The sequence below is a fragment of the Argiope bruennichi genome, chromosome 10 (assembly GCF_947563725.1).
Source record: "Argiope bruennichi chromosome 10, qqArgBrue1.1, whole genome shotgun sequence".
In the NCBI taxonomy this organism is placed as follows: domain Eukaryota; kingdom Metazoa; phylum Arthropoda; class Arachnida; order Araneae; family Araneidae; genus Argiope; species Argiope bruennichi.
The window spans coordinates 75820535-75885029 of NC_079160.1; the positions used below are offsets into that span (position 1 = coordinate 75820535).

Sequence of the window (64495 nt, forward strand, 5' to 3'; positions counted from 1 at the left end):
CAAATACGGCGAGGATTGTGATTCTAAACTTTTTTTGATCTGGAAAGAGAAAGAAACAAGAAATTCGCCTGTCCTTATTCATGAAAGATCTGACTTTCGCGGAAATTGTTTCACATTTTGGGGAGGAATAATCAAAAAATTGTCGCAAATATCGCAAAACTTTGATTGAGGTTTTGCAACTGGTCACTGACATGTGAACTATTTCTTGGAACACTATGTAAAACCATTTTGGTGTTTTGTTGGCCCAGTTTCTTTGTTTAAGAATGAGCGCCAATCTACAACTAATAATAATAAAGCTCCAGAGTCAGCGCATTCACCACAGAGACTTGGAGAGCGGAATGGAAATATAATATTAAAATTACAGATGGCAAAGAATGCTGTTGATGGGCAAAGTTAAAAATTGATAAAACTCTAAACGATTACTGGAAAATAAATGAATTATGATAGTTATGGTAAAATGTTTTGCAAATATTTGTACTCTAATTCTTGTTTATTAAAAATATTTGGAAGTTAAATGAAATGCCTTATCGATATTGTAAAGCAAAATTATCTTTTCAAGTAAAAACTATTTGGATTAACGAGCTAAAGGTTCTTTATGGAATCTATAATAAAGAAATCCTCAGATAATTTCAAGAGAAAAATTTAGTAAATAGAAAACAATTCATATTCTCATAAAGCTTTACTTGTACCAGAATATTTGAAAATAGAAAAAAAAAATTAATTCAAATGGATTGCCTTGCTCATAAATCGATTCATACTCGATTGAAATGTATGGGATATCATGGGACACTGAACTGCAGAGCACGAAATCTCTCATCAAAATGCTCCACTAAAGAATGTTTTAAGAAAAGTGATACTCAATTTCTTGGTATTAGATTTTTTTAAAAATTTAGTAAATTACATGGTATAAATACGTCAAATTTGTAAAGCTATCAAAGATTTTTTTTTCTTGTCGTGTGACTATTTAAAGCCAAATTTTTGCGCAGTAACTTCTGAGGGTAAAGACACCTGAGCACCCGAGGGCAGAAGTCTGACTTCTAGCTCAAATGAAGATAGCACACACACGCACTCGCTTGCACAACCCCTTTTTATAGGGGGGCGCATTCACGTACCTCAAAGAGAGAACACAAGGAAGAAAAGAACCCTGTGCGAACCAGGACACGAACGCGGAACGCCTAGATCAGGGGGAAGATGCGCTACCCCTAGACCAGGACCTCGGCATCAGAGACAATCGTACATCATATTAAATAAAGATATGATCCGAAACAAAAGATTAATTTCATTCACTAGTGAGTCCATTTTTAAATTTCCGGAAGTTTGACTTAAAAACTTTTCAATTTAGTGAATTTGAAAACACAGTATTGTATACCGAATAATATTTTTGAACAAATAATTTATTTTATCATTTCTCAATGGGTAAACTTTCAATTTTGTTTTCTAATTTTGACGAGCAGTATAAATATAAAATATTCATTCAAATCCAGCTCCAAAATTTTAATTTCTAAATCGTTAGAAATTGGCTTTATTTTCCAATGGGAAAAATGCTTTCAATTATGTACATAATTGTATGTCTTTAAGGCTTAAGTCTATATTGCTGAAAAAGTTGATTGTATTGCAGTTGAGTTGTATTTCTGAAAAAATAACAAAGTCAGTTTCATTAAATATGACTAATAATCCCGGTTCTATTAAATTATCTCTGTTAAAAATAAAAAACGAATGTGTGTATATCTTTATATGTATGTTAGAGTTCTACAGGTCAGACCTATTGTTTGGCCTTTACAATTAAAATAATAGGATTTCAATCTTTGAAAAATTGATGGAATCATGAATATGCAGTTATATATTATATTATTAATTAATAATAAAAGAGATTTGCGTATATGTTGAAGCTCTACAAGCCAAATAGTTTGATCTAGAACTACCAAATTTTGCACATATATATTTTAGAGGGTGGGAATGTGCACTTTGCAGAGAGTGTTTTTTAATATTTTAATTAATTTGAAATTTTATTGGAATTTTAATTTATTTTTAAATTTATTGAAATTTTAATTTATTTTTAAATTTATTGGAATTTTAATTCATTTGAAATTTTAATTGGAAATTTCACTAAGCAAAATTTTGTCTTTTCCCCTCTATAACATTGAAAATTTTACAATACAAAAATAATTTTTGCATAATCTTAAAATTTAAAATATTTTTTTTCAACTATATCATTTTTTTCCATATTATTTTTGCCCTATTTTTAATAAATTAAAAAAAATGTTTTAAGCGTATTTCTTTGATAAAGAGAAACTCGCACATTGTAGATACTAAACATTGTTTGTTTCTTTTTTGATGATGAAAGTAGGAAGTTATGGCTTATTTATTCCATAATGAGTAGGTTTCTATTTAAAGCTTATTTTAAATGCACTTTTTGAAATTTGTTGCATCTATAATAAATGTTTAATTTCAAGCAAATAAGAAGTGATGGAATATTTTTTAAAGTGCATTCATTTTTAAACATTGCTGCTATTTAATGTTATGTAATTAGACGTATAAAATTATATTATTTTTTCCTATCACTTAATTGGAGCTTAAACCTTATCCTTTTCTCCAATTCAGTAATACATTGAGATACATTGTTTAAGAAGCGAAATGGTGCAAGAATTTTTAAATAATAGTTGTTAGATGTTTATTCACTTTTAAATTTAAAAATACTTCGTTCAGGAAACATCAAGAACAAGCTAGATAAAATATTTAATTGAAAATTTTAGCAATATTAATCCAGGGAAACCAGCTGGTCGTCATTGGTGACTAGTATTTAATAAAATAATTATTGGTGACTAGTATTATTAAAATAATTTATACATTAATTTTTTGGATAAACAAGAGTTTTATGACTAAAACTAACTGATTTATAAAGCTTTAAATATCACTTTTTCAGATCATTCCAATTACTTTCTTCAGGGTCTGCCAATAAAGGCAATGCGCTTCCCCAAATTGGTAGATGGTATTCTGAAATTTTGAAATTCAATGTTTTGCAACGCTGAAGTAAAGAACTTTTAAATTAAAATGCTTCAGAATATTTTATTAAATATAATTAGTAGAACCAGGAGACTGAATTAAAATTTAGATTCTGTGATTTTTTCAGCAACACATATGTTGACTGAAATAACTTATAAAATATAATTTTTTATACCACTTAAAGCATTTTTCCAATTGAAAGACATACATGTCTTTAAAGATTTGGAAATCAGTGATTGAGCCATGATTAGAGTAGATAATTCTTTCCTAAAACGTTTCCTAAAATATAAAAAAATACTTAAAAAAATAGAGCATACATATCAAAATAGAATGCAGCTACATATAATCACATTTACAATATGATTAAGTACTTTAAAATGATTAAAGGGGCGTCAATATAAGAAATAGCTTATTTCTATAAGTAAATAAATAGCCCATATGAAGAAAGACTAAGATTTAAATTTAAGATTTTAAATTTTCAAAATTGTTAATTATGATACTTACTATTTTTGTAAATTAAAAACAAAATGATAATGAAATCTAACATTTTTAAAGGTAATGACTCTTAAAAGATATTTCAGTGATATCAGGAAATAGCAGTAAATAACATCATTTAAAGCTAAAGCATTTGCAACACATTAGTATGGAACAAATATATATGCACATAAGAAACAATGTGTTACATGGAGATAAAATAGAAATTGTGAATATTTTTTTCAAATGAAATATGATCATATATTTAAAGACTAATCTCCAATCGTTTCTATTATCAAATAAATTATTAGTATAATTTTCATTTTAGAATACTGCATTGAGCACCATTTTAACAAAAACGTATATAATAAATACATTCAAACGGCACATTTTTTGCTGAAATGTTATGAAAAAAGCTGCTCATAAAAGAAAACTTTCTATAACGTTCTGTTACAGAATGTTCAAACTTCTAGAGGAAGTATAATGCTCAAAAATAAATCGGAACCACATCGATTTTCAATTCAAAAACGTTATCTTAATGGTGATTTGTTACATGCCCACCTATAAGGCCAATCTTCAGAATTCCGATTTTTTTTTTTTTTTCAAATTTTTATTTTGATGGAAGTAAAGGAAAAAAACGGATTTCCATCAAATAGGAATTACATGCCTCAAATATTATTTATAATAAAAAACACTCATACTTTTAAAGACTGAATTATTACTCATCCAAGAGATTAAAATTCGACGAATTATGAAAGATACCACTCGAGTGGATTTTCTAGTTATCTCGATTGATTGAACATGTGTGGGATACGTCAAAGCAAATTTCAAGTTCTCCTATTTTTCGCTGAATTAAAAATTTTAAATGCCCGTATTTTCTCTTCGCATAAGAAATATTTAGAGATTTAGCAAGCTTTATAAATCATATTTAAAGAGATCAAGTTTTTAAAAATACAAAAATGGAATATCATTATTCATCATTCCAATTGATATATTTTTAAAACTCAGAACTGATTCCCATTTGTTTTCCTTTTCAACATTATGTCTCTTGATTTCAGCACTTTTTCTTCAAAATACAATGAATGAAACAAATATGATTCTTTGAGTAGAAATGCTGAAAAAAGAAATGTAACATTGTTTGACAATCAATCAAGAATCAATAAAAAAAAATCAAACATGGTATTCTTTATTTTTTTCTCGCCCTTTTAGGAGGCAGCATACCTGAAAAACAATTAAGAAATATCTGTTAATAATTATTAATCTGTTAACAATTAAGAAATATCTGTTAATAATTATTAATCTGTTAACAATTCAGAAATATCTGTTAATAATTATTAATCTGTTAGCAATTAAGAAATATCTGTTAATAATTATTAATCTGTTAGCAAATAATAAATATATGTTAATAATTATTACTCTGTTAACAATTCAGAAATATCTGTTAATAATTATTAATCTGTTAGCAATTAAGAAATATCTGTTAATAATTATTAATCTGTTAGCAAATAAGAAATATCTGTTAATAATTATTAATCTGTTAACAATTAAGAAATATCTGTTAATAATTATTAATCTGTTAACAATTAAGAAATATCTGTTAATAATTATTAATCTGTTAACAATTAAGAAATATCTGTTAATAATTATTAATCTGTTAACAATTAAGAAATATCTGTTAATAATTATTACTCTGTTAACAATTCAGAAATATCTGTTAATAATTATTAATCTGTTAGCAATTAAGAAATATCTGTTAATAATTATTAATCTGTTAACAATTAAGAAATATCTGTTAATAATTATTAATCTGTTAACAATTAAGAAATATCTGTTAATAATTATTAATCTGTTAACAATTAAGAAATATCTGTTAATAATTATTACTCTGTTAACAATTAAGAAATATCTGTTAATAATTATTAATCTGTTAACAATTAAGAAATATCTGTTAATAATTATTAATCTGTTAGCAATTAAGAAATATCTATTAATAATTATTAATCTGTTAACAATTAAGAAATATCTTTTAATAATTATTAATCTGTTAACAATTAAGAAATATCTGTTAATAATTATTAATCTGTTAGCAATTAAGAAATATCTGTTAGAAATAGCTTATTTGAGTTAAATCGCTAGATTCAGAGATTAGGAAATAATCTTCATAAAATTTAAATATGTAAATCCATGCACAAGAATTAATGTTTTTTATATATTTTTGTACAATTCGAAAATTTTTGGCAGATCTTGTTGAAATTCGGTATACGCTTTCGGTATATGCTTCTCATCACAAAACGAAGGTCATAATTAAAAATATAAATTTGAAAGTTTTTGGTGTTTTTACTGATAAATATTCTGAAAATATTACTTTATAAAAAAAGGTGTTTAAAACATCTTAAAATATGAAAAATTATTTTTTTAGTGATACCATTTTTGTTTCCGCACAACTTTTTTTCGCTAATTTTAATAAATTTTTAAATTTATTTCGACGCACATTCAGTAACGATGATTATATTGATATGATGAAAATCAAACTAATTCATTGTTTCAAAATACCATTCAATCAAGTGCTTTTGTAAATATTAAAATCAAAATATAATAATTTCTTCCTTTGGATACTAACATAGAAATAAGATTTTTATTGCCGTTTCTGATTCGCAATGGATGCATTTTTTTTTTTTTTTAAATCATAATAATTTGTATTAGACTTGTTCTATTAAATCCATATTTTTCAATCTTATCAATAAGGAAATGATTTTTTTTTTTTTTACAAAAAATGCGATACATTTTAAAAATAACAATAAAGTAATAAGAATAAGGGAAGTTTTTCGGGTGAACCGGTTGGTTGCCAAAGACGGCTCAGTGAATAAATAAAAAGAAAATTAGCGATAGAATAAAGTAAGAATATAAATATAAAATTGAATTAAAAAATTTTAAAACATCAAAATCAAGGTTTTTCATCCTATAAAAAATTATTTTCTATATTTTAATGCATTTTAATTAATGCACCATGAAGTAGAAAATAACTTTTATTTTATCAAAGATACGGGGATCAAATCAAAAATCGTGAAAGCATGAAACACTGATATAAATACGCTTAATAAAATGAAAGTTACATATATTCATATACATTTTATTTTTAAAAAATATTTAAGGATTTTTTTTCCTTCTAATTTTCGAAGAGGTAGAGTTTCCTTACTTTATTTTTCGGCAACTTGATAATTTTTTGTTTTCATTTTTGTTTTTGTTCATAATTTCTTATATCAAAAATATTTTTTATTACATTATAAAAGTATGTTCGGCAGGCACTTTTTTATTTTGTTATTTTCTATCTTTTGACACTTCTTAGTTTCCAAATTAATTAATAGGATCTAAAATTTCTAAAAATCGATAAATATAGTTACGTTACTAAAAACACAATAAGTTCAGTAATAACAATTAGAAACGTATGAACCAAAAATCATTCAGTTTGCATTTGGCTGGTCAGTATTAGGTGAAAGAAGGAACTGCCCTTATTACCATTTTCAACTATAAAAGAAAGAATTCTTTTCTATTCCAGGAAGAGGAATGACCTTCTTTTGAAGAAAGAGGAATCTTTTGTAGAAAAAGGAGATCCCCTAATTTTGAGGAAACAAAATTTCATTTTTATATGCATAATATGTGGCGTTCGATTGTCACATTTTCTGTTAAGACATTTTGAACTTTCTTTAGTCCTTGAAACAAGTTAACATGCAGGGAACCGCTTAGACGTTTTGCGATCTCAGACAGCAGTCTTTTCTTTCTTTATTTATTTTTTAATAATTGATTAATTTCATAGTTCGAAACATTTTTAATTTCATCAACATGCTAATAATGTATTTTAGTTTAATTTTTATCTTTGTATCTTTGTGAAAATGTTTTAATTTATTTTTTTAATGCCTATAATGAAAAAAATTATTGAAGCAATAAAATTCTTGAAAAATTAATCCTGAAGATTAATTACTGATTTCAAAAATTATGATAGATTATAAGAGGAAAATAAGCCTCAAATAAATACAGTATTTAAAAAATTTTTTTAATGATCTATCAAATGGGTACAATATAACTATATATACCATCACTTTAGATGAGTTATTAATTTTTTAACATATTATAAATACGTAATTATTACTTTAATAATAATAACCTTCTCAATAATTACACCTTTAATTAATAAGTTCAAATTAATGAAGTTGATTTTCAATTAATACATTTAATTTTTAATACATAAATACTTTAAAGGTAATATCAAATTTTCAGTAAAATTATTTTAAATAATTTCTTCTTAGTTTTTCAGGTCGAGTTAGAAACATTTAACTATGCTGTGGATGGGGTCATGGAAAATAATTCTAAAATTGATATTCTTATCGATAGTCAGTCGTCTATTGAAGGTTCTAAAGTTCTACTAAGGTCCAATTTTTATATATGAAACATTTGTTTCACTGAGTGACTGATGGTCATTGCCTAGATGATGAACTCAAGAACCATTGCACTAAAATAGTGATTATTACAGAAGAAGAAATAGACATATCGGCTCCCTATTCTTATTCAAAATTAAAAGAAAAATTGTGAAGAATGTTGGATAAATGATGGCTCAGAATCGGGAAGGCGGAATAAATGATTCATTGAGTATGCGGATGTAACATTTTTTATATACAGCCTGGCAGGGCATGGTACATTCATATTTTTATTATCTGAAATTCTCTGAAATTCTCGATTCACCATATAGGAGATATGGAGTTCTCGATTCACCATACATGGAGAAATAGAAAACATAGATCACATTGTCTAGTGGAAACATTTCATCTAAATGAACCTTGAAATATTTTTTAAACAAATAGTTCGAAAATAACTCTTTGATAAAAATGATATTTTTAAAGTTGGGGAGATGTTCAGAATCATTCATTATATATGCAATAGATTATCTTAATAATCCAAGCACTTACCCTTTATTTACTGACTGTACTTTAAAGGACCATTTAAATCCAGCTGGTATCTTCACACTATGACTATTTTTCCAAACAGTATTTGAAAGAACACGAAGGATGTATTTTAAAACAGAAAGGAGTAGATATCAACTAAAAATGACATTAAAAAATCTTTAATTATGAATTACATTTTTTTTAAATAAGTAAAAAAGTTTTTCCTCCTTCTTGGGTTTATTCTGTACGAAAACTTAACTATGGTTCAAAAATAAATTTGAAAAATTGGCGATAAAATAATTCGGCAAATAAAGTGTTAATATCCATAATCTTTATTTTTATATTTTTTGTTACTTTTCCAGAATTTTATTTTACGCGAAACTTTTTTTTTTTTTACTTTGGATAACATGTATCAATTTTTTTTGTTCCTCTTTTCTCTAAATTATTTAACAGAATTCTTTTTTTTAATATTATCATTATACGTTCTTAATTTTTTCTTGTTTCTATTTCATGTGAATTACTTACTACATTTTGCTTCTTCGTTGTATATAACAAGTTTCTATGTTATGTTATATAAGTAGCATATCTTGTTTTGTTTTATGTTGTGTTAATTTGTTATTTTTTATTATTTATATATTTGTTTTATATTATACTTTATCTATTCGTTTTTTTTACATCATGCAAAAACGTTTTACATTCTTTTAATATTTTTCTTATATTCCTTATTATTATTCTTTTTTATTTATCGTTTATTCTTTAACATATATTATGCTCACTACTTTTGTTCTTTTTATGCTTATATTCCTTCTTCATTATATTATATATATATATATATATATATATATATATATATATATATATATATATATATATATATATATATATATATATATATATATATATATATATATATATATATATATATATATATATATATAAGTATTATTTTATGTGAAGCAGAAGGCAGTTTAAAGACAATGAAGATACTTTTAATTTCGTGACGTCGTTTTATTTCATTTTGAAGAAGCAGGCATATGTACAAGCGATGAGCACACAGAAAAGGAATGAGGAAAAAGCTCTTGGACATTTTATCCCTGGTCTTATATAACCTATGATTTAGATAGGGAAAACATTTCTTCATAGTACTAATATATTACGAGATTTCGATAGGGATTTTCGTTACAAGCGTGGACAAGGCAGGGGAAACACAGGGAGATTTAAAAAAGAATTTGCCTGATCAGCGATATTTTGTCTCTTCACGCGAAGTGTGGGAAAGTGAGGCTTTTAGCTGATTCAGCAATTTAACAAAGCTTCTCTTGAATTAATTAAGTAGAAACAGTGGAATTGGATCACGAAATAAGAGAATATTTTAGAATAAAGTAACTATGGGCTAAATTAAGATATAATCCTGAAAATTAATTAAATTGAAATTAGAGCTAAAATATCCTTACATATATATATATATATATATATATATATATATATATATATATATATATATATATATATATATATATATATATATATATATATATATATATATATATATATATATATATATATATATGTTTTTGCTCAGTAACTCGAACCAGTTTTACGCCTTTGGATAAACTAAGTAGGCGTGAAAAATAAAGGAAAATAAGTAATTAAGTATACACTAATTTATTTAATGAGGATTTTAATAATTCATTGTAAATACTTTGTGGATCTACTATTTTATAAATTACAGATTATTTTTATTTTTAAAAAATTTCCTTATTTTGCAACTAAGTTAATAGCATTTTTTTAATCGACTCAACTGGGCCTTATCGAACCAGAGGTATAATCTGCTTAGTTGGAATTCCGCCACGGATAATTTTAAAACCCCAAATATAACTGTTGAGTATCTGAGGAATTCCTACCTATCAGGTATTCATGATGAGGAATACCTAATAGGTAGATAAATTGCGGAATTCGAACCCAAATCGAGTCGTGAATCCCCAGGAGTGCTCAGATTTTTATTTGTAGTCCTACTCATAAAGGTTTTGTTTAAGGGTAATATATAACCCATAAGGGCTTTCTCAAAGTTTAAAACACAACTACAATTTTAGCAGCAAGAAAATGTAACAAATATCATTTACCTCAGTTGGTGCATTTTCGAGAAATCAAGCTTACTTAAATGAAAATATATAGATCGAGAGATAGCCAGCCTTTTGACGAATTTCATTCAAAATTCAATAAGCACTTATACTTTCAATGCTGAAACAGTGTACCAGATTTCATTTATCCATGGAGCATGCTTGAATTTTTGGGTTTATATGCATAGGAATATACAGATCAATTGAAGGTCAATCCCTTTTTAGATTTGATTCAAAATTTGTTGCGAATCTACACTATAGATGCTAAATCTGTAACCAGCTAGTTCCTTATGTTTTGTCGTCATCGTGTCCATCGGTACGATAGACAGACTTCTTGTGGATGAATTTCATTCAAAATTTGATAGCAAAAATATAACTTTGATGCAAAAGCAACATACAAAATTTCATCCGTCAGGCAAAAAGCGTTGTTGTTGTATCTAAAGGCACTTGTCATAGACAAGCCCACAGTCTTTAGAAGTCAATGATTTTAAGCCAAGGATGCGTCTCTTGTTTTTTCAGTTGCGCCATCTAGGCCAAAAGTATGACTTAGCTACACACACGTCACATCCCTTTTTACGGGCGAACTTCATTCATGCATTTCATTCACTCATCCACAGATCGTAATTTAGACCTGAATCAGAGAAACCCTGATCCAGTACCTCCAGTGGTATTACTCTCGACATGGAGGACTTTGTGATCACGACAGATTTATATGTGCGCCAGCCACCACCACACACGGTGAGTCTTAGGCCAGCTGGGTTCGAACTCGCAACCCAAGGGACGCAAATCCAACGCCTTATCCCGGCCATAAGCGTTTTTGAGTTATGTTCATAAAGCAACAGACATTAAGTCTTTTGTTTTAAATGTAGGGAAGTCATAAGCGCAGAAATTCGTTAAAATCTCTTGTTCAAATTTTTCGATGATTACAATATTTTCTCTTGTATTTTTCGTGAACGAAAAAATATAGAGACAGGAAGAACTTTGAACTAACTACGAAATAAAAGGCACAAGCTCTTTTTACGAACTGGAATAAGAAAATATAAGGCTGCATCAGGATCAAAAGTTAACCATTGGAAATCGGTACAGAAAAGTGATGGTCAATACCTTAAATCTGTAAATCAAGGTAGAAATGGCTGTAGCGGAAACGGTATTTTGCCGCTCTAAGCAGTGCATATTATGAGGAACCTCTAACACATTGACTGCAGTGTGACTCACCAGTGGGTCACACCTACTATCTAATTTTACCGAACCCTCTTCTTAATTAGTTTATTACTTTTCTACTATAATTAAGAGATAGCAAAGAAGGGGATCAACTAATTAGATTAATTATCTGTGTATAAAGTGCGAATAAAGGCAGTATAGTAATCGTAAATGATTCGAACTTGATATTTTAACAAATCTAAACGTTTCATATCTCCCTGAATTCAGAAAACGCATTTTTGGCATTATGTCTGTCCGTCTGTAAATACGATAACTTAAAAATACTTTGAATTAGACGAATTTTTCTGATTTTTATCAAATTTTAAACGTAATTTATTCACAATAATATTGGTCTAGGTTCGATTACAAATGTAGCCAATAACTCCAAAACGCAAAGAGCTAGTTAGATAAAATTTGGTACGGCACGTTTGGCATCTAAAATATAGGTTCTTATCAAATTTCGAACCACATCTGTCCAAGTATTGCCCTTCAGTCGGTCCGTACTTTCGCATGTATTTAACCGCAATGACTTATGAAAGGAATGACTTAAATTAATATCTAGATAAGATAGACACTATGTTATCTTGTGACTATAACTGTAACTCTGTGTTAAAATTTGATTTCCCTCGCTCGGCGTAAAGGTGTCCAACATATCCGTACAATGGATTTAATAAAAATGGTAGATCCACGTCAAATATTTTTATTTCTTAATTGTTATTCGCTAATGCCATCTCAGTCTTAAGCAAGGTCCATAATTTTATGCATTTAGATAATTGGAGAGTATACGAGAAACTTTCGCGGAGACCATTTCCGCTGTTTAAGTTATATTAATGTGCATAATAAATTATCTTTGGTTCAAAATTTTGATATGAATCTACACTATAGATGCTAAATCTGTATTCATTTAGTTTTTCTATTTTTGTAACTTTGTGAAAATACATATGTTTTTATCTATTATGATTTATCTTTTCAAGTGATCCACATATTTACAAATTATACTTGACAAAGTTTTAATATATCCTGATATCTCAGAGTTCATAGAAGCTGCTTTCTTAGATATCTACCACTGCATATGAACAATCTAGAATAAATGCAAAAACGATTATATTTGAAATACTTTCAGAAATAATATAAAATACAATAAGAAAATTTCACACTGATTGTACGTGTGCGTTTTATGAGTAAGTAAAAATATTTTTTTTATCCGTTTGCATTCGTTACTTTTTAATTCTAAAATAAATTTTTTCATTACTTTACTTATTATTCAGTGTATTCCATGCTTTTGTGGGGCCGCGGTGGTCTGGTGGTAAGGTATAGGCTTCGGTACCGGAGGGTTTCAGGTTCTTGTCCCGATTATACCGAAGAACCGTCGTGTAAGGGGGTCTGTTGCACGTTAAATTCGTCCTGCTCAAACGTCCTCCCGCTGGTGTGGTCTGGAGAGGAGGGGGTGACAGCTCAGGTGTCGTCCTCGTCATCTGACCAAGGTTCAAAATTACGTGGTCCGTCCGAAAATAGCCGTAGTGTTGCTTCAAACGGGACGTTAATATAACTGATCTGAACTGAACTCCATGCTTCCGTGTATTGTAATGAAGTCAATCGGAAGTGGTCAATTTTTCCTGAATTCTGAGCATTATAAAATTCAAGAATACTGTTCGTTTAAGTATCCTCAAGCTATCACTTTTCGTCGATTCTACCTCATTAAGGAGAGAGACGCGGAAAGATGAGCTCGTTTTTATCTCACGTTTATGAGAGTATTGTGTCTTTTCTGATCGTATTATATTATTTTAATTTAGTCGCGAGTAATTCGAGTTTACTTATTAAATGTAAACATCTCCTCCTTTCATCTTTCCTTTCAACCCTATTTTGACGAATGAAACCTATCCTAACGTATATGCAAAAGAGTGGAGGGTTTTAGAATCGGTTGGTAAGCAATAGAAATTTTTTCCCTTCATTTCTTACAGATCATATTTTCAAACTAAAATATTAGGGGATAAAAAAGGTAAGCCTAGATCTATATTCTACCGATAAAATGTGAATAAGAAGCGGTTATCTTCAGAGACCTATTAGTTCGTGCATCGTATTATTAATATTAATTGATTGACATCAATCACTTAAATATTTTTAGTTTATTTAATTTTTGGTAAGCTGAAAGCATTGATTGTTAGGAATAGAGCAATAAATGAATTTGGAAATACAAAAATAAAGAGGAAATGTATTAACATTTGAACTAAATAAATAATGTTTACTTTTAATATGTAGTAATTTCCATTCAGCTGTTTAAAAATATATTACGTTTGATGTTTCCAAGAAGATTGTACAATCTTATGCTTATCGTTTGTTTTTATTTTGTAATAACTATTATAAAAATTATACTTTTTTTAGCTAATTACGAAACATATATATAAACTAATTATAGCATGTCAATGAATAACATAATTGTTAGAGAAGATATTGTTGAAGCGGGAAAAAAAACGTGGGAATAACAGCGTAGTTAAAAAGTTAATATATTAAAAGTAATAAGAAAAGAACTTGACGAAAATGCTTTTCATTCAATTCAAAAATAAGTATACAAAAATATATTAACATAAGATTCAAGTTTTAAAATCTTTAAACGGATGAAAAAATTTATGATACAGAGAAAATAAATTATATTTTTATTACAACAAAAAATAAAAATATCACAAATTATATAAATTTTTTTTGTCGAAATTAAAGAATTAACTAATTAATTTGGTAAAATATCGTTATTTTTTATTATTTTTATCATTATCATTGTCGTTATTTTTTAATAAAATTAACAAAGTTAAAAAAAATCGTGTTTAAATCAGTGTATAAAAACTGAGAATAATTTTTTACACGTTAATCTTTTTCTTTAGCAAACTGATGATCCAAAGAAAATAAATTGCATTTTATTGCAACAAAAAGAGATTTGTTAAAATCATAGAATTAACTAATTAATTTATAAAAATAATCTCTTTTTTTTGTAATAATAATAAACTTCACCAAGTTAAAAAAAATCGCATACACAGGTTTTACACAGGTGTTATATTTTACTAGCAGATAAAAGGGATTAATGGAACAATGAAATAATAGATTAAATTATATTGTTCATTGTTTTCGACGGTGAAAAAATAGGCTGCAAATCATACGTAAAAATATTTTTAAAAATTTGTCAAAATTCGAAAAAGAATCATACGATTTAATATGTACCATTAAAACGATAGCGTTTTGAATGTTGAGATTATGCAAAAATCATTTTTGTAGAATAAAATTTTCGAAAACTGTCTTCAAAAACGATATCAAAATTTCGCTTAATTTTTAAATAATGTTATTTAAAACTTCTAATTAAGTTTCTATTTAAAATTACAAATATTTCACAGTATTCTAATTAAAATTTCGAAAAAAAATCGCCCTCAGGAGGGGGTGGGGAGCATATATAAAAAATAAACATTATAAAAACATATATAACTTGTGATTGGAGCTTTATTAACAACGTTTGGAATTAATAGAACGAATAATATAGAATATGCTATATTTAAATAAAGTTCAATGTTTAAAAACTGTAAAATGTCAACATTTCAAACTTGTCTTAATAAATTCAATTATACAGTCAGAAAGAAATCAAGTAGATATTTCATACAAGGCTATGAACAACCGCATCACCTTTAAATGACGTCATACATGTTTTTATATGTCTTCGAACCATAAGAAGATGTCCATGAAATTATATAAATTGCTTTTTATATACGCATGTTTAATGCACTCAATACCTACTTTTGATGAGAATTACTATATTCTATTTGTATTCTAGCCACTCTTGCCGACCAGCTAATTCGCCAGGAATATCGATTTTATTTACTTTAATTTAAATCACTTATGTATAATTTCATGTTCATGTTTCCTCCCCCCCCCCCTCCTAAAAAAACTAGCATCATATTTTTAAGCATCCAATTGTGACAGATGTTAAAATTATATTATTTTATTAACCTTACACCTGTTCTGCCCATAATGTGTATGAACTATCCAAAAGGAATCAAGTTCCATGATGTAATGATGCTATTAAAATGCATATAATCTTTTGAGTTTTGCAGTATACTGTAACTTCATATTCGTATTTTCCTTTTACAAACAGCATAAATATTAAACAAAATAGTTTTCCTTTATGTTTAAAAGGGGGGAAAGCTCAAGCGGTCAAATATTTGATGAAACAATGAAGGCAACTTGAATTTCAACTCAATAATGAAATCCACTGAAAAAAATTATGCAGAAATTTTTTTAAAAAATGCAAGAATGCATGGAAAAATTTGCGCGGCAGTTAAAATGATATTAAAAAGACATTTTTTAAAATTTTAAATAGGATTTAAAAGTCAGTTTTGTGCAATAATATTTTCTGGAATTACAGCGGGCAAAGCGCTGAATCTTAATTTTTAATTAATTGAAATTCTAGTTAAAATTTTAAAAAATCGCTTTAGGACATTTCTACCTTTTTAACCCTTAACTGGGGACGTGCGGTCTGTGAGACCACTTGCGATCCCCCTTATTCTATTTTTTATCTCAATAGAATGGATTGACCCCGTAGCTTCCTGTTTTGTGACCTTCAATACACGTGCACTTTTTCAACCGATTTCATTGAATGCTTTTTAAAATAATTCAGTTAATTCTTTGAGCGCGGTCTCTAAGATCGCATCTCCCTGTTAGTGTCCCAGTGATAAACAAGGCTTAGCAGATGGCGCTAAAACTTGGGCCCCGAAATATCATCCATTTTACTGATCCTATTATGAAGCAGTGCTCCAGACACTTTTAAATGAAGCAGAAAGTGATTTTAGTGATAAGGATAATTGTACAGAAGAGATTTCGATGAAACTGATTTTGATATGTATGTTCAAACATAATTAATTTTTCTAGTGATAATGTATTCTGAAAAATTTATAAAATATATTAATATACCAAGAGATATATATACAGAATTTATAGGTTGATTTTTATACTAGTTCTTAACCTGTATGTTTAAAATGCCCTAGAAAACCGTGCTATGAAAGTCACACAAACCGATAAAAAAAAAGGGCCAATTTTATCCATAGTCTTTTTTTTTTTTTTCATATAATTGTTGAATTTTACATTATATTGTCTTTTAAATATCTTCATATACTGTAAAAATAAATATGATATAAAAAATAAAAAGTAATATGTTTTTTCAAGAATATTATTTATTGTAACCTGTAATTTGAGAAGAAAATGTATGTTCCAACACATTTACTTTTAATGATAATATATTTTGAAAAATTTCTAAAACATATCTATATATCAAGAAAAATATCTGCAAAATATATTGGCAGTTTTTCATACTAATATATTCATTAGAAAATATAATTTGAGTGTAAATGAAATGCGGTCTCGTAGACCGCACCTCCCAAGTTAAGTCCTAAAATTTTCACTTCGTCAGTTAAGGGTTAATACATTCGTACTAAATTTTTTATCTATAAACCAAATGCTGTGCCCTATAGAGTACTAAGATCTGTATACATGCACTTTTATGAGTAGTAGATTTGTAAGTTATTTTTCAATGCAGTAAATTACCATTTATAAGTCTGTCAAAAGAATAATTAAAAATCATTTATAAATGGAAATATGCATTACTCAAATTTTAATAAGCATGTTTGATTATTACAAACTTAATGTTGTTAATGCAAAATTCATTTGGAAATAACCGTTTTGAAGTTTTTGCTTTTTCTTATTCAAAGAAAAAAGTAAAAACTTCTTTGCCAAAATCTTTATCGTCAAAATATTTGAACTCCAAATTTTGACAGATCTTTACATTTTAGAGCTCCCTGTATATCTTCCTCTTTGTGAGCACAGCAACTTAAAATCACTTTGTTTAGATGGATGAAATTTGGTATACGGTCATTACACCAAATTTGTATTTCTGACCGAAAGACTTCCTCTAAACGAAATTCATTCAGGGAAAGTGTGGATATCCAGCTGTCCAAGTATAAGCGAATATGTTAACTACAAAATTTAAAGTGCTAGACAGATGAAATTTGGTACACTGGTTTAACTTCTAAAACATATATTCGCACCAGATTTGGAGCAAATCCACAAAAGAGTTTATCTCCTGTGGATCTATATATCTCACATACAAGTAAACGTGATAGCCCAAAAATGCAATGGTTTATATAAATAAAATTTGGTATATGATTTAGTAACTACAATTGTATTATACCAAATTTTTGGTTCCGGTCGGTTAGAAAGAAAATTTCCAAAATGCATATTTGATCTGTTAGTACTTGTATTTACCACATTCCGACGTTAATAACCAATGATTACACGCTAATAAGCTGTTTCGTAGCAGTTGTTTGCCAATGGCATTTATTTACCAATACACCAGTTCCGGTTTTCTTTACTGTCTATAAAGCATATAAATATAATATGCGGATATCTGAAAGCAAATAAAAAAAAACACGCATGAGTACTTGTGTTCACGGTGGTACCGAAGATCCAAAATTTTCATGCGAGGGTGGAAAAGAAAATAATACTTTTATTCCACAGTATGCAAAAGGGTTTAGATGAGTTTAGTTTAGTTATATTAACGTCTTGTTTTAAAGCAAAACTAGGGTTATTTTGGGACTGACCTCGTAATTTTTGTGGTCAGATGATGAGGACGACACCTGAACTGACACTCCCTTTTCCGAACTTCCACAGCACATCAGCGGGAGGACGTGTGGCCTCGACTTATTTAGCGTACACCAGACCCTCTTATACGACAGTTCTTCGGTAGAATCGGGTCTCGAACTTGAAACCTTCCGGTTTCGAAGCCAAGACCTTACCATCAGGCCACTACGGCCCCAGGGTTTCGAAGAGGCCATTACCACTGGTTTTGAAAAAAAGAACATTAACTTATTTCCGCATTATACTAAGATCATTAATTAAATTTTAAAATTAAATAATTATCATAAAAAGGAAAATTTTATTCCTTTATGGCGCATCTTGAGTATTGATTACACATTTTCTATTTCACAAGATTTATATACATGCAAGTAGGTGTTTAATTTTTAAAAAAATCTTTAATTCATTGTCTGGTATGCTGATTATCTATATTTTCAGCCTTATCAATTGAATTTTGTTCAATGCATGTTTTTTCGATTGCATTTCGGAGAATAAAAAAAGTTCGAAGTCCATTGGAAAAAGATGAAATAGGTTCTGATCATTGTTTTTTTTTCAACAATTAAATTAATTAAATAAATAATTAGGAAGGAAGAATGTTATCTTTACACCCTAGAAAAATACTCCCCTCCCCAAAATGTTAATGATTTAAAAGAGGTAAAATTTTTATTTTAATAACTTTATGAAAATGTGTATAGATTTTTTTTCTTTTTTACCAACCGTCTTTGGCGACCATTTGGTTTGTGGGAATCATTCGTTGCCGATATTTTCAAATTAAACATTTTATTTAATTTGCTTTTAATGGCTTCCTAAACAAAATATTTTGAACTTCAAATTTTAATAAATATTTGATTCGATTATTATTTCATCATATTATTTTAGAAGCCTTAAGCTATTCTTTTTATTGTGCTATGTATTTTATTTTGTGCTGTGTATTTATCGACTTTTTCTATTTATGCTTTTATACAACCAATTATCTCACAGGAAAAAGCAGTAGCGTGTATAAATTAACGCATATTAAAATCTTTCCACCCTTGCTGAATCCTGATGTGAGCACCATTTCATTGTAAAAACAACAAAATCTAAAAAATATATCTTTAAAAAAATCATGCCTACTAATATAATTGTAATAATAATACTAATACATTGTAATAAATGGTGTACTATTATATAGTTGTAAATCATACGAGTATGAAATGGAATACTTCTTTAAATTTCAATAATGGAAAAAGCATGCTATTAAATAAATGGTGCAACAATGAAAATAGTTTGGATTTCATTCACAGCAATGAAAATATTGTAATAAATGGTGTACTATTATATAGTTGTAAATCATACGAGTATGAAATGGAATACTTCTTTAAATTTCAATAATGGAAAAAAGCATGCTTTTAAATAAATGGTGCAACAATGAAAATAGTTTGGATTTCATTCACAGCAATGAAAATATTGTAATAAATGGTGTACTATTATATAGTTGTAAATCATACGAGTATGAAATGGAATACTTCTTTAAATTTCAATAATGGAAAAAAGCATGCTTTTAAATAAATGGTGAAACAATGAAAATAGTTTGGATTTCATTCACAGCAATGAAAATATTGTAATAAATGGTGTACTATTATATAGTTGTAAATCATACGAGTATGAAATGGAATACTTCTTTAAATTTCAATAATGGAAAAAAGCATGCTTTTAAATAAATGGTGAAACAATGAAAATAGTTTGGATTTCATTCACAGCAATGAAAATATTGTAATAAATGGTGTACTATTATATAGTTGTAAATCATACGAGTATGAAATGGAATACTTCTTTAAATTTCAATAATGGAAAAAAGCATGCTTTTAAATAAATGGTGAAACAATGAAAATAGTTTGGATTTCATTCACAGCAATGAAAATATTGTAATAAATGGTGTACTATTATATAGTTGTAAATCATACGAGTATGAAATGGAATACTTCTTTAAATTTCAATAATGGAAAAAAGCATGCTTTTAAATAAATGGTGAAACAATGAAAATAGTTTGGATTTCATTCACAGCAATGAAAATATTGTAATAAATGGTGTACTATTATATAGTTGTAAATCATACGAGTATGAAATGGAATACTTCTTTAAATTTCAATAATGGAAAAAAGCATGCTTTTAAATAAATGGTGAAACAATGAAAATAGTTTGGATTTCATTCACAGCAATGAAAATATTGTAATAAATGGTGTACTATTATATAGTTGTAAATCATACGAGTATGAAATGGAATACTTCTTTAAATTTCAATAATGGAAAAAAGCATGCTTTTAAATAAATGGTGAAACAATGAAAATAGTTTGGATTTCATTCACAGCAATGAAAATATTGTAATAAATGGTGTACTATTATATAGTTGTAAATCATACGAGTATGAAATGGAATACTTCTTTAAATTTCAATAATGGAAAAAAGCATGCTTTTAAATAAATGGTGCAACAATGAAAATAGTTTGGATTTCATTCACAGCAATGAAAATATTGTAATAAATGGTGTACTATTATATAGTTGTAAATCATACGAGTATGAAATGGAATACTTCTTTAAATTTCAATAATGGAAAAAAGCATGCTTTTAAATAAATGGTGAAACAATGAAAATAGTTTGGATTTCATTCACAGCAATGAAAATATTGTAATAAATGGTGTACTATTATATAGTTGTAAATCATACGAGTATGAAATGGAATACTTCTTTAAATTTCAATAATGGAAAAAAGCATGCTTTTAAATAAATGGTGAAACAATGAAAATAGTTTGGATTTCATTCACAGCAATGAAAATATTGTAATAAATGGTGTACTATTATATAGTTGTAAATCATACGAGTATGAAATGGAATACTTCTTTAAATTTCAATAATGGAAAAAAGCATGCTTTTAAATAAATGGTGAAACAATGAAAATAGTTTGGATTTCATTCACAGCAATGAAAATATTGTAATAAATGGTGTACTATTATATAGTTGTAAATCATACGAGTATGAAATGGAATACTTCTTTAAATTTCAATAATGGAAAAAAGCATGCTTTTAAATAAATGGTGAAACAATGAAAATAGTTTGGATTTCATTCACAGCAATGAAAATATTGTAATAAATGGTGTACTATTATATAGTTGTAAATCATACGAGTATGAAATGGAATACTTCTTTAAATTTCAATAATGGAAAAAAGCATGCTTTTAAATAAATGGTGAAACAATGAAAATAGTTTGGATTTCATTCATGGCAATGAAAATATTGTTATAAATAAATTAATTAATAATTAATTAAATTAATAACTACTAGAAAATATTTTTAAGGATAATTAAATAAGATAATTAAATTTAGATAAAAAAAATTTACAGCAACTAAATTTATAGCATTAAAAAGCTAATTTTTTTTTAAATTTTAAGATGTAAAAATTAGTTTCTACCATAATATTTTCGGAAGTTAAACCGCGAAACCCTAAAAACTTCGCTTAATTTTTTAATTAATAAAATTTTCTAATTAAAAATTAAAGATCAACATTCTCATCTTTCAAAATATATGTGTGATAAGTTTGATAGTTCAAAGTCAAATGGTTTAGATTATAAAGAGCCAACACACATACATATATACATTCATATAATAAATACAGATGACAAATGATTGCAAGGTATTTTTTTCTTATATTCAAAAATATTTAAGCGGAAATTTGTTCATTACAAATACTATAATAACTGAGCATACGTAATGAAAATAAATATCATGGAATCTTTAAAATCTATTTTGTTCTTCAAATTTACAACCTGATAGCAGCAGTAGTATAGAAGTAGTGTACTAGAATCAAAAGTCAATTATATAAATCAACAACTGATAATTAAATAATTAAATATGATGAGTTGATAGTAACTGGCCTATTAACTTTTTTTAATTATCCATAAAATTTGAATTTTTTACAAATTTATTTTTTAAGAAAATAAATTAATACCATTTTTTTTTATCAGCCTATATTAGGTTTCTCTCAGTCAAAATGAAAATTTCTCCTCATTCAAATGAAAGATGAAAAACATTTTTTTTTATTTCGGGAAACCTAAAATTTCATTTTGATAAATTTACATTGAAATATAATAAAATTCTTGTTTTCAAGAATATATGAAATATATACATTTCATATATTTTCATACATTCATATATGTATAAACTCAAATACATAAATTCATATATAAAATGTATACATTTCATATATTCTCGAGACTCATATATAAATTACTTACTTTATTTCTGTTCTTGTCTGTATGTTCAGTTTCATCTGATAAATGTCTCGCATGGTCTCATATGCGAGGGTAGGATTAGCACTCTCGAATTTTTTCCATTCATCTGACCCAATAACTAGATAATCGTGCATCAAAATGAACTCTAACGCACATGATTTCAGATCATCATCCTGATGCATATCTGCTAGATACAAGATCTCAAGAATATTGCCCGGACAAAAACTGCCTTTCAGAAACTCAGCACATTTTTGCTTCAGAGACAAAACTTCGTACTTGTCTGCAGCGAAATATAACAAATAGACAGCATACCAGTCGAGATTTACTTCAGTGATGTCTGTGTACATGTACCACAGGAATCGATGCATTGTTTCAGAATCTAAATCTGATACTTCAGCATATTCTCCGGTATGTTCCCGCATGTCGCTGGTAAACATGGCCCTGAAAACCGGAGATCTGGCACTCAGAAGTGCTTTGTGGACCGGAAAACTCTTGCCACCAGCTCGTAAGGTGAAATCCGGGAGGATCTGGTCTTCATACAGACTCTGAAGATCTGATCTGAAGGACTGTGATATTTCGGGGAAATCGGAAGGATTAGGAAAGGCCATTCGAGCATTCTGATGACGATGTCGGCGGTTCGTCTTGAAGATATGTCGTTCAGTGTTAAGAATCGAGGTATCATTGGGTAGCCTTCCAGTTGAGACACGATCAGATATAAAGCTGAGTGGTGAGCTTGCGTCAGGTAGACTCTCAATCGAGGTGCGATCCGATATAATTACAGGGTCGTCATATTTTATTTCTTCTGACTTAACTCCTACAGACAACACACAGTTGCACTTTAAGGTCAATACATCTCCAGGCAGGTAGATGCTCTGCTTTGCAATCAGTTTTTCCTTTGTAATAAATGGCGGAAACGTCCATACTTGTAAGCCGTCTTTCTTTTCGAAGAAATGTTCAGCCTCAGCAATTTCTAATGCTTTGCCATAAACACTCAACACCTGCACATTCAGCACTACATAGCTAGGTCTTTTGGAATCTGTTTGACAGATCTCGATTTTTACACGTCGGTCACACAGATATCCTCCTGTCAAAGACATTTTTAAAAGCATCAACGGATAATCCTTTGAAGATGATTCTAGTGAAAGTGTCTGCTCTTCACCGACTTTAAGAGTACTAAATCCTCTTATGGGCCAATTGAAAATCCCTTTGTCGATTCCTATACAAGTACTGAGTGTGCATCCCTTGGGAGATGGGTCAATGCCACAATACCACATTCGGCAACGAAGAGTTAACGTATCTTCGGGTAGGAGAATATCCTTGTTTTTCTCGACAATATCTTTTCGTGGAATGATTGCAGACTGACCGAAACCGTGATTGACCGTGAAAGAATGATTTTTGATTTCAACATTCTTAAAGGGGGTGCCATTTGCATCGATAATGGACAGCTCATAATCAATCGATATTGTATCCAGCCCTCCATTTTTTCGATGGAGATAGAAACTGACTTCTTTGTCATCCTCAACCCCTCTTGGATACACTAAGAGAATCCACTGTGTTCCACCAAAACTGTTCACAACGAAAAGCGGACTGGTGAGCGGTTCGAGTTTCTTTTGCAAACAATACGCGAAATTTTTTATTTTCCAAGTGACTGTAAATCCTTCATTCACATCTGCCATGATTTTTCATTCGATAAAATAAATTTTAAATAAACAAGCAAAACTGAAACTCTAAAATAAAATAAGAAGGAGAATAAAGTAAATAATTTTGATTTAATTATTCTTTTCGAAAATAAATGTATTTCAATAATTCTACACATGCAATAGACTACCGCTTCTTTCTCAAAAAATACGAATTAGGGTATTCAATTCATATGCAATAAAAAAAAAAAGTACCGATTCTTTTTCCGAACAAATCAATTCCTTCGAGCATTCAGTTCTTCCGTCAAAAAATTTCTAATTCTTTTTCAAACAAATAAATTCATCCAATTCCATACAGTTCGACATGTCGTCTGTAAAATCTCGATGCTTATTTAGAACAGCAAGAGTTCCATTCGCAAATGCACACGATGTTTCTTTTTTCCAAATGTTATTTCGAAGACCAGGGGGGGAAAAACGATCCGAAAACGGTGTGCATTAGAAAAACAGATCGGACGCCTTACACACTAGACATGCAAATTCACGCTCCAAAATGTAACAAATGCGAGAGCTGTTCCCCCATAAGCAGCTTTGCATCTAAACGATACATTAAAAAAAGAAGAAAAAAGGTATTTTCAATCAATTCACTCTTGATAAGAGCCGAGGTTTGATTAGAGTATCGGGCGTTGCGTTGCTAAAGGAAGTGAGTGAACCGAAAGACGAAACTGATACTGCTATCTTTTTGTTTCCTCTGACATGTGGTTTACAAGTAGGCCGTCTCGTCTGTTATCGGGGAAAAACCGTTTTCTGGCCGGATGTGTAAATGCATGCAAATAATTACTGAAAGAAATGGTGTCCACTTTTAACTATAAATGAATGGTGGTTAAGTAACCAAATGACCGGATTAAAAAGTCCAGATTATTTAAGCAGTTAACTGTTTCGACCTATTCGGAAAATACTTATTTAAATTGTCACAAACATATTATATAAATATAATAATTATAAATATAATTGAACAATTATTATATAATTAGAAATATAATTATATAAATATAATTATTAAAAAATTATATATTTATAATAAATAATCATAATATAAATATAATAATTATCATAAATATAATTAAAATTTATATAAATATAATAATTGTCATTGAATAAACTCTTTATAACGCAAAATGTACTTTTTCCATGACGATTGGTTTGGTTTGGTTATATTAACGTCCCGTTTGAAGCAACACTAGGACTATATTGGGACGGACCTCGTCATTTTGAACCGCGGTCAGATGACGAGGACGACACCCGAGCTGGCACCCCCCTCTCCACACCACACCAGTGGGGGGACGTTTGGTCATGACAGATTTAACGTGCAACAGACCCCCTTACATGACGGTTCTTCCGTGGAATCGGGTCACGAACCTGAAACCCTCCGGTTCCGAAGCCGAGACCTTACCACCAGGCCACCGCGGACTCTTTCTATGACGAATTTACTCGTTAAAAACAGTTAATTGGTTAAATAGGCAATTGCCTAAAATTCCACAACTTTGGGGGGGGTCTTCCCCTCTTGAGATTATTACAGTACATTATTGCTTTTCCCCCTCCAGGGAAATCTTTTTTTTATATATAAAATTTAAAAAAAAGTCATGCAATCGAATTTATTTAAATTAAAAAAAATATTGTTTGCATTTTGTACATTCTTCCAGCAACATTAAAATTAATTTCCATTTGCAAATTTTATTTTCTGAACATTTTTGTTCAGTTAAAACTTGCTTAATTGCGAATTTTCTTTTAAATAAGAAAATATTTTTATAACTTAACCCTTCTTTGCATGATTTTTTTTTTTTTGTGAAATAAATCAGGGTGATATAATTCATGTTCTAGATTAAAAGAAAAATGTTTAAAAAATCCTATAAATATATATTATAAAATAATTTTTAAAAAAGTATGATGGAAATATCCATCATGAAATTTACATGTTAAGCTCAGTACAAAATCTTCAATGTCCCTCCCTTCGAAAATTATCCACTCATCATCGCTTTTATTAGCAAAATTAGATTTATTAATAAATCTCAGATTAGTTATAAAAGAATATTCAAGAAATCCCACGTTTCCTCCTACCACAAACAGCGGAATGGCAAGTTCAAACCCGCTTTAATGATTGCAACATTTGATTTTTTTTATAGCTACGTACCTTATTACGCAATAGTCGTGAAAGAAGTTGCCAGCAATAATCAATTTACATTGCACCTGTTTTGAGTACAATTTTTTTTTCACTAAATGTTACGATGGAAATTTCCATCAGCACGCAAAAAAGGGGTTTAATTGCTTTCAATCCAATAACTGAATATTACTTTCGTTGTATTAAAAATAATTTTTTTCTTCATTATATGGATAACATTTTAAAAATTTAACTCCATTTTCTTATATACAATATACAGAAACTGAATTTCTTGGAAGTGATTTGCAATTAAATGCTTTGCTATTTTAATTTATAAAAATTTGCTGCATTAAGCACCATTTGAAAAACTAATTTACTTTAAAAGTTTGCAAACTATAGCTTAAAATAAAAAATATAACCAACTATTCAGAAATAAAATGGAATAATTTTATTTACATATTTTTTATACAAAGACAATACAGATAACAATACCATTAGAGAATTAAAAATACATATATGAAAGATATTACGTACATTTAAAATGGAAAAATTATACCACTTAAACAGAAGTTTATTTACTACAGAATAAAACTTTTAAATAAGTTCAGATGAAATGGTTACACAATCATTTTTACATTGTTTAAAATCAAAAACGTTTTTTTTTTTTTTTGCCGATTATTTTGAACACCAGGCGTTAAAATATTTCAATAATTTTTTTTTTCCTTTCGTCTGTTAAAATATCTTAATAAAAATTAAAACTTGATTTTTTAAAAAATTTTACAAATAAATTAATATTTTAGTATTATCATTTGCATTGCCGAATGAAAATCTTATTTATCACATCTATTTTCTCAAAAACAACACTGCAATTTATTCGAATTTCATGCTCTCTAAAATAAATTTTGTATTTTTGCATTTCTTAAATGAAACACATTGATCCCCATGTTGATCAGGCATGGCGATCAAACTGTTTTCAAAAATTTTAGAGAATTCCTGATTGGTTGACCGGCCGAACCAATCAGGCATTCTTTGATGGAAAATTTAAAAAGAGAGCGGCTTAGTTTTAATAACCAAATACATTTAATATCACAAAAAATCTCAATTCTCTTAAAATATAGATAACTAAAATATTTCAGATTTAATAATTTAAAAATTGAGAAATTTAATTTTTTAAACTAATCAAAACTAAATTTCCAGTTTTTATTAAATGGATGTGATAAACCAGTAATATTGATAGACTTAGATTATTGTATGAAAGGCATGTAATTTGACTTCGTAACTACATACATTTACACGGATAATTGAAATATGAAAAATGTTTAAAAATTTAAAGTGCGATACCAGTTAATCCAATTTTAATCAAGTAATTGTTCATATTTAGAATATATTTTCTATTAATAGCTTAACACAAATATTTACATTTTATTTTTAAAAACTATTGAGAAATTTCCATTAAAAATTGAAAATTTACTGCAATATTTTCTACAAAGTTTACATATTAACAACTTTTTATAAAAAAAATTTATTTATGCTGTGTAGGATTAATATACCTTTAGAAAATTTATTACAACATTACAAAATAAATGCATCAGATTGCCTGGTGTTGGAAAATTTTGCTAGATACTCTAGTACATCTTGCAGTAAACGAGATCATAAAAATACATGGCAATTATAATACCAAATTTGTAAAACATAACAATAGCAATATAAAATATAAATTTATGATAGCAATATAAAATTTTACAAAATTTACATATTTAATAAATATCATTTAGAATAAAAATCAAGATTGATTCATAAGAATGGAATGATAGACATTAAAAAATATGAATTATTATTATTTAGATTGCTTGTTTCTTGTTTATGAATTTTGAAATTATATAGTCGATTTCCGACTCATCTCTGATGTACTAGTGTTTTGAAATTTTGAACTACTTCATAACTATGAATACTTTATAAGCTTTAAAAATTATTATATATTTAATATAATACTTGTAAATAATAAATAATTCGTCTTGGCATACATACAGATGCCAGTAATCAGTTATGAAACATTTTTTTAACTATTTTTATCAAACGCATTTTTCTGAATATTAATTTATTTAGAAATTAACATTTCCACATTGCTTTCAAAATATTTTTTATCGAGAACTCGGCACTTCAAAAAAAGAATCCAAACTAATTTTTATTCCTTAAGAATCTTGAAACAAATTTGAAGAATTCTTGATGTATCCTTAATGCAAACTTGCAAATCTAAGTTGAGATAATTTCCATTCTTTTAGATTTTTAAAGTCTGAGAACTTATAAATAAAGCGAGATAATTCTTATTAAATTCAATTTCTATGAATACTTTTGCATTTAAATTTGTAAATATCGATACATCAACTAACATATCCAGGAATTCAACATTTAGGAAAAGTTTGCAAGTCAGTCTCTAAAGACTCATTCATAGTCTTTAAATAAAGCTTTATAGCAATCAAGATTAGAAACAGTATTCATTTATTTTGATATTAAATATTAATAGCAATATCATTACACATTTGTACTAAAACTATATGATACAAGTAATAATACAATGATGCAACTAATACAAGTAATGATATAGGAATGAAAAATAACTACGCTCAATAGTGCATCGAGTTATAGATTTTACTATCAATTCTGCAAGTATAAAAATATAAAATCTATACTATATTAAAGGACAAAAATAACTAACATGCATAAGTAGCTAAAGTTCTCCATTCTTATATTCAATAAAATAACAGTAAATGTCCAAAAGAAGTTAAACTAATTCATTAAACAAGGGCAAAGCAAAAACAACCCTGTAAAAAATGCAATCTTTAGTATTTTTGTAAAGCCACAAGCCTCCAAATTCTTATAAATAAATATTTAAAAAAAGAAATTTATGAAAAGTAGGCATTTTGAGAAAAAAATTTAAATATCCTGCGACATTCTTTGAAATAAGGACAGCGAACGCTGAAAGAAATGTCGCTATTTCAACAAGTTTTCGTAAAATGATTATTACCATCTACATCCAACAGATGCACTTTGTGCTTTAAAATTGTAAAAATCTGAAGTTTCACTACATACAAATCAATCAGCTTGATAAAATAACAGAATTTGTGAAACTGTCAGACAGCCAAATTCTTAAATGCCAGTCTTTCTGTTGGGTAATTACTGATCTAGAATTGCAAGAAGTATTCGATGATAGTATGGTTCTTGATAACCATATCCAAAAGATGCGACTCACTGCCACCTCAGCAACTATGTCCAAAAATAGGCAATTAATGTCCATATCATTGAGTGACATCTGAAAAGAACAGGACAAAAAAAGATCTGAATAAATAACAATCAGAAGAATTTTCTTCGAAGAATGTCAAAACATAACAAAGCACCGTTTTAATACAGCTGAGTAATTTACGTTCAGAAATTCAAGAATACATTTGAAATCGAATCATTTAAATGAAATCCTGCCAAGAATTCAGTTTTAACCCGTCGCATGATTCTTAATACAGAAGGATAGGAGTTCGAAAAATGTGGACTTGAGTCAATTTTTTTTTTTTGGGGGGGGGGAGATTATTGACAAGATCTTGGATGCATTTTTTCTCAATTTGCCAAAATGAAAATTTTAAGCTCTTGCCACAAGTCACATGACAGCAACAATCTAAACAATGATCAAACAAGCGTCTCGTCAAATGAAAAAAAAATGTCTTCAGTTTGCTAATATATATGAAAACATATTTTTGCAGATGCGTAGCCCAGAAGAATAATATTTTGAAATTTTAAAACTTCGATTTATTTTACCACGGGAGGAGTAATTTATACAAATAAAAAACGGTAAGAGATACGTCAGTTTACACTGCGACAAAAAAGCAGAAGGAGCAAAAACATTATTTCCCTTCAGTGTTTTTATAATGAGATTTTGATAGAGACTTTTTATATATGTAGTCTTAGAAAAGGAGAATTTAGGAATCTTTAAAAGAATGTTGTAAACATTCAGGATTTTCACCCCTTCGCTCAGAGCGTGAGAACCTGCTAAATTCAGCAGTTTTACAGAGCACGTGCAAAATTAATTTAAAAAAACTAGGAATTGGAGTAGGAAATAAGAGAACATTTTAGAATGAAATTAATATGGAAAATTAAGATCAAAATTAGGAAATTAAGATTTAAATTAGATTAAAAGATATTGTATTATATAATACCCAATTGTTTGCATTTTTACTTCGCCTGTTGCTTCAGTCTGTGGCTCTGTTAAAAGGTCACATTTTTATGATCAGAATCCTCTCATAACTAGAAACTTCACTTTGAATGTTAATTTCGAAGAGATTTGTTATCATTTGTGCAAGAGTTTATATTTAATAATAAATACTTTTCCTTAACTAAAGCTCCACTTTGGCCAATAAAATCTCTTTTGTAACAACGTGCGCTATTTTCTTTTGAAAAACTTTCAGGCACCGAAAATGAAATGCGTTGCTATAGATTCAGCTTTCGAAAAATGGGTCACAAAGTTTGGAAATTGTCTTTTGGGCTAAAAGTGTGTCTTCTGCATCCTAGCATCTCAGTGGCAGATTTAAACCCCTTGGGACCTTAAGCAATGCAGAATGGAGCTTCTTCTTTCGATCAATTCAATTGAATTTTTCATTTCAGCACATTAAATCATATTAATGATTTATTTCGGACTAATTTTTATTTTAGTAATTTTGTAAAGATGTATATGGTTATGACTCGTTTCCATGCAATAATTGTATGCCTTATTTCAATAAAATGAACGTAATTAAGCAAACAGGAACCTAATCAGACATTATAAAGTATTGATGTAATATTTTATTATTTTACACAATTTATATTTAATTATTTTATAATTAAATATTAATTTGTTCTAAACTTTGCAAATTTATTAGGCAATTGAGCTAAAAATATTTTTAAATCCGCCTTCGTTTCCGCCATGGTCCAGCGCCCTTAATGAGTCGAGTAATCAATATTCTACTTCTGATTTATTAATAAAATTGTAAAGATAGAACAATAGTTCGGTTAACTTACTAGTCACTGAGACATGGGTATCCTCTTTGCACAAACGCTTTCTTCTGACCAAGGATAGCCACGGTTCAAGTTGAGTCTAGAACTGTCAAGGCATCCACTCTCCAAGTGTGTAATGACGATATGGAGCTGGCAAAACTGATGACTTAGATGATCCTTCTCATTGCTTCTTTCTCAGAAAAGTCATATAAACTCTAATTTTTTTCCTTGGAAAGAGCATATGATTCTTACATGCTCAAAATTCCAATATAGAATACCAGGCACAGAAATGTAACTATTAGCATATTAGAAATCGATTTTCTGGAATCTAGTATAATTCGAGATTGATTCCAAAACTCTTGCATGTAATCAAAGATTCTTTGTCTGTCCTACAAGTAATTAAAAAATGGTTATCAAGAAAAATTTGAACAAAATATGGGAGTGCAGAAAATGAAATGAGATTCACTTTCCAATGGTTGAAGGCAAATCCATGGGGAAATATCTTCCATGAAAATATCTACGTTTCTCTTGGGTTTTCCGAGTCAGGTTCATAAAATGAATCCAACGCTACCAAAATACTCCAAAATTTAATGTTTTCTGCCAACTATTCTTAGGGCTGAGGTAGGAGTTAAAGAGTTCAAATAAACCAGCATAAGATGATCCTTCGGGTATTAAATTCTCTTAAATCAAATCATCTCATCCTTTGAGAATAGGCAAGAATAGCATTTCCTTACATTCAGCGTTGAATGAAATGAGAACACTTAATTTCCCAAAAGACAGTCAGTACTTAATATTCATTTCAGAAACTTGATTTCTCAAGAATGTAAGGGTTAAATCATTGCAGCTGCACATCTTGCTTCATTTACAGTTCTACGAGTCGCAATTAACTCGTCTCTTCACGGTAAGATTTGACTTTGATAAGCAAGACCACATACTTTGGAATTCTCGAAAATCGGAATTCAGTTCTGTGGAGTACTTGAAGATAATACTTCTCCGATATTTTAAATAAATAAGGAAGGATGTGATGTTAATACATTTTAAAAGAACGCAAAGAACTAAAAACATTTAAAAGGGCAATACTAAGTCCGTCAGGAATAATGAGTGATCAGTTTCTGACAAAAGAATTTACTCCTGAAAATGCAATACATTTAACTACAACCGAAATAGTCCTGAGTATTTGTCACAAAATTCATAACTAATTCTTCAGTGGATTTTATGAAACAAAATTATATTATTTTTTAACGATGTTATGAGGGCGATTCCAATTCTGATTCGATAACTTTTGTTCTGACTCAAGTATTTACTGACGAACTGATTCTTATGCAACGAAGAACAACTTTCTTCCAAGGAGTTTCATTTATAACCAATGTTGTCATCTCGGATTTTTTAAAACATCATAATTTCAATTGTTTAAAAAAACTTGCATCCCATAAAAGTGATTCCTAGTTCTACGAAATTCTTTAATTTTAAATTTCATATATTTTTTTTTATTTTTACGAATTTGCGAGCACATAGTCGATAATGAGTTTTTTCAAAATTTACAAAGTCAATGGAATTTAAGTACAAATGTACCTATATTAGGTACCTGTATATATATTATATATACTGTTATAGTAAACGTACTTTTATATATACTATTAAGTGCAATTTATATGTATTAATATACATATTATAGTTTGTTATATAGGTACAGGTACATTTACTACAATGTGTTGTAATATGCAATAAATGTTCCTCTGGCAACTCCATAGATTTCTTCTCTAAACCGTGGCTACTTTTGCAATATTAACCCCAGTTAAGACTTACCCACAAATATCTATTTTTCTAAGAGCCACCACCAACTAAAAATCGTTTGGAGACATTTTAACTATATGACATATTTTAATATTGTTCAGGTCCGACTTCAATACATTTTAAGCATTTTAATTCGGATATCTGATCTGCCATACGCAATTGGACAAAAGCCGCATAACAACATCTTTGCATTCTTAAAAGAAGCAGGTACTTCACAAGATATTCGATTTTATTCACTTATACTGTACATTCTTCCATTTATGGTTTTTAATTCACTTTCTAAATAAAATAACAATATGTTCTGAGCTTAAACTTCGACGTAGTTTATCCTACTGGAATAATACATCTTATCCAAATTTGATGCGAGATCAGGTAACCCGAGTCTTAAGTAGGATCTACAATGCAAGGAGGTCCGATGAATTAAGTCATCTCCCAACAATATTTAGACATCTTTCTCATGTGGCAAAGAAGGTTGAATATTAGTTATATTAACGTCCCGTTTCAAAGAAACACTGGGGCTATTTTGCAACGGACCTCGTCATTTTGAACCGCACTCAGACGATGAGAACGACACCTGAAGTAGCACTCCCAACTCCAAACTTCCACACCACACCAGTGAGAAGTTGAGCACGGTTGTCTCATTTTGTTATCTATCCATGCCTTTGAACCGAGTTTTATACGAAAATATTCCTACTGCTAAAAAAATAGAGTTAAAATAAAACAAGCTAATATTGTAATTATTAATATTTATTCATTTAATAGAGACAATATTATAACCAAAAGCTATACAATATTGAAATAAAAGTACATAACTGCAAAAGTCGATTTCATCATGAATTTGGTAAAAAGGAAATTTAAGTAGCTCAGACTAATATTTTTATAATGCGTTTATATAGTACCGGCTCGTTCGTTGGCTGGATGCGAGTTTTAATGGCATAAGAGCGAACCTTGGCTAAATTGCGCCAGAGTGTTGGCGGTCATACTGTGCATAGTAAACATGAATCATGCAGGCGATAGATATACTGTTCATTTCAGAATTTCGTGACTTGCACCTTTCGACCATTGTACTTTAACAAGGGGGGGGATGCAGGAAGATGAGCAGTTATTACGTCTCCTATATCAGCAAAAATCTGAATTCGCCTTATTGCTAAATACAAGCATCTCCTTCTATCTTTCTTCTCACCCCTTTTTTGACTTAATAAAAGGGATAATGACGCATGCGCAAGAGCGTAGAAGGATTTCGAATTCAAAAGTGAACAGTATTGTCAAATTTATATGCAGTTTGCTCATGGGCAAAAGAATGGGAAAATAAATCCAAGAGATATTTGGTTTAAATTATCTAATAATACGTTTATACTAATTTATCCAAGTAATACATAAGTTTAAAAGATATTTAAGTAAATCAGTTCATAAAATTTGCTGTTTAAGATTCCAAAATGGTGAGAAGTCGAATTTGATTCCGAGTTTCATTATGGATGTGCTAGGAACTAAAAATGGAAATTTCTAGGAAATATTTCGTTAATTTAAGAGCCGTTCTTCAAAGATATGGAAAATTATTAAAAAATACACAGCTTATAAAAGAATTGCTGCTGAATTTGATAAACTAACGTTTTATTTTTATTTCCTATATGTAAAATTTTTTAATACTTTATGATGGAAAACATGAATATTGTCGATACCTGAACCTCAAACTCTTGAGCCTCATATACAGCGATAATTAAATAGTATGTATAATATAAACTGCCAGATTACCTTTTTATAACAACCGTAGAAATTGCATAATATGTCTAATTTGTAGCATTTCATACGTATTCAGAAATGAATTTCTTCCCATTTCAAGTTGAAAATTCTAATTTCTACGAAATTCCATTTTTATCTTCAACAATTGTTTATTACAACAATTTTTATCTTCACATGCGTCCAGCGGAAATATGACGAATAGAAATTAATTCACCTTAAAATAAATTATATTTTAAAATGTTTTCCACACCTTCTAAAGGAATGCTATCCATTGCTGCAAGATATCAGTTTTCGAAAGGCATGAAATCAAACGCCTAAAAACTGTTTTCTTAAGTTGGGAAGTTATAGATTTCACTTACAATCATGAAAGTTAAACTGAGAAATTTGCAAATAGTTTTAAATCCTAGTTCTGTCGGCGTTTTACCTAAACCTTTAATGTTTATATTGAAATTTCTTAGATACTTCTAAACATATTAATTTTCATTCTAAAAATTAAGCTATTTGTCATTAGCCATCGAGGAATGTTCACAAGGAATTGAAAGAGGAAAAAATATTCCAATATCAAAGAATGGGCAAATTTCTAAGTTAAAGCATTAACTAAAGAGACCTTTATTACGATATTTCTGATTCAAATTTCGTTTTGTATTTGAGCCACAAGGGACATATTTGAACAAATTATGCCAAGTAAGAAAAATATTTTTTTGCACAAGAAAATATTGTACCCAAATTTTTCGATAGCCATGAGCATGATATTTCATTATTAGTTACTTAATTTTTTGGTAATAATTGCATAGTTTTACATCTATACACTGGGGGTATAAGCAAAAGGCAGAAAAGTTAATATTCATAATTTTTAACAACCAGCATCAAAAATATCTATGCACAAATCTTTTAATTAACAAAGCCACCGCTTGAACTTGGTTAACACGAAACAATTTGAAATCATTCTCTTAGTAGAATATTTGAAATACAAACTACGCTGTGTTCAATTTCAGGAATGAAAATAATGTCGAAGGCAGTCGGAATAAAATTAATGCTATATTATATTCATCAAATTTAACACGATAAAAATGCAGTAAAAGAATGCATTCTTGTACCGTCGAATCTTCCACTTCTTACCATACACTGTCCACCTTCATTACACACATCTCTTCATTGAAACTACATTTTCGCATCAAATCCAAAATATATCAGCATCTCCTCTACATACTCCCAAAATCATCAAAATAGCGCATTTCATTCCACATTTCTCAAACCTAAAATTATTCACTTTAATCCATCATAAATCGTCCCCACTCAACTCCCAATCTCACTCCGCCACAAAACACACACACAGACAGACACAATCACCACTCCGCCAGAAAAAAACATTTCACACCCTCACACTCATTCATTCATTGCCCGCACCGGCGACCCATTTCACACCCTCACACTCATTCATTCATTCATTGCCCGCACCGGCGACCCATTTCACACCCTCACACTCATTCATTCATTCATTGCCCGCACCGGCGACCCATTTCACACCCTCACACTCATTCATTCATTCATTGCCCGCACCGGCGACCCATTTCACACCCTCACACTCATTCATTCATTCATTGCCCGCACCGGCGACCCATTTCACACCCTCACACTCATTCATTCATTCATTGCCCGCACCGGCGACCCATTTCACACCCTCACACTCATTCATTCATTCATTGCCCGCACCGGCGACCCATTTCACACCCTCACACTCATTCATTCATTCATTCATTGCCCGCACCGGCGACCCATTTCACACCCTCACACTCATTCATTCATTCATTCATTGCCCGCACCGGCGACCCATTTCACACCCTCACACTCATTCATTCATTCATTCATTGCCCGCACCGGCGACCCATTTCACACCCTCACACTCATTCATTCATTCATTCATTGCCCGCACCGGCGACCCATTTCACACCCTCACACTCATTCATTCATTCATTCATTGCCCGCACCGGCGACCCATTTCACACCCTCACACTCATTCATTCATTCATTCATTGCCCGCACCGGCGACCCATTTCACACCCTCACACTCATTCATTCATTCATTCATTGCCCGCACCGGCGACCCATTTCACGCCCTCACACTCATTCATTCATTCATTCATTGCCCGCACCGGCGACCCATTTCACGCCCTCACACTCATTCATTCATTGCCCACACCGGCGACCCATTTCACGCCCTCACACTCATTCATTCATTCATTCATTGCCCGCACCGGCGACCCATTTCACACCCTCACACTCATTCATTGCCCGCACCGGCGACCCATTTCACACCCTCACACTCATTCATTGCCCGCACCGGCGACCCATTTCACACCCTCACACTCATTCATTCATTCATTCATTGCCCGCACCAGCGACCCATTTCACACCCTCACACTCCTTCATTCATTCATTGCCCGCACCGGCGACCCATTTCACACCCTCACACTCATTCATTCATTCATTGCCCGCACCGGCGACCCATTTCACACCCTCCCACTCATTCATTCATTCATTGCCCGCACCAGCGACCCATTTCACACCCTCACACTCATTCATTCATTCATTCATTGCCCGCACCAGCGACCCATTTCACACCCTCACACTCATTCATTCATTCATTCATTGTCCGCACCAGCGACCCATTTCACACCCTCACACTCCTTCATTCATTCATTGCCCGCACCAGCGACCCATTTCACACCCTCACACTCATTCATTCATTCATTGCCCGCACCAGCGACCCATTTCACACCCTCCCACTCATTCATTCATTCATTGCCCGCACCAGCGACCCATTTCACACCCTCACACTCATTCATTCATTCATTGCCCGCACCACCGACATATGTCTCCCGACACCACGCATTGCTTACTGCCCACGAAACATTTCTTTCCACACCACTTATTACTTTGTCACGAAACATTTCTTTTTACACCACTGATTACCCTCAACCTCGACATATTTGTCATTTCATATTCCACAATGGATTTTGCACGCCGCAACCGAATTTCCTCCAACTTCTAGTTCACTAATGTTTAATGCTACAACCAATTTAACTGTCCACATCTAGATCAAGCATAAGTTCCCATCATAATTTTCATCTTCATACGATTTTCCATCTCGATACTCTAGAATAATTTTTACTAGATATCGCCATGACTGTAGAAGACAATTTTACTATTTCCTCGAAACTTACTGGGATGCATATTTCACTCTTTAATTCATATTAATATTTTACTAAGAACTACTTAGTATCACCCAACATACAGATAAATATCCTTACATATTGCAATGCCAGAATTTTACACAGTAAATCAAAGTTCTTCATTTCGCAAATTTTAAAATAATTTTTAAATCGCACCTATAGTAAGATAATTGACACTCGTCATATCGTATTTCAGTTGGATGCATATGAAGATAAACATTTTAATCGATTTTCAGAGCATTTCAAGATTTGTCAACTTAAAACTAGGAGACATTGATTTCTAGATATGTATGAAATATCGCAAATTCATGGCTTCCCTTATAGTTGCTAAAAAGAGGGGGTTGCAAGTTTGTATTTCACATTCTGCTGAATTATCACAATATGCGCAAAACAATGCAATATTCGCATAACGTCACAGTTTTCACATCTTTTACAAAATTAGGGAAAAACAAAATTTGCTTATTTTACCGATAGAAATTTGGGGAAAAAAATCCTGCATAAGCTAAGCAGTCGAGCAAGTTAACTACCCAACTTTCAAAATTGCTAAGATTTTTTTTAAATACATCCACCTTGCTTAGAAATGATACTAAAAAAATTAGCTAATCTTAAGAGAAGTAATTCTTTTCGGTTCTATACACAACCTGGAATTAAATTTGATTTATCATTAATTTGTAATCTCGAATAGAGAATTTTGTAACAAACTCAAAATTATAGAGAATTTAGTATTCATATTTCATACATTTTTCTTCAACAATTTAAACCAAAGACTGTTTAGGTCTTTTTCGTTTTTTCTTTCTCAAGACTATTCTACGTGTCGCAATATTATCGATATATCGAGCTTGGTCGCATTTTCATATCCCATATAGCAAAGAGCCATTCGTAAGACAATGACAGTTGTGCCTGTAAGATTTTAGGTAAAAATGGAATTTAAATATTTCACATTTATCAAAGAATCGACTATCAAATTTTAAACGAAATCCAATTGGAGGAAGTTCAGGAGCCCAGTCAGAATAATATTTAACACTATAACTACTAAATTAAGATGACTTTTTTACAGCTAATCACTTCGTTACCACAGAACTAAATTGTATAAACAGGGATTATTGTGACTGGTTGATAAGCTTATTGACAATCCAACTTTTGCATAAGAAAACAAAGGCCAACGAAAGTTCAAAGAATCTTCAGACTGTTGGTAAAAGGCTAAAAATTTTTCCATCATTTCTTTTAATATTTTTAAATTTCCAGGGTCTTGTAATATTGTGTTAAAATTACTATCCATAATAAAATTTCTTTCAGTTCGATACATTGTGAAATGCAGCGCTGAACCAAGATGGAAAAGATTCAGTACACAGATTTAACATCTAAATTTTAAATATGCATCAAATTTAGAACGAAATCAGTCAATGGGCTGTCTACCCTTCCTATCTGCTAGTCTACCCTTCCTATCTGCTAGTCTACCCTTCCTATCTGCTAGTCTACCCTTCCACAAGTACGTCAACGTGACAATTAAAAATATAATTACTTGAATATATGAAATTCGGTAAGTTACTTTTGTGACTACAATGAAATACTGTAACTTTTTAAGTTGAGAATTTTCTGAAATATCCAAGATAGAAAATTTGTCCATAAATGGAACGCATAAGAAGCTCATTAATAAACAATAGCTCCGAATCACTGACTATTAAAATTAGAATAATTCATTCATTCAAAAGCGTCAAGAAATATTTTAATTTGTTTCAGGAAATGGGACTGGATATGATTGTAATGATAAATACCAAGAATTATTTCGATTACAGTTGAATTTATTGCAGTTCCAGGAAACTTGTCAGGTATTGATCATTCATTAATGCTGACTTCAGACCGAGATTTGCCATTTTAGATTTTTATTTTTTTAACTGCTTTAAAATGTATTAAAACCACACGTTTCCTTACTCATTCAGAAGACCGTCAGAAGCATCTTCAAATTTTCCACAAATTCCAATTCTGAGAGGCGATTATTCCAAATTTATGTGGACTTAATGCCGTCAATTGTAGCTGAGGGTACGATGATGAGGGAAGTTCCATGTGCCTTCACCAAAAAATGAACTGTGTATTAATCATCCGCTTAAACTTCCTATTGAGCAGACCTTGCACCCGTTTCTTTCAGTTAGCAATCCAAAGTCAGTGTGCTAGGTATTTGGATAATACCATCAGCTTAGCCAATTTATTACAGGATTATAATAGTTCTGGGGAAAAGCAGCAAGCAGAAATCTTTTGCTTCTGAAATATGGTACCTGAAAATAAAAGCAAATTGAATTAAATATCGATTGTATTGATCTGAAGATTAAAATTTATAATATATACTCAGTAATTAAATCAGTTCTAATTTCCACAGTAAAAGTAACTAAAAATACTTTAAATTTCATAGCACTGTAAAATATGGTTCAAGAATCTAATACTATTCTAGGTAATGAACATAAATCAAGCATTTTTTTTTAACTGAATTAACAAGTTTAATCTTTTTTTTCTCCAATACACCAAATACTTTCAAAAGTCTCCTAGCTGAAGTTCAGTACTTCTCTATTCATTCGATTCTGGTATTGAGGGGGGGGGGGAAGAGGCCTGTCTAAGGAAGAGCTATTTCGTTAATCTTGTAATTAAAATTTATAATCCTTAACATGTTGTATTTTTTAAATGCTATTTAGATGCAAAATAGATATTGTAGAAATAAGTGATTTCTACAATATTTTGTACATCACGATTTTCTGTGGATTATACGCTATCATGAAGACGTAAAAATACTGATGTGCATTTTGTGCTATTAAGGTCTATAAATGGGAAGACAATTATTCGTGTTAAATGAAACAAATTGTGTTAGTGTTGTGCAAATTATGTTATAAACAGTTATATGAACCACAAGACTTCTGAAACTATGCTTTTCACAAGAAAATATAGTCTTCCAGCCGAAAATAGATTTTTGATTAGATCCCGTCAGTCTAGGGATTCTAAGCTGACAGCAAAGTCAAACAGATAATTAAACTGTTTGTCAAATAATTCGATTTTAAAATAAATACAAGAATCCAAAAATATTGGGACATTAAAACTTTGTCATGTACAATTGATGAGTCCAATCTATTTCACTACGTTGATTTAACTGTTACAATACTATTTATACAGTCACTCAAAAAAAGTATTGGGACACTTGGCATGAATAACTATAGCTATTTATAAAACTATTTATCACATTAAAATAAAAGCAAAGTGAAGCATGAAATATTTTTAATATTTGTGTAGAGTTTGTAGGGAAAATTTTATTGTTATTTTAGAATTAACAATTTAATCTAGCTTTTCAAATATAATTCAAAGGCAAAAGGAGTCAAAAAAGTATTGAGACACTTGAAATCAGAAATTTTGAAATAGTACATCAATAGAATTGAATTTACTTCCACTTCTTTTGGACTATAATTTTAAAACAAAAATTTCAACAGGTAAGATTTATAGAAAAATGGCGAGAAATTGATATACATAGAATGATATGCAAAAACTTGTAATAAGTCTTTGGAAAAATGGAAAATAAGTTCACGATTCAGAGCATATTTTAAAATTTAGTAAGTTTATTGTTTTTACAGTAAACTGTTTTACTTTACTGTTATTCACAGCTTCAAGAAAACAAATAGTGTTGAAAAAAAGCAAAGATCAGGGTGTCCAAGGACATTTAATGAATGTGAAAAGTGGATTGTGAAACAAGTTTACTTTAACCCAAAAACTAGTGCAGTTAAACTGACTCTGCAATATAAAAGTTCGAAAAAATCTGAAAATCCCAAGACTGTCAGAAATGTTTCAAGAAAACATAGGTATCATAACAGTATCTGAAAGAAAGTCCTACATCAGCACATCAAATCGATAAGCTAGGCTGGCATTCGCTAAAATGTATGTAAAGCAGCCAAGAGAATATTAGAAAAATGTAATTTCTGTTGATGAAAGCTAACATAACATTTTCGGATCGGATGGCAAACAAAAAAGTTTGGCGGATACCAAATATAGCAATGCATGTTTCGTTTAGCATAAATGGCTGCACAGAGCTAAAAAACACAAAAATTCCAAAACAAACTGGAGAGAAATACTGCAGACGATTAAAATAAAATCACCAAAAATATTTTTATTGCTTATTTCAGACGATTTTTGTTGCATATCTAATGGTGTCTCATCACTTATGTGAGCTATTTTTTGCTCCGTTCTAAACAATTGTATTTTTATTAAATTAATATTTTAATATTTTGACAAAATGTATGTCATGTAATAATTGTTACTAAATTTAAGTATGAAACACACCCACAAAAAATTTGTACTTGTTTTTTAAATTTATTTTTTTACAGTTTCCTTTTGTAAAGCACAAGTGTCTCATCACTTTTGTGAGACACTGTATTTAATAAATCGTTAACATAAAGGTTAAGTTAAAGAAGTATTTAAATATAAACTAAATTTACCAAGTTCAGTGAGGTGTCTCAATATGCACACAGACTAAAACCACAGATGACCAAATCCATCACTGTTTTCAAACCAATACAGGGTTAACGTCAATTTAAGCAAGGCCGGTAGAATGAAAATACTAATCATTTATGTCATTAAGCTTATTTTTTTTTTCGTGCTTCAGCGCAAATAAGTACAGAACAATCCTAACAGCATCATTTATAAATTAAATCTTCCAAATTCATAAAGACTCAAACTATTTGTATGAAAACTTCAATACTTGGGTAGTTTTTGAAGAAAATTATGAAAACATTGATAGATTTATTGCTTGTATTATCAGCTCTATATAGAATTCCAAACATCTAAATTCCTTTATTTGTAGCAGGAAATCAAACTAACATTGCAGGTGAAAATTCAAAAACTATTCATTGAAAAATTCTCATTCTTTGAGGAACATTTAAATATTTGTCAACTTTGGAGTAAAAATATTGGTAGAATGTCTTATCTACAGCTTAGATTTGAATATAAAACTCACTTGCCCATTGCTTATTTTACCTTTACACCTCAATTACAGTTTATTTTCTAATTAGATGACTTCTATTTTAGAAATGTACTATGCTTTTGATTCAACTTAAAGACCACGGGACACTTCAGATGTTTGTGATCTTATCAGTTGTGTATCGAAATATAATGTCTGTGAATGACCTAATTTTAGACAATACAGTTTAAAATTACGATAATCTGAAGCACGAATTAGGCTCGGGACCACAATTAAGACGCTAAATCCCCAAATTAATTTTCCTTCTAAAAACATTTCTTAATTCATCTCCAACCATTTTGTATAAATGTTTTTAGGCAAACGGGTACCAATTTTCTTTTAATACTTTTAAAATTTCTGGGATTATCTTGATTTTGTTTTAGAAATAACCATTTTTTCAGAACTTACATTTAAAAACTCTCAACCTCTTTCAAAATTAAAGCCATTTACAAACACGTTAATTTCATCCAATTAATTATAAATAATAGTTTTAACTCCCAATTGAAAATGTGAAATATTTTTTGCTAGGTATAATTTTAATACAGACAGGATAAAATGAAAAATTATTCTACATTAAACACATAAAATCATTTCCTTTAAAAGGCATTTATCGGTAGACTTAAATAGGTATGAACAAATAAAATAACTTACCGAATTACTAACTGTGAAAATAGTTTGGCTTTTTTCGACACTATCTTAATAAAATAATGAATATCAATATTCAATTATTGTAACATATTTTCTTAAATCATGCTTTGAACGAAATTTTACTGCCCAAAGCGATGATAAGCCGATTACCGCAACACGACTAATGTTATAAATGGCAGTGTTTTACCCGAATGATAAAAGATAGTCTCAGAAATCCCATCATGCTCTTCTTCCCAAGATTTGAAAATTTTAAATTAGTCGCTCACGTGACATAGGAATTAAAGAACAGAGTAACCAAAGTAGATAATCGGATTCAAAATTTATGTATAATTACTGATAGATTTTAAATTATTACATAGGCAATAACAATATCATAATGATCTTCAAAAGGTCTGAACAAGGTAGTTAGTTGTTCATAAGACATAAGAGTTAAGGAAAGAGACAAATAATTCGTTTAGATAATCGGATTCGAAATTTAAAAATAAGGTCTAACAGACCTTTATTTATTTCATATGATACTTTCAGGTCCATCATAATGTTTCTTCTTCCAGAGATTTGAAGAAGATATTAGTTCACGAACTGGGACATATTTCTCTGAATAATTAGTCTATTTAATATCTGAATAATATAAGCTTAATTTGAAAATTAGAGTGTAGATATATATTTCGATATTGAAGATTTATCTATTGATAAAATCCCTTTCTTTATTAGAATAAGATATTCAAGTATCGCACTACAATCAATGTAAAATATCATGAAATTTGAATGAGCAATGCTGACAATATTTTTGTACAGTACTGAAAAGTGTAAAATACAAGATTGTTATATTTACCAATATTGGCTTCCTATATTGCACAATATAAATCATAATGCTGTATCATGTAGCTCCCCGGTACTGTATAATTTAATTCCGATTGCTATATATACTGCCGCCGGAGTCCTGGCATAGGGGTAGCGCATGTTCTCCGTGATCTGGGCGTCCTGGCTTCGAGTCCCGTTCGGGCATGGTTGTTCTTCATCTGTTCCATCTGTGAGATGTGTGAATGTGCCCAACCCCCTGTAAAAAGGGGCTGCGTAAGCAAATGTGATGCATGAGTAGCAAAATTGTACTCTTGGCTCTAGTTGGCGCTACCAAAAACAGGAGACCCTCACTCCCGGCTTAAAATTGCTGAATTAGAAATCAGCGGGCTTGTCCATGGCAAGTGTCATCAGAAACAATACTCCCAAAATTAATTCTAACTACGTATAGAGAATTTAAGAAAACAATTGAATTTTTTTAGAGCATCGGTGGAACATTTTAAACCTATATGTGCTTCATTAAGCAGCGTTCACACGAGGCCAACGATTGCGTGCATTGGAAGGCCATGCCTACTTCAGGAATATAAAGTGACTCCAACGGACATGGTAGATGGTTGTCTCATCAGAACCACTATTTGCTATTGTCCCATTGTGGTCACGTGATCTTCCTGAAGTAAGCGTGACCTTTATTTGGGCGCAATAATTGGCCTCGTGTGAACCTTGCTTTATAGTTTTACACTTATCTTGCGACTGAAATCTGTGACCTTTTGATGAAAATTATAGTATGACTAGCCGCCTTTGGCGACCAGCTGGTTCGCTGATCATAATACTCCTTCAAGTTACTTGCAAATATTTTATGTGTTTTCAATTGCTTCTTCATCAAAATATTTTAAGCTTCAAATTTTGATAGTCATATAATTCACTCATACTTTTAAAACGACCTTCATCCATAATGTATTATCCCTTTTTAATTTTCAACCCGCGCCCTTAAAATTAAAGTGGCAATGATTAAACTGCAACCAATATAAAAAAAAACATTTTTTATTGAAACCACGAATTTTTTGAAAAATATGAGTACTGAAAACAGAAGCGTTCAGTATTTAAGTCATACGTGCACTACAGAATAATTTTCATAATTTATGTAGCATCTTAAGAATTATTCTACAAAGATTCATCATAAAATTCAGTTTTTAGTAGTATTTTCAAAAGGATATAAATATGTATTTTTTATTTTGTCTATAAATATATTTAAAAAAGTTATGAAATCTAAATTTTATACAGTCTTTTGGTCCTAAGGGATCATATTCTTGACACTGCAACTTTTAAATAAGTAAATGATCTATATTTTGCTGTCAGATATGATCGATTTATGAAGTTTTGAATAGAATAGTTTAGAACAATCAACATTTTCATAATCCTAGGCCAATAAGTCTGGAGAAATCCTGGGCGCTGATTGAGATATTTTCTTTGAGACTGTCGATGGAGTGGTCTAAAATCACCCATTTTTTATTAAATAGTGATATTTAAATATTCATAAATAAGTCAGTGTTAGAGACTAATTTAGTTGATTGGAAAGCAACTGTTTTTATTTTAAATATTTGTACTTCAAAAATATTTTGTTAAATATTCTTGAGGATCACAGAGCAGAGGATCTAGATAAACATTCGTCATTTATTAGAGTATTTATATATTCAAGTTATATAAAATATGATTGCTTACTTCATTTAGACAATTTTATTACAGGCATTTCTATTATTAAAGGTTTACATATTAGCCGTTGGGCATTGAATTGAAAGGATATATATACCATGGATACCATGTTTACCTTAAGTATAACTGATTTATGAAATTAATAATGTTGGTATTATAAAAGATCATAGAAATCTTAACTTTGCATTTACTTTTTATAAAATATCCTATTTCATATTTATTTCATTTCATATAGACACATGCTGGAAATTACATTTTTGTATGTTTAATTTGCAATAACAATTTTTTTTTAATTTAAGCTTTTGTCAATATGATGGCAACATGTTGATAAAAGCTAATAATTAGATAATTCTTCCTAAGCACGCGCAATGTGCTCGTACAAGTTAAACTTTATTTTTATTTTGTGCGAAATATAGTTTTGGGAAAATATGGTTAAAATATATCTTTAAAAATTCGTTAAAAATAAGAATTTAATTTATAGGTTAAAGCATTGGTATCATTAAAAATATAATTTTTTGAACTTTAACTTGATGCAAAAATCAATTTTGTGCTGTAATATTTTCGGAACATATAGCGGAAAAACGCCGAGATTTCGATTGATTTTTAATTAATTAAAATTCTAATTAAAAATTTAAAAAAATTGCTCCGAGGTATACATATTCGGCCTCCAAGGTATAAGCATGCCAAATTTGGCAGCTGTAGGTAAAAAAGTATGGTCGATAGAGAACCAACACGCACACACACAAACACATTGAGCTTTATTAACGACGGGTTAATTATTTGGATATAGTTCATACAAAAATACTAAAATAGCGATTAAAAAATGGAAGGTGGGAGTAGGAAGGTAAAAATTTGGGGTTATAGGTATTTTTTGAGGCCAAATAAAAAAATATTAAAAAATACAAAAAAATTTTGTCAAAAAAAAAAAAATAGAAAAATTTTTTTGGATAGGGACACCCTAATTATCTAGCGCTGTGAAATATAAATAATTGAAATAACAAATCATTTTTAAGATAATTGTATTCGTAACTATAAGGGAAATATAAAGTTTGTAAAAAATTTCTGATTATAAATTTTTTTTTTCTGATTTAAAAGTAATTTTGAACAAAACCTTCAAAAGAAATTTTTTTAATGTTTTAATATAATTTAAATATTCTAATATAAAGTTTTCCACGGCAATTAACATTAAATCATTCGGTGGGAGATGAAATGAAATGATGAATGAACTATTCTTATTTTTAAGCAAATTGAAAAATACGAAAAAAAAAAAGCTCCACGAGCAACGTTTAAAATTTAAAACAATTCTTCATTTCAATGCGAATGACATTTTAAAGTCCAAATCAAATCAAAACAAAAAATTAGATTATACTAAAAATCCCCCGGTTTCGAAAATCTCGAGACATCGGAGCCCCCCCCCCCCTCCCAAGCATCGAGCGTACCCTATACATTTGTCTACATTGGATATTTGATCATCGACTCTGTAAACAACGGAAAAACAGAAATGCACGTCTCAAAATTCATATTCAGAAATTATTTTTCCCTACAGCGTCGAGGAAATGTTGTCTAACTACTGAATAAATTACAAGCTCTCCGAAATGTTTCTAAAGACGATAAACAGTTTTTGCGCATGTCTGTTACATTTCGAAACAGAAACTAACTTTTAACTTTTTTTTTCCCCACAACCGTCTGCGTTTACTGACCTTCGAGATTGTTCTGTAAACTAATTTGTCTGTCCGCGTTCTTCAAGCGTCACGTGAGTAAATTGACGTATAATGTATATGTAGATTCTGGGAAAATGTTATCTAAATCTGTCTTACATATTTTTTTATTTTATTTTCGTCATTTATTGAATTTGAATAACAGCACTGGCAGTTAGAACCGTGGCTTTGTGAAAATGCACTCTTGCTACTGATACAATTCACCCTGAGATTTGTGAATGGTACTTTTCATATTATTAAGAAAACAATATTTATCGATAAATGTTTATTATTTTTACTAGCTGCATTTGGCGACCAGCTGGTTCATTCGGAAATATTGATCGTTCTTAATTTTGAATTAAATATCTTATGCATGATTTTCAAGATAACTCAAGAAAATATCTTTTAAATATAAAATTATAACAGACATCAAAGTCGTTTAATTTTAATAGCCTAACACCTGTTCGTTTCGTGTGTCTTAACTATCCTAATGGAGCAAAGATCCATAACATCATAGTGCTATTAAAAATTTTTCAGATAATCACTTTTCTGGTTTCACATTCATATACTACACAGGCACAATTAATAAGAATCATTCTTTCTTAGCTTTAAACAATGGAATAAAATCATACGATTAAATCATTTCTGATGGAACAATGAAAATGGTTCGCATACGAGCTCAAAAATTAAAACTATTATTGTACTTTTAATTAATTTTGTACTTTTGTAAAACGCACGTATATCAAAACTGTATACCAAATTTTATTCATCCACTTCGTTGCGCTTTCGGTTTACCGTCTTCGAATTACAACGAAGGGCATACAGGTAACACATTTGACATTTTTGATCAAAAATCTGAATTAGATATGCAATATTATAAAGAGATAACATCTTTAAATTTATAGCTCTAATTCCCACGTTTCTACTTTCTTGTATACGAAGTATAGAGAAAGTATTGTAATTATCAAAAATTTCAAACTCGAGATTTTGTAGAATCTCTCCGTTTCAGACCCACCCCCCCGAGTTTGACAAACACATTTTTGTAAAATGTCTGTCTATCTGTACGTGACAAAAAATATCTCAAAAACATTTCAAGATGAATGAAGTTTGATATATGGTGTATACGACAAATTATAGATTTTTTTTCCCTTCAAATTTTGAGAAATTTTATTCAGAGGAAATTTGTCTATCTGACTATTCAAATGCAAGGTAATACGATAATTACAAAAAAGAAGAAAGCTAGATGGATAGAATTTAGAACTGAGATTTAATATCTATAGTGTAGACAATTTTGATCCAAATCTAACAAGGGGTTGAATGTCTGTCAGTCTGTACTTTTAGAAACATAAATGCGATAGCTCAAAAAAAGCATTGACTTAAATACATCAAATTTGGAGTGTGATTTTGAGACTAAGACTGTAATTATCTGTCAAATTTTGATTCCAACTGATTGGAAAAAAATATGTCTAAAACAAAAATTCATTTTTATTAGAAAGTTAGCATGAGACAGTTAACATACTCATGTATCCAGTCAAAAATGTAGTACATCTCTGCACTTCCAGTGATAAAATAATCAATAAAATTTAATCCGTACACTGCAATATCTAATTCACAGTGAGTCGGACGAACAAATAGATTAGACTTTCCACTCAAGGATTAGGTCTCAGGTTTTGTTATAAAAGCCACATACCAAATACAACTCCATCAAAAATGCCGGATTAAGTTCCCTAGGAGCGGCCTTTAGGAGATGCAAATCACGGGACCCTTTTCCCCTCCAAGTTTTTAAAACTATATATTTTTCATTGATTTTGATTTTATCCTTATAAAAATAATTTTAGTCAGTAAGTTTTGACAAAATCTTTTCCATTACACTCAGTTTCAATATATTACCTTTAAAATATGGACATTTGGAATTTGAAAAGTAATTTTAAATAAAATAATAGAAAGAAAAAAATAAATAACTATTCTTACCGCAGTTTAAGTAATATTTAATAATAAAATCGGATATTTTTGAAAATTATAAATCACTATATATTTTAATTATAAAATAATATAATATGAAATTTGCAAATAGCAGTTATTTAGGAATGCTACCAGGATTATGTTCTAAAATTAATTTGAGCAGTACTTGATTTTAATTTGAATAAATTCGAGTGCACGGTCTTTATAATTAACACAATAATACCTTTATTTAATAATATTAACATACCTTTATAATTAAAGCACAAAATTTAAAAAATTCTAAAACACCCCAAAAAAAAGAAACTTTGAGGGCTCAGGTAACCTTAAAACTGCGGCGCCCCTAGATGATTATTTACTTTGGTTGTTTAATAATCCACCTCAGCTCATGAATATTCTATCACATATCTGCGTTTTGAGTTTCTTTCTTTGACTTTTTAATTTTTTAAATTTTAAAGCATTACAAAAAGAATTTTTGTGCGATAATATGCTCCGGAATTAAATAAGAAAAAAAATTTTAAATCTCAATCGATTTTTAATTAAAACATTTAATTAAAATTTGATAATTTTTTTTCTTAGTGAGCATATATTTGTAACTACAAACAGTTGCTATGTGCTAAATTTAGTATCACTAGTGTCTTTTGAATGATTTTTGCATTACTGAAATCGTATCGCTCATTTCACTAGCCAATAAAAACCATAATGTTAAAATAAACCCATATTCTAATGCAAAGTAACTATCAAGAACTATAATAAATAAATATGTTTGAACACAGGCTAAGGAATTTTTTAAGATTGAAATTATTAAAAATTGAATTTTTAAAAATTTTTGTTAGATGTAAAAGAATGAGAATATTATTAAAATTTATATAGTGGTATAAATAAAAACTGAAAAAGTATTAAAATTTTAATTTAAGAAAATTTAAATTTCTGAGGAAATATGATACTAAAAAAATACAGGCACTTTATTAAAATAAGAACAATCAATAATATGCTATTATATTTTAGAGCAATTTCTGAAGAGAAATTTTACAGAAATCACAGCTACTCTGAAACTGCATGTGAACTTACAGAAAATGCTTCACTAATGCTGTTATAATGTTTTTTTCCTCCATTCATGCAAATCAAAAAATAAATAAATATTAAAACATTCTTTAGAGAAAATATCAAATGGCATACGTGAAATCTTAATTTATTATTTGAATACAAAAGCATATTGGAATTTTATTTCTTATTAATAAATGCTTTGCAACTTTTTCACATTTGGAATTTTTCATCTGTATGAGAATACAAATGAGATTTTGAACAATTCCTATAAGAATACGATTTTCCACATATTTTACATACATACGGTTTTGATTTTGTATGCACATTTAAATGACATCTTAATTTAGATATTTTGGAACAAGCTTCACCACAAATTTCACAAGAATGAGGTTTTCCCCTAGTATGTATAAGATTACAACGATTATTTTTCCCTTGTATGATTATGACGATTATTTTTCCCTTGTGTGATTATGACGATTATTTTTCCCTTGTGTGATTATGACGATTATTTTTCCCTTGTGTGATTATGACGATTATTTTTCCCTTGTGTGATTATGACGATTATTTTTCCCTTGTGTGATTATGACGATTATTTTTCCCTTGTGTGATTATGACGATTATTTTTCCCTTGTATGATTATGACGATTATTTTTCCCTTGTATGATTATGACGATTATTTTTCCCTTGTATGATTATGACGATTATTTTTCCCTTGTATGATTATGACGATTATTTTTCCCTTGTGTGATTATGACGATTATTTTTCCCTTGTGTGATTATGACGATTATTTTTCCCTTGTGTGATTATGACGATTATTTTTCCCTTGTGTGATTATGACGATTATTTTTCCCTTGTGTGATTATGACGATTATTTTTCCCTTGTGTGATTATGACGATTATTTTTCCCTTATATAAGATTATTTTTCCCTTGTATGTATTATATTATCTAAATATGCTTTTTGGGGAAATTCTTTACCACAGACATCACGTGCACAAATGTTCTTCTTAGAAGCAAAATCTGTTCAGGAACTTCTTTTTAAAATTGAAGTTCTTCTTCTGTATGTTTACATAAATGCATTTCTAAACTAAATTTTCAAATAAATGATTTCTGAACACTTCACAATGATAAGATGTCTTATTAGTGCGAGAAAGTGAATGATCTGTCAAACTCACTTTACTAGCAAATGCTTTATGACACTCATCACATTCATACGGTTTTTCTTTTGTATGTAAACGCAAATGACGTCTTAAATGAAACAAAAAAGAAGACATTTGCCACATATTTCACATAAATGGAGTTTTTCTTTTGTATCTGTAATTATATGACGCTTCAAACCATTTTTTTCGCGAATATGCTTTGCTGCACAATTTACAAACGTGACTTTTTTCCCCTTTAGTATGCAGAAACGTATGATGTACTAAGTTTGACTTTTTCATAAATCCCTTGTCACACATCTCGCATTTGTTAAGTTTTTCTTTTGAGCGTATTATTAAATAGCGTTTTCAACTGAAACCTTAGAGAAAAAGTATAACCACAGGTTTCATACACACGAACTTTGTTCATGATGTGTTTTATCAAAAGCTTTTCTAATTTAATGCATGCAAATTTATAATCATCGATTTCTCACACATTAAAGGTATTGAAGAAAGTCAAATTCAGCGGCCAAATAGTAAACAAAACAAAGTAGAGCGATAACGCACAAATGTGGTAAACCCAAACTGTCCGTTTAGATGAGTTCCTGTAGAAAGAAAATATCATTTATTTTGGAAAAATTCGGCACAGCTTGAATTGAAAGGAAATTCTTCAAATTTTGTAACTGATTCTAAATGTGCGTTATTAAATAATTTCTCGATAAAACATTTAAGAAAATTGCAACTTTTAATAATTTTAAGTAAAAACTCCAATACCTCACAAAGCTATTAAATTAAATGCTGGTAACTTAGTTCTTGAAAATGATCCCACAAAATTTTCATCAAATTTATGAATTATAATACAATTTTTTGCAGATTTTTTTTTTGTTGGTAGACAGATTTTATTTAAAAGGAACTGTGCAATTCAACTTAAGTTTCTAAAAATTTCCAAATTCTGTTTCTTTTCTGTTATGTATTCTACTGTTTTTTTGTTCTACCGACTTTTCTCTTAATTTATTATGCAGAGTCTTCAAAGGACAGTATCTTCGTTCGCTACAATTTCTTGAATTTGTTTTTGTATTAATTGTATTTGTGTTTCATACAGAAAAATGGACTTTTTTTTATATTCATTTAGTCGTTCAATCGAAAACGGAAAACTGATATTAGTGAAAGGTTTTCTTTTTCTTTTAGATTCTAAAATGATGTAAAAAAAAGATTTAGTTCAATAATACGTTATGAAGTTAGTGAGGGCAAAGCAATAATGTTTTAATAGCTTTTAATTCATTAAAACTCCAATTAAAATTCAGAAAATTCCTCTCTTATTGAGTACCTATTTCTCAAGAAGTAACTGTAGGCAGCATTTGGTGATTTCTAGATCAACAATCTGTAAAATGTTTTGAGAGATTTTTTTTTTATCACGCTAGGCTTGTTTAAGACTTGTAGTGCAAATTTCGGGGACCCCTTTCTTCTCCATAATTTCTAAGGCTCTTCATGTATTTTGATTTTAGTTTTATCCTTATGTAATTTACTTCTGCGTAATATTTCAAATTTAAACAATAAACTACTCAAATGAGAGTCACGGTCAAGAAAGTTCGTAATTTTGGAATATATAACTGCTTCCATTCATTTTTAAATATACATATCATTGATAAAATTATTAAAATAATAAATTTTTTGAAAAACTAAATATGTAGCACCTCTTTTTCCCCTTGAGCAGAGAGCGCCCCCTTGTGGCGTTTTACAGAAGCCCCTTGTGGCGTTTTACAGAAGCCCCTTGTGGCGTTTGCAGACAAGCAAGCAGTTGAACGGGAGACCTGCATCCTGAGATCGATTTTTTTCCTATGCGCAACCCTTACGCTAACGCCGAATGCTTTCGGTTGGAAACGGTGGAATCCCTCCACCATACTGTTTACTTTAACCTAATTGTCTATGTGTGTTTGTAAATTTTGTAGTGTAGCTGTGTTTGTGTAGATTAAAAATATTATATTTAAAACCGGGCAGTTCATTAGAAAATCGCAACACACAAACTATAAATATAATTTTTAGTTAATGATTCCCTTACATTTATTATAATAATTAAAAATCATTTAATTATTATAATAGATAATAACGAAATGATAAATTCAAACAATTTAATTAATGTTAATCTCATTAAAAGTTGCTATTTTATGGGGTCTGTCAAATGAAATATAACACGACCAATTAAATGAATAATTAATTTTCTAATACACAGTAAATAAGGAAATAATTAAAAATAATAATGAGGATTTTATCAATTTTATATAACCGTTGTCCTAATGAATGATGATTCCCAGAATTTGTACTTTTTATAAATGTATTTATTTGGCAACTAAGCTAATAATATTTTTTTTATTATTATTATCATTAAATTGCCTCAATCCAGCAGCTCTAGACAGTTACCTGTTTACATACAATGGTGGCCAAAATTGTGGACACTTTTGAAAATCGTTATGTTTTCCAACTTTGTATGCTTATAGAAAATGTTACATTTTACAAAATGCAAACCCTTATATATCATTTTAAAGAGAATTTAATGCTGATTTCAATACAAAAGCAAAATCCAAATATTTTCAATATAAAAAAAAATTTCTTACTTTAATCTGAATAACAAACGCAGTGATGAAGTGGATTGTAAATTCTAACTTTCCTGACCAATCACTATTTTTATTCTGGGAACCAATAAAATGTTAATAACTGCTAGTCGAAGCTGACATCATGTTTAAAGTTATAAAAAGTAATTATTGTGCTTTTTTCTTTAGAAGGAAGAATGTCTTTTATGTAATCAAATCACAAGTAACAAATTTTAAGCTTTTTAATATTTAGTAAGAACTATTGTAAATATTTCTAATATTTAGTCATGAAGCAATGCCATCAAATAAAAAAAATAGATTGGACACTTAGAAAGAGCACTAAGATTATTGTGTTACATGAATGTGTTCTTCCCAGTGCTGAAATTGCAAGACAAGTGGGTGGTTCGGTGACTACATCTGGAGTCCGAACGCTTTGTTTACGGTACCAGGAGACAAATTCAATAAAAAACAAAGCAGGAAATGGCTGAAAAAGGTGCACCACATCTGTTCATGACAGAAGAATAAAAAGACTATGTCTCCATGATCGAAGAATGTCATCATCGGCCACCAGAACTGAATTGAAGGATGCTGCCATTTATGTCAATTCAAGAACAATCAGGAGAAGATTATTAGATGTTAGACTAAGAGAGAGAATTCAACGAAAAAAATTTACAGCAACGTATAAAAATATTACAGTGGGCAAAAGAACACATTAATTGGCCAGATGATCAGTAGTTACAAGTTATACGGAGTGATGAAACAAAGATATTGTTATTTGGTAGCGATGGCGAAAATAGGTAAGACATAGAATAGGCGAAGAGCTACATCGCGACTGTATCCAGGCAACTATGAAGAACTCAATTAGTGTTTTGATTTGGTCAGGCAGGTCAGCAGACGATATTGGTCTCTTTCGTGTTATCGATGGGACATTAAATGCAAGAAAATACATTGACAATATTCTAGAGTCAAAACTTACACCTTCCATCAGTGATCTCTTTCCCAACCACGCATCATTTATTTTTCAGCAGGATTCGGCTCCTTGCCATTCAGCAAAAATATCGAAAGTGTGATTTAGTACAAAGAGCATTGAATTGTTATCATGGCCAGAAAACAGTCCTAAAACTCAAAATTATTGAGAACTTTTGGGACCGTTTGAAAACTCTTATAAATATGAAGCGTTCATGAAATAAAAGAGGATTAATTGAGTCTATAATTGTTTCCTGGCATCAAGCAATAATGAAGGAAGAGCTTAAAACTGTCGCCAGCTCAATGAAACATCAGTGTGAAGCTGTAATAAAAAATAAAGGCTACCTTACTAAGCACTGATAACTCACTGCAGTCATCAGCATCTAATGTATCTCGATAATTATTGCCTTTCAACTTTTTTGTATTGCAAATATTTGAATTTTGTTTTTGGTATTGAAATCAGCATTAAATTCTCTTTAAAATGATATGCAAGTGTTTACATTTTTTTTATGAAACGTTATATTTTCTATAAGCATATAAAGTTCAAAAACATTAAAATTTTCAAAAGTGTCCACAATTTTGGCCACCACTGTATATAATATAGCTGAGGATATCCATAATAAAAAAATAACTGGAAACAGTTATTCGATAATCTACCACATAATGTTTATGATGAACATAAAATCCATACTACTTTAAAAACCACTTGCATTTGGTCACAATTTCAGCTAAAATAATAAAAGTTCAAGGTATTTATTAGAATCTGCCATAATTAAAACATCCCAAGAATTCTGAATAGGAAAAAAAAAAGGACACATATCAAATAAGAATAATAAATAAAATCCATCTGCATCCCAGTTTTGTGCCATCATCATTATTAAGTTACTTTAAATATTAAAAAGGCTTTGGTTATGATTCATTAAAAAGATTCACTGCATTACAATAAGAAAGCAAAATATTAAACTATTAGAAAGATGATGATTCATCAATGGCAAGACTTAGAAGCAAACAAACGATAAATATTTTCATTACTTTTTTCTATAATTAAGCCTTAATCACAATTATTCCAAAACTAAAAAAAAATAAATAATAAACTTTCAAAATTTCTATAAAAATATGCCTTTTAACGAAATTTTCATGACATGCAAAATATAATCACCATTTTCATGCTTTATGTTGTAATAATGGAAGAACAATTCCGAATTCTTACATATTTGCAAAAAGAATGAAAATTTTTTTTAATTTCATTGCAATAATGAAAAGAATTGCTTAAAATCATTTTTAATTACTGTAAAAACCCTTTCTTTGGCGAGGGGTTTCTTTTGTATGAGCGGTAGAGACAGTGATCACACCTTTTTAGTCCCAAAATTTTTATTCACAGGTTCATAAGGGACACAGCACAGATTACGACACAAAATTATGAAAATATTACAAGAAACAACATCACGATCTAGCAGAGCGACCTTCCTCTGCTGCCTCTCAGCCAGTTCTCCCTCTCTCCTTCTTTCTTCTCCCCCACTTCCGTTAGGCAAGCGGGGTTACTCTCAGGGGTGAGAAGGGTTGCCAAAATTGGCATGTCTTACACGCCCCACCTAAGCATAAAATTAGCCCACAGTGGCTGATTTTATTACATTCATGAATAATATATAAATATACAAAAACACTATAACCTACTTACAAAATCAAAAACAAATAAATACAAAAAGATAAAAACTAATATAACATGTATACTGGTTTCATACATATGCAAATATCAAAAATACAGACATAACTTTTTTTTTTTTTTTTGTACAAGTGATGAATTATTTCAGTCGTGATAGAGCGTCCGCACCTCGATGCTGTACACCAGGTCTATGTGTGATGGAATGATTCCACCTTTGTAGAGCTAGAGCCCAACGGGTTAGCTTTGGACTTTTAGGAGTGGTTTGGTTCAGATATTTAAGAGGATTGTGATCAGATATGATCTCCACCTTAGCACCATAAATTCACTTATCGAATTTATTCAGACCATATAACACTGCCCAAGCCTCTTTCTCAATGCTTGCCCAGTTCTTTTGTGCAGCGTTGAATTTTTGGCTGGCAAAAGCTATTGGTTTATAAGACCCGTCAGCATCTTGCTGAGTTAAACAGCATCCTACACCATGATCAGATGCATCACAGTGTATCTGGAATGGCAAGTTGGCATCAGGGGTAGCAAGACTAGTAACCTCACAGAGTAATTCTTTCAGTTTCTCAAACGAGTTTTGTTCTTCTTCCCCCCAACTTACCTTGTTTGGCTTATTCTTCTTGGTTAATTCCGTGAGTGGAGTGGATATTTCCGCAAATTTTGGTATATATGTGCGGTAAAATCCCATTAATCCTAATACGGACCTGACCTCTTTTTTAGTCGTAGGTCTAGTTAATTTCTGTATTGCTAGAATTTTGTCTTTATCTGGACCATGTCTACCTCCACCTATAATATGGCCTAAATATTTTATTTGTTTGGTGGCGAAAGTACATTTATCCAGCCGTACAGAAAATCCTAATTCATCTAATTCTGTCAGTATAAGTTTTAAATGAAACAGATGCTCTTTAAAAGATCTAGAATAAATGACTACATCATCCATGTACGCCTGCGCATACTCTGAATGAGATTTCAAGGCACGGTTCATTTCACGTTGAAAAGTACCAGATGCTCCCGCCAGACCGAAAGGCATGGTCTTCCACTGGTACACAGCATTATGCGTAGCAAACGCCGTCAACCGTTTACTTTCCTCGTCCATTTTTATTTGCCAATATCCCTTTAAAAGATCTAAGCTACTTAACCAATGGCCTGATCCTGCAGTGAATATCAGTTCTTGCAAATCTTTCATGGGAAAGACTGGAACTTTGGTGACTGCATTTAATGCTCTAAAATCAATGCACATTCTCATTGAAGAATCCTTTTTAGCAACGCAAACAATCGGATGAGCAATTTCGGATACCGAAGGTTCTATCAAGTCTAATTCTAAAAGTTCTTGAACTTGACGTTCAACTTCCTTTCTGTATGCAATAGGAACACTATAACAATGAGGCTTTTTCTGTACCGTATTGGGCAATAGTTCAATTTTATGAGTGCCAACCGCAGCTGGTTGCACGGGTTTAGTAAAGATGCGTTTAAATTTAACGATTAAATTTTTAAGAGTTTCTAACTGAGAATTGTCTACATGTTTAATTTCAAGATTATCAAGAATTTCGAAAAATTTAGATTCTTTGGTAGCGGTTGGTAAAGTTTCAACATGCCCGAATTCTTTTTCTTCCTCAAAAATGACATTTATAGAGTTAGAACTAGCTATGTAATGTTTTAACTTATTTTGATGAATGTGCTTGGTAGAACCATCCGACATTTTAACTGAAAAAGAATGGGGATTACGTTTCTCAACGATAGTTGCAGGACCTTGCCATCTGGCAAATAATTTATTAGTCGAATCAGGTATTAATACTATCACCTGATCTCCGACTTTGTACACTCGGTTAGACGATCTTAAATTGTGATAATACGCCGCATTTTCCTGTTGTACTGCTGAAACAAGCTTAGCCTGCTCTGCAGCCTTCTCTAGTTTTGATTTTAAATTTTCCAGGTATTTGGAAACGGAAGTACTATTTAATTGTACATTATTAAATTTTCCTGTCCAAGTAGATTTTAGGATAGACAAAGGACCTTGTGGTGGTCTACCATAGAGTAACTGAAATGGCGACACACCTGTAGTTGAATGAGGTATTTCTCTGTACGCCCACAGCACATAAGGAATTTGTAAATGCCACCCCCTACCTTCTTCCCTGACTACATTATGCAACATGTTTTTTAAAGTTCTATTAAACCTCTCCACCAACCCATTTGATTGTGGATATCCAGGGGTAGAGAATCTTGGACTGCTCCCTATTCGTTTTTCAAACTCTTTAGTCAGTTCGGCCGTGAAATTGGTCCCGTTATCAGACGCGATAACATTAGGAATACCTGTCCTTGAAAATATACTTAACACGGCTTCACATGTTGCCTTAGCATTCAGACTAGTCAACGGTATGGCTTCGCCCCACCTAGTATGTTGATCAACCAGACATAATATGTATTTATGTCCTTTCGCACTAGGAGGATCAATTGGACCTATCAGGTCTACATTCACTACCTGAAATGGTAATTCAGGCCTCACGACAGGCGTAATTGGCGTTCTGTCACTAGTTTTAACAGTCTGAGTGAGTTGACACTCTTTACATGAGTCGCAAAATTTTTTGACATCCGTCCGCATACCTTCCCAGAAGAAAGAGTACTTGATTCGTTCTAGAGTCTTTTTAGAACCCATATGACAACTAAACACTGAGGTATGAGCAAGTCTGAGTACCTCACCGCGTCTACACTTTGGAATTACCAGTTGCCCAATACTCTCCCCGAGTATTTTGTCTCTGTGAAACAGATAACCGTCTACCTCATAGTAGTTACTTTTGCCTTCTTTAGCATGCTTCCAAGCCGTTGCTAATTCGACACACTGTTCCTGCTCAGAGCGAAAAGTATCAGCGACCATGCTTCCCTTAACCGTCTCAGTGGTTACTTTCTCATCCTTATTATTAACCGTTCCCACATCATTCCCACATAAAGTAATTTCACTTTGAGTTTTCTCAAAGATAATGCTATCCTGTGCTTTCTCCTGCAGATCACCCCTCAATTCCTGAGAGTTCTGAGCCAGTGAATTTTCTTCACTCCGGGCCCCTCCCAACATGTTTAGAATATCCGGTGGAAGCAACACATCCTCCACCAAAACATCTGCTAAAGCACATAAAACTTGCTGATGCACCACATTAACTTGGCCACCAGTAGCAAGACTTAACCGAACGTACACTAAAGGACATTTAACCGCCGGACCAAAAATACCCTTCAAATATATTGTAGAAGCACCTTCGACTGAAACTTCAGGAACTAAGTCCCTTTTGACAACTGTAATTTCCGTGCCAGAATCCACTAATGCTTTGGCTAGTTTCCCAGCTACACTGACAGATACCTTTGCCAATTTACAAAGTTTGTCTTCAATAGCATGCCTAGGAATTACTTTACCGTGTAAATCCACCCTAGCAGCTACTGTTTCCCCTTTTGATTCTGCTTCTGCACCCTCAGCGGAAACCTTGTTTACCTTAATCTTTTTATAGTCTGCTCCCTTAATTTTCGGACAATCTCGTCTAAAATGTTTATCGGAGCCACAAGTGTAACAAGTTAGCTTTCTAACTTCTATGATTTTTGATTTTTCAAAATTTTTCTTAGGGCAAAAATTACTATTATCGGTCTTCTTTTCATTGAACTGTTGTTTTCCCCAATTACCCTGAAAACCTCTTTCATCATAATCATTTCTTTTGGCTCTCACTGACCCGTCATAGGATTTACCCTTGGATGCATAGAATACATCACAACGTTTACCCATTTCCTTTGGCTTAAACCAACTTTCCCCCTGTAGCACACCTATATGGGTTGCCGTTTCGGAATCCAATGTTTGGAACATTTTATCTGCTACAATGAGTTGATTTACAGTCTCAAAATCACTAGCACCCCTTGATTTGCAATAATACACCCACATGGATGTTAACCGAGATGCAAATTGAGAAAATGTTTCATCGTTGTTACGTTTAGCTTTGCGAAAATTTTCTAAACACAATTTCGGTGAAGGTTCGTATTCCTGTAATACTATTTTCTTCAAAGATTCATAATTTTTTAATTCGCTTTCTTCTATATTAACTAACAAATTAGACACTTTGTCTCCTAATAAACAAAGCCACACTTTTGGTTTAAATTCATCACTAACATTTTCATTTACAAATGCCTTTTCTAAGCTTGAAAAGAAATAGTCCCATCCGTCTGACTTACTAGGAACTTTAACTGTTAAGAGCCTAACCATCCTAACTATTTCATCTAATGATTTTGCACGCGCGACTTGATCACTATTTTGAACCAAATTTTGATTGATCCTGGATAATTCCACTTCTAGACGAAGTTTTTCGAGTGCGAACTTTTCCTTTTCCCTCTCTTGTTTTAGTTTATTTTCATTTTCAAGTTTTTGTTCCTGTTCTAACCTTCCAGCTACGATAACTTCTAAATATTCTTTTGCCTCTTCCTCGTTATAATGTTTACTAGCTAAAATTAATTCTTTCAGAATTACTTTAGACATGGTTTCGTCTGGCGACTCACCTAAATCTTGCAATAATACACCCACATTAGGTCTGCCTTTTTACTTTTATTTAAGAAAGACATTTTTCAAGCTAAACCTAATGCCAAATTGCCTTACAATAATTCAAATCGAAATTAGATACTAACTAAAAAAAAAATGAACTAAAATAAAAATAAAAATCTTACAGTGAAATTTCTGGAAGATATGTTCTATAGATACTGTTATTAAGGGTTTAGATTTTAAATACTTGAAGAAACTATATGTTTGCAAATAGAAATAACAATATACATAATTTACATACATAAATATATATATCAAAACTAAAAAAAATACCCTTAAACTATGTATAAACAGGCTTAACAAAATTTCATTTACTTTATTTTTAACAAAATAAAAAGGTTTGCTTCACACAATTTATCTTTAATACCAACTTAAGTATTTTTATACCTAAAGCGAGCAATTTATTACTTCTAACCGGAAATTATAGATCCTTAAAATAAAATATTACACTCTTAATCTCATAGAGAACAAGTACAAAGATTAAACGTATCACCGGAAACAAAATAGCACTATTCTGATGTTTTCAAAATCACCTCGTACAAACATCTGCAAAGCAATAAACATATCAAGGGAAACAGAGTGCATCCGTTTCTCCCCTACACGAAATGAAATTTTAAAAAAAATGCATCCGCGCCAGCTCAGGGCAGACAGAAACCAGATGTTGTTTGGGCGGGGTGGTCTACTGACCCCCACAACAAAATATCGCACTGGCCGTCAGCTCAAGACAGGAAGAATCCAAATTTGTCTGGCTTTGCTTTAGTTTTCATTAAAATACATGCATATTACAAATACACAAAATATTTCCAAACCATCAGTATACTATGAAAATTTATATTTCAATACAACGTTTAATTATTTTTTTGAGCATTAAAAAAACATGCATATTACAAATACACAAAATATTTCCAAACCATCAGTATACTATGAAAATTTATATTTCAATACAACGGTTAATTATTTTTTTAGCATTAAAAAAACATGCATATTACAAATACACAAAATACTTCCAAACTATCAGTATACTATGAAAATTTATATTTCAACACAACGTTTAATTATTTTTTAGCATTAAAAAATCGAAGCAATAGGGTCTTCTTCAGCACTTGAGATATAATTGCACAAAGGTTTACAGTACTCACGGTTTGTTGTCATTAGAGGTAATAAAATTACTTCCCACACGGATAAACCCAAATAGAACCATTCAGTAGGCCTGATCTTTTTCTGGAGCCAGGTTCTGAACTCTTGAGCACTGACTTCCTGAGCACCAAAACTTGAAATCTCAAGAACTCCGCACTGGTGACGATGACCAAGATGAGAAAGAACTCCATTGCAGACCAAGAATTCCACTGGTTACGACGACCAGGAATTTCATTGATTACGATGGGTATTGAGGGTCACTGTACCGGTCACCTATTCTGTGATTTGTCTCTGCTCACATCCCATGTAGCTGCCACCAATGTAAAAACCCTTTCTTTGGCGAGGGGTTTCTTTTGTATCGGCGGTAGAGACAGTGATCACACCTTTTTAGTCCCAAAATTTTTATTCACAGGTTCATAAGGGACACAGCACAGATTACGACACAAAATTATGAAAATATTACAAGAAACAACATCACGATCTAGCAGAGCGACCTTCCTCTGCTGCCTCTCAGCCAGTTCTCCCTCTCTCCTTCTTTCTTCTCCCCCACTTCCGTTAGGCAAGCGGGGTTACTCTCAGGGGTGAGAAGGGTTGCCAAAATTGGCATGTCTTACAATTACCTCCACTAGGGGGAAAATACTTACTCTGTTACTAAATTGGTGCAACTGAAAACATAGTTTTTTTTTAATTTGAAAAAGGTATTAAATAAATTTTTATAACATTTTCAGTAATTATTAAAGAAAAAAAAATGCCAAACTTTTGCTTAATATTTAATTAATGCTCTTTAAAATATCAAAGAGATTGTATACCGAGTTGCAGATTCTCACCATCCAAAGTAAATATATTCCAAACTTGGTAACTCTAATTCAAACAGTCACCTTTGTGTGGCATCAGTTAAAACATAGACACATCTTGCTTTATTATTATTAAAGATTCAAAACTGTGTTAAAATTAAAGCACGGAGAAATCGGAATGAGAGAAAAGAGGATAAAACGTACAGCAAGTAGTTTATAATCAAAATCTATTATTATATTCATTCCAAAGTTGCCTGTAATATTAACACCTGTAATATTATTTTCTTCATTTTATTCTTGATATAATTAAAACAAAGGAAAGTAAAATAAATTCTAATCGACGAATTAGTTTGTATTTTTATTTTCTTATATATAAAATACTAGTCACCTTTTGCGAACAGCAGGTTCGCCGATATTAATGCGCGTTAAAATGTTCAGTTAAATCTTTTATGTGACTTGGTCTCTTAATAATTTCTTCAGCAATATATTTGTAAGCTTCAAATTTTGATGGTCATATAACTTACAGTTTTGTAGAAACTTTATTTCGCTCTGTTCATTGTAGTATGTA

At 30.3% G+C, this 64495-nt stretch overlaps 2 protein-coding genes across 3 annotated transcripts; both read right to left on the bottom strand.

Moving 5' to 3' along the window:
* Positions 1-3573: 3573 nt before the first annotated feature.
* On the bottom strand, positions 3574-24969 carry LOC129989492 (speckle-type POZ protein-like). Of its 2 annotated transcripts, XR_008785778.1 has the most exons (3): positions 22663-24969; positions 18361-18599; positions 3574-4698 (listed from the first exon to the last, which is right to left on the bottom strand). XR_008785778.1 is itself a non-coding variant. In XM_056098064.1 (2 exons), exons 1-2 carry the CDS (start codon positions 24333-24335, stop codon positions 4683-4685), a joined length of 1689 nt encoding a protein of 562 aa, XP_055954039.1. In that variant the 5' UTR covers positions 24336-24969; the 3' UTR covers positions 3574-4682. The 2 variants fall into 2 exon arrangements, 1 of the variants encoding a protein (XP_055954039.1); XM_056098064.1 differs by lacking the exon at positions 18361-18599.
* Positions 24970-57754: 32785 nt separating this feature from the next.
* On the bottom strand, positions 57755-61936 carry LOC129987603 (uncharacterized). The gene has a single exon (XM_056095563.1). It carries the CDS (start codon positions 61934-61936, stop codon positions 57755-57757), a length of 4182 nt encoding a protein of 1393 aa, XP_055951538.1.
* Between the last annotated feature and the right edge of the window lie 2559 nt (positions 61937-64495).

Excerpts from the sequence above, each read along its gene's own strand:
- LOC129987603 (XM_056095563.1), bottom strand. The coding sequence starts at position 61,936 with ATGTCTAAAGTAATTCTGAAAGAATTAATTTTAGCTAGTAAACATTAT.
- LOC129989492 (XM_056098064.1), bottom strand. The coding sequence starts at position 24,335 with ATGGCAGATGTGAATGAAGGATTTACAGTCACTTGGAAAATAAAAAAT.